Genomic DNA, 72,089 nt, shown 5'->3' with positions numbered 1-72,089 from the left:
GTACTGAGGGATTTGGAAATTGTAGAGGGAGAAGTGCTGCTCAGATTAAATAAGATGAAATCAAACAAATCACCAGGCCCAGATAATATTTATCCTGTGTTCTTAAGGAGGCTAGTGAGTACATATATAAACCCTTGACACATATTTTTAGGAAGTCACTGTGCACTGGAGAGATTCCAAAGGACTGGAAAATGGCAAATATCATCCCATTATATAAAAAGGGTGACAGGGCAGATCCAAGCAACTATAGGCCAGTAAGCTTAACAAGCATCACAGAAAAATTAATGGAAGGAATTATTAAGGATAAGATTGAGCAACACATGGCAAGGACAGGAGTTATTCTGAACAGTCAGCATGGGGTCAGAAGAGGGAGGTCGTGTTTTACTAACATGTTGGAATTCTATGAGGAGGCAACAAAAGGATGTGATCAAAGTGGAGCTTATGATATCATTTATCTGGACTTTCAGAAAGCATTTGATAAGGTGCCACATGAGAGGTTGGGCATCAAGTTAAAAGAAGTGGGAGTTCAGGGTGATGTTTTTAGATGGGTGCAGAATTGGCTCAGACACAGGAAGCAGAGGGTGATGGTGCGAGGAACCTCATCAGAACTGGCGATGTTAAGAGTGGTGTTCCACAGGGGTCAGTGCTAGGGCGCTGCTATTTTTAATATATATAAATGATTTAGATAGGAATATAAGTAACAAAATGGTTAAATTTGCAGATGATACCAAGATAGGTGGATTAGCAGATAATTTGGAATCCTTTATATCATTACAGAAGGATTTGGACAGCAGACAGGCTTGGTCAGATTTGTGGCAGATGAAGTTTAATGTCAGTAAATGTAAAGAATTACACATAAGAAGTAAAAATATTACTGCGGTGGGTTGGCACCCTGCCCAGGATTGGTTCCTGCCTTGTGCCCTGTGTTGGCTGGGATTGGCTCCAGCACACCCCCGTGACTCTGTGTTCGGATTCAGTGGATTGGAAAATGGATGGATGGAAGTAAAAATATTAGGTTTGAATACACAATGGGAGGTCAGAAAATTGAGAGTACACCTTATGAGAAGGATTTAGGAGTCATAGTGGACTCTAAGCTATCGACTTCCCGACAGTGTTCAGAAACCATTAAGAAGGCTAACAGAATGTCATGTTATATAGCGCCTTGATGTGTGGAGTACAAGTCACAGGAGGTTCTGCTCAACCTTTATAACGCACTGGTGAGGCCTCAGCTGGTCTGCTGGGTGCAGTTTTTGTTTTCAGGCTACAAAAAGGACATAACAGCACTTGAGAAGGTCCAGAGAAGAGCGACTAGGCTGATTCAGGGCTACAGGGGATGAGTTATGAGGAAAGAGTAACAGAGCTGAGCCTTTACAGTTTAAGCAAAAGAAGATTAAGAGGTGACATGATTGAAGTGTTTAAAATTATGAAGGGAATTAGTCCAGTGGATCGAGACTTTGACTTTAAAATGAGTTCATCAAGAACACGGGGACACAGTTGGAAACTTGTTAAGAGTAAATTTCGCACAAACATTAGGAAGATTTTCTTTACACAAAGAACGATAGACACTTGGAATAAGAGACCAAGTAGTGTGGTAGGCAGTAAGACGTTAATGTGTTTGGCTCCCTTGTGTGTTACATTTTGAAAATTTGATGAATTAATTTGCTTTGTGTGTTTTAGGTTTATTGGAGCAATAGAGTATACCTGTTTAATTATGTCCCTTGTCAAACGGAATATCAGGAGAGGGGGGCACTATAATGATCAGCTTGAGGACCACCAATTTGCTTATTCATTCAAAGCAGAGTCTTTGATTCTTCTGCTGGAATTTTGAGTCAGTGAAGTCCTTTAAGGGCAATATTGCACTATTGTTTTTGAGTTTCTTTTTTTTTTTATTTTTTTACTCTGTTTTTTGACTAAAAATTTGATTTTTGTGTTTTTTTTTTATAGTTATTCTAAATGCGATTTCACATTTTTGTTTGTAAAAATGAAATCTTTATTTAAAAAGAGTTGCAATTGGCTTCTCCTTGCAAGCCAGAGGTTTAACGTTGTCCTCTTTCTTGTGTGAATTTGGAGCGCTAACAGCATTTAGAGTTTTTTACCTTTAAAAGTCTGTCCCAGTAGGCCTGTGTAGGCTGAAGCCTGGCCTGTTGAGTTTGGCGTCAGGCTGCCTGAGGTGAAGTCTGTTTTTGGGTTCCAGATCTGGGAAGTACTGGTTTTGATTATTTTGAGCTCTGCACTCCTTTCTTGCTTGCGTTTTGTGGGCAACTCAATAAAAATAATGCAAAATATCAACTTTCCATTAAATGGATTTTCCCAGCTGGAGCACCAAATCTTTACCTTCTCTGTTTTGTCTTTATTACAAGACATAACAGTAGCAGCAGCAGCAGGAACATTAAAGGAGCCCATCTTAAATGGGCCATTAAGTCTGTTATGTTTGCCTTTACTGCCTTTTGGAGACACAAAATAGTTTTAAATTCAGTTTTGACTTGTGGTGCCAAGTTTATAGGGTTATTATTGTTCTGTATATATCTATAGGTGTAACAATATAAACACCATATGGCCAAAAGTTTGTGGACACCTGACCATCATCCACCTAAAGCTAAGTATGTTTGGGTACTTGGATGGGAGCCCAACCAGGGAAAAGGTGGAGTTGCTGCTGGAAGAGCTTTGGGATGAGGCCAGCAGGCGTTGCTTACCTCGTGATCTGAATGTGGAGCCCAATGCCCCAGTGCAGTGATGGTGACACTGTACTGTAAACATGGTGCCATCATTCAGATGAGGCATGAAACCAAAGACCTGACTCTCTGTGGTCATAAAAGATCCCTGGGCTTCCTTTGTAAAGAGCAAGTTCTGGCTAAATTGCTCACCATGGCCTAGTCGTGCTGGCCCCTAATCATCCCCTGTTCTGCATTTGGCTAACTATCTCTCACCACTTCACCACCTAACAGCTCATGTGTGGTGAGCGTACCGGTCCAAATGTGGCTGTCATCACATCATCCAGGTGGATGCTACACATTAATATCGGTTGAAGTGGCTCCCCACTCACTGAGAAAAACGCTACATAAATGTAAAAAATTATTATTATTACCATTAGTAGAGTCGATATCAGGACTCTGTTCAGGCTCCTCCATGTCTTTATGGAGTTGGATTTGTGCACAGGGGTTCCATCCTGCTGGAACAGAAAATGGCCTTCTACAAAGTTGGAAGCTCATCATTGTCTAAAATGCTTTTTTCTGCTGTAGCATTAACAGGACCCCAAACTAGAGCGAAGGGGCCTCACCCAAACCCTGAGAAAGAGCAACTGATCATTATCCCTCCACCAAACCTTACAGAACATTAGAACAACCTGGATGAGAACAGGCCATTCAGCCCAACAAAGCTCACCAGTCCTGTCCACTTAATTTCTTCTAAAATAACATCAAGTTGAGTTTTGGAAGTCCCTACAGTCCTACTGTCTACCACACTACTTGGTCTCTTATTCCAGGTGTCTGTGGTTCTCTGTGTAAAGAAGAACTTCCTAATGTTTTTGTGAAATTTACCCTTAACAAGTTTCCAACTGTGTCCCCATATTCCTAATGAACTCATTTTAAAATAACCATCTCGATCCACTGGACTAATTCCCTTCATAATTTTAAACACTTCAATCATGTCACCTCTTAATCTTCTTTTGCTTAAACTGTAAAGGCTTAGCTCTTTTAATCTTTCCTCACAATTCATCCCCCAAAGCAGCGTAGTCGCTCTTCTCTGGACCTTCTCTAGCACTGCTATGTCCTTTTTGTAGCCTGGAGACCAAAACTGCGTCCAGTACTCCAGATGAGGCCTCACCAGTGTGTTATAAAGCTTGAGCAGAACCTCCTGTGACTTGTACTCCACACATCAAGGCGCTATATAACCTGACATTCTGTTAGCCTTCTTAATGGCTTCTGAACACTGTCTGGCAATTGACAGCTTAGAGTCCACTACGACTCCGAAATCCTTCTCATAAGGTGGACTCTCGATTTTCAGACATACCATTGTGTATTCAAACCTCACATTTTTACTTCCTATGTGTCAATCTTTACATTTACTGACATTAAATTTCAAAAATCTGCCCAACCCCGTATGCCGTCCAGGACCCTCTGTCCTGATTTAACAGAATCCAAATTATCTGCTAATCCACCTATCTTGGTATCATCTGCAAACTTAACCATCTTGTTACATCTATATTCCTATCTAAGTCATTCATATATGATGTGAGACACAAAAATAACTGGACTGGGTTTGGGGTTTTTCTGGAAATAAGTCTGGAGGTGGCACTGGACGTGAATCATAGAACTATATCCACTCCTTCACACCCTCTCAAACCGCCGACCGGCTTGGTATATCCTGTTAATAGTCCAGTCAGTATTTGCACAACATTCGCTACACAAGTAATGTCAGATGAAAAAATCAAACAGCAAATCAACATCAAATGTCTCGTGAAATTGAACAAAATGTCCACAGAAACATATGAAATGATAATAACAGTGTACAGTGATAGCAGTTTGACTCACACACAAGTTTTTGAGTGGCACAAATGTTTCAAGGAGGGACAAGAAAATGTTGAAGACGTTTAACGCCCAGGGCGCCCACACTCATCTCGGATAGATGAAAACATCAAAACGATGAATCAGATTGTTCAAAATGACCATACTGCCTTTTTTTTGACTAACAAAAACATTCCTGTCCTCGATCATCTTCTCTATTCGCCCAATTTACCTCCCTGTGATTTTTACTTGTTCCCAAAAATCAAAATTTTTTCTTCAGTCGATGAAATGAAGTCAGAAACAGCAAGCCTGTTGAAGAATCTCAAGCAAGAAGACTTCCAGCACTGTTTCAATCAATGGAAGATACTGTCACACACGTGCGATTAGGAGACCTCTAAAGGGCTTGAGTAAGTGTAATACTACATCAGACCAAGTGGTGGCAGAGTGTGCTGACTGTCTCTCTCTGTTCCTTACAGACCATTCCCAGGAAATCTTGCCAGGTCCCGGCACCTCTGATGATGTCACGTCCGGCTCCGGCACCTCTGATGATGTCATGTCTGGCTCCAGCACCTCTGATGACATCACGCCCGGCTCCAGCACCTTTGATGATGTCACTTCCGGTTGTGGTATAGATGACATAATTTCCTCCACCAGCTCTTAAAACCACCATCTTTCCTCCACGTATTCAGTTCTATTTCTGTTTTGTAAACTACTCAATCAATTTTCAACCTTTTGCAGTCAGGATCATAATATATGTGTGGCTGCCCCAAACCTTTCTGACTGTCTGGAGTCTTTTTGCAACAATACGTAAGGAGCGGTGTAGAGATTGGGTGGTGGAGCATATAGAAGATGACAATGTTTAGGATGCTGTAATTCATCAATAAATATATATTTTTTTACCAATCCGGTTATTTTTGTGTTTCACCTCGTATGGACACCACTCTTAACATCAGCCAATTCTGATGCGGTTCCTCACACCATCACACTCTTTTTCTTATGTCTGAGCCAATTCTGCACCCATCTACAAACAGCACCGTGAACTCCCACTTCTTTTAGGTTGATGCCCTCCCTCTCATCCTAACCCTAACTCTAACCCTAACCCATGGCCTTTGGGCTAATATCCCCTACCCTAATCCTAACCCTAACCCATGGCATCTTATCAAATGCTTTCCGAAACTGCAATTAAATAATACAGTATCGTACGCTCCACTTTAATTGTATCCTTTTGTTGCTTCCTCATAGAATAGGCACTATACAGTCCACAAGGCGGCGTTCTCCTGCTATCCACCAAACCTAGTTTGGTCCACCAGATAGTGAAGCCTGTTCAAAGAACTCCAGAGCCTGATGGTGGCATCCTTTACACCACCCCAGCCAAAGCTTGGCATTGTGCATAGTGTTATTAGGCTTGTGCGATGCTAATGGCCAGGAAAGGCCCATTTCGTGAAGCTCCCGGCGCACACTTTTTGCGCTGAGATTGTTCCCAGAGGTTGTTTGAAACTCGCTAGGTGGTCCCACTCTGTGAGTCTGCATGATCAGCTGTGCACTTGTTTCTCCTCGACGCTTCCACTTTACAATAGTGGAAGTTTCAGATTTAGCAAAGCAGAAATTCCACACACTGACTTGTGGCAAATGTAGCATCCTAGGATAATGCCACGTTTAAAGTCACTGAGCTCTTCGCTATGTCCCATTCTGTTGCCAATGGAGATGGCATGGCTGTGTGCTAGAGTTTATGGGCCTGTTCACAAGGAAACACCTGAACTCATGAATTTGGAGGGGTTTCCACATACTTTTGGCCATATAGTGTCATCTGAACCTTGCACTTGGAAACCGATGTGGACCGCCAAGGCTCGTACACAGACAGGCAGAGAAACGAGTTGCCACACAACACGTGTTTTATTTTCACAATCCCCAGCACAAAGTAAAGCACCAACACAAATACACAGCCCTTTCCTTCCTTCTTCTCTCCTTTCTCTGCCGCCTCCACTCCTCTCCCAGCAAGCTTTGTCTGCCTCCTCCCGACTCTGGCTCTCCAGATGGAGTGAGGTGGCCCCTTTTATAGAGCACCCAGAATTGCTCCAGGTGGCTCATTAGTATCACCTGGAATCACTTCCAGTTGTGATGGACACTCCCCCTGGTGGCCCCCACAGAAACCAACAGGGCTGCACCAAATTCTGTGCGACTCTGAAGTGCCACAGTCGCCCAAGAGGGCTGCCCTCTAGCATCCCAAGGGAGGTAGTGCCTTGCAGATGCTCTCTCTCTACCCGGTCCTTCGATTCAGCTGGCGCCCCGCCGGGTAATGGCCCCTTTGGCAGCCCATCACAACGGATTTCATTTTAAAAAGGTTAATTGTAACATAAGATGAAGATGTGACCAGCTAATGAAATTTTGTTAAATGCTGTATGGTCATAGACATACACCATATGAAGAATAAAGGTTCAGACTCACCATACTGTGAATTAAACAATGTATTAATATAGGAAGACAAAATCTGAAGCGAGTGAGCTAACATTGATTAAACAAGCCAGCACTTGGGACCACCTTGTAGCAGCGCTACGTGATATAAGAATTTCAACTGCCGGCAGACCCTGCTGTGGCACTGATTGGATAAAAGTGCAGGGCTTGCTGGGAACAAGATCTGCCAGTGTGTGCTGGCGAGGTGCCCCCTGGAGGTGGCCAAGGGCACCTGCTGGGTTGGCCCTGCTGTGAGCCAGCACCCTCTAGTGTTTCAGAGGGAGGTATTGCCCTGATTATGCCCTCTTCACTGGTCCTTTCATCACAGGGCCATCCACCGTACGATCAATATGACCTGCGGGAGGAGACCAATGGCCAATTAGCTAAGGACACGCTCCACCCAGCACCAAGCGGTACCAACAGTTTGCATCGCACAGTCCTATCATACCATCAAACGGCTCAATCAGCCCTGGGTCTGTGGATTACTCAAAGCCTGATGTGCCTTTTTGAAATAATTAGGTGCTCTAAACTGTATTTTGAGAAGCTTGTTTTGTTGCTATTATTCAGAAAAACAGTTACCGTTCATATTGTGTTCCCTTTCTGTCTCTCCTTTCTTGTTTCTTTTTTTTTTTCTTCCTGCTGCTTTATCTCGCTATAATTGAGCCTCTTTTTGTCCAACTGCAATTTCTGTTATTATCCTTTGCTCTCAATGTAATCTTGAGAAAAATAACCTATGATGCAGAAAAATAATTGCTCCTCTTAGAGTTCCTATCACGCAGATCGCCAGTTGCAAGTTTAAAGCAAGGTTAAGGGTTCAAAAGCCCGTCCCAGGGCCCGGTGTGCGACCCGGAGCAAGTGGCTTAACTTACCCGTGCTTTGTGCTCTCCGTGGCTCCGTGTCGACCCGACTTGACAGGCTCCTCTAAGCACCAGAACGTTGGGACTTATTACTTACTCTGTTCAAACTCTAGCTTGTGGCTGGGAAAGCGCCGTGATTTTTAAAACAAATAGGAACTGGGGACTGTCAATGGTTGTCTCATTGCTTATCTGTCATCTGCTAAGCAGCTCGCTGCTGTTGCTCGCCGTGACCACGTCACCCAAATGCCTGCAGCTGCATGTGCTGTAGAAAGAAAACAATGAGACTCATTTCTTTAGTTGGCTTTATAACGTCAAGAGCTGCATGGTTGTTTTTTTTTTTTTTTTGCAGAATCTCCGACCCTTCAAGACTTTTTTACTCTTTTTGATGTTGACTTGGTAAGGCAGTGAAATAAGAATAAATTGATACTGGGACGCATTGTGAGTTATTGACTCTCCTCAGCACCGTGCAGCCAAACATCAGGTTAGCACGTTCAGAGTCTAAGTGCGTACATTGAGATGGATTCATTTTGCTGCTCTGGGTGTTGCTGTTCTACAGATCTTCAGTTCAAATACTGCATCCAGTTGACTATGTGGAGTTTGCAAGTTCTGCCCATGTCATTATGATTTAATTATAATCGCCTGTATTTCGAAAGATGTCTGTTAGCTTATTTAATGATTAGAAAGTGGGTTAGTGTGGCAAGGCATGAGGGGAGCCTCCAATGGACTAATGTGCCAGCCAGTGGTGCTGGGTCTGTCCGGCGTGTTGTTTTCCATCGTAATAGAAGGACGTGCAAAGGGCACTGCTTCCCCTGCCCTACATGGCATACCCCAGGTACATCAGATCCTTGCAGGGCTCCATGGGAGTTGGAGTCTGGCACAGCCCAGTTGGGTTCTGTGAGAGAGCTGCAGTGCCCAACTTTGTGGGAGTGATTCCAGACCTCACTAGCGAGCCACCTGAAATAGTACCAGGTCAGGAGGAAGAAGACGAAACTTGCAGGAGGAGGAGTAGAGGCATAAAAGAGAGAAAACGCAAAAAAGAAAGTTCCGTGGACTTTACTGTACTTTTATACTGTGCTGTGCAGATGGGAAACGTTTCCCACTGTAAAAGAAAATGTGTGTTGTGTTGGACTTGTGCTTTGTGTTTGTTGTGTCAGGTGTCTGGGGAGCTGGTGTGCCTCCTGGAGAGGCCAGGCTGATGATGATAATAATAATAATAATAATAATAATAATAATAATAATAATAATAATAATAATAATAATAATAATAATAATAATAATAATAATAATAATAATAATAATACATTTTATTTATATAGCAGGGGTGGCACGGTGGCGCAGTGGGTAGCGCTGCTGCCTCGCAGTTAGCAGACCTGGGGGTTCGATTCCCGGGTCCTCCCTGAGTGGAGTTTGCATGTTCTCCCCGTGTCTGCGTGGGTTTCCTCCCACAGTCCAAAGACATGCAGGTTAGGTGCATTGGCGATCCTAAATTGGCCCTAGTGTGTGTGCCCTGCGGTGGGCTGGTGCCCTGCCCGGGGTTTGTTTCCTGCCTTGTGCCCTGTGTTGACTGGGATTGGCTCCAGTAGACCCTTGTGACCCTGTAGTTAGGATATAGAGGGATGGATGGATGGATTTATATATCACGTTTCCCATGCTCAGGGCGCTTAGGTACATGACTCATAATTCCATCTACAACCCAAATTCCAAAAAAGTATGGAAAATGGTAATAAATTAAGGAGTGATCTGTAAATTCTGTTCGCCCTCTACTGTACTCTACTTTTTGACATTACATCTTGTGAATTTATTTTATTCTTTATTATAACTGCAACGCATTTCAAAAAAGTTGGGTCAGACGAGTGCTTTCCACTGTGTAACATCACAGTTTCTTTGATTTTTTTGTTCTTTATTTCACTTTTGTTCATTTTCACATACTCCTTGGGGTCAGAGTGCAGGATCAGCCATTGTAAAGCAGCCCCGGAGGAATTGTAGGTCAAGGATCTCTTTTGGCAGTGACGGGGATTCCAACCGGCAACCTTCTGGATAAGGGAGCAGATCTTTAGACTCAGAGCCAGCACTGCACCTTAAATTATCACACTTACTTAGCATTTGGGCATTGAAGATACAAGTTGGTTATGTTTAGCACGCAGAATTTCCCCCCCTTCATCCACAATGCAGGTTTTCAATGGTACGGTTCCTTCATTGCCTTATTTTGCACTGCAGAATGTGCCACACAGGTCAGAACTTCCAGTCTCATATCCACACTCTTTGCTTACTTGTATTCCTGGTGTAGAATGTGCTTTGGCGTTGTCCCGCTGGAAAACACAGGGGTACCCGTGGAAAAGGTGGTGTCTGGATGGCAGCACATGTAGCAAACAAACTTCTTTCTCCATGATTGGTGTCCTCACAGATGCCATGGGCAGTGACACCCCTCCATTATCTTGACAGAGGGAGGCTTTTGGACCTGACACTGATAACAGCTTGGATGGTCCTGTTCGTTTTTGGCCTTAGAGAAGACAATGGCTGAAACGTTTTGAAATATTGACTCGTCGGACCACACAACTTAATTCCACTGCACTACTTTCCAACTCAGATGAGACGGAGCTCTGAGAAGTTGGTGGCACTGCCAGACAGTGTTGATGTATGGCTTCTGTTTTGCTTTGCATAGTGAAGCCTTAACTTCTGTGCTGACTGACAATGGTTTACTGAAATATTCCATGACGGTTTTCATGATGGTGACGTCTGAGGAATCAGAGATCAGACGCATTCAGAATTGACCCTTTACATCGAGCTTTCACTTGATTCCTTGAAACTGTTAACGGTGTGTAGGCATACATTTAATATGTCACTGTGCTCTGTGCAAATCTACCTTATAAATCTCTCCTTTTCTGCTCACATGCAGTTGACACAGAGCCAGATTAAGCAAAATGGTTCACCATAATGAACTGCTAGGCCAGCATTATGACATAAGACAGATTGGAACAAATGGAAAGCAAGAAGTCAGACTGTGAGATGCTGTAACCGCGTGCTGTTTCTATCTGTTACGTCAGCGTGGAATTGTATCCTCGTTTAAGCACCGTTGCCTAAGGGGGCCCAGGACATGGAGAAAACAGAATAAAGCCTTGGAACGTTACCCAGCACACCTTTGAAGCCAACAAACATATGGAAGACGTCGCCATTTGTTCCTATGAATGCCTTCCACATCTGCATTGAAGACACCGATTGATTTCACGGGCCCCCACTCCTGGACCTGGTCTCGTCACTGGCTTCATTCATCTTTGTATCATCTGCAGTGTAAGCCATTAGTTATTTGTCCTATGTGATTTCTTACCGCCGTATCACTAGGGAGGGGTATCGTCATCTATGTTATATAACACGACTTACAACTTACAAAAGAACTCTTTCCCAGGGAGCTGTCGCCCCCTGCAGGACACCCTGTGTTGTACACTGTAGAGGACGACATGCTCAAAATCTTACTGACTCGTCTTTGGGGAGCATTGAACTCAAAGTTCTGGATTATTGTCTGGTGCATCCGTTAGCAAATTGCCGAGTTTTGACCCATCCTTAATCCTGAAGGCCTACACCTTTTTTGGAGGCTCCTTAAATACGAGAACCCTATTGTCTCAGCCGTTCTTGTTATGTAAACTTGTCGCATCGTTGTCATTTCGAAACGTCCCCATTCCAGCTTTGTTAGTCAGTCACAGAATAAACCTTTCTTCAAAAAAGAGGTATACCCTGTCTTTCTGCTGCTTTTATTGGAATGCAAGTCAAAGTAAATGTACAAATGAGCCCTTTTTGTTTTTCTTAGCATTTTCCATGCTGTCTCAACTGTTCATGGAATTTGAGTCCGTGGTCGTCTGGAGCAGCACAAGGAACAGGCCTGTCTGCTTTATTCTTCACTCTGTACACGTTAGACTATAAATACAACAGCAGCTCATGTCACTTGCAGATATTCTTAGATGATTCTGCACTTATGGGGTGCATTGATAAAGGGGATGAGGCAGAGGAGGGGAGTCAGGGGGAGAACTTTGTCTTTTGGCACAAAGAGAATGGTCTGCACCTTCACATCAGCTAAACCAAGGAACTGCTTATTGACTTTCACCGCACCAAAGAGCCACCATATCCGGTCACTGAAAACTAAAGTTAATGTGGAGGTGGTCTACTGCTTGGGGGACCACATCAATGGTGGCTTGGACTGGCCTCATAACACAATCTTTCATTTGTAATTTTGTTTTTTTTTAGTTGTGAACTTCTCAAAATCCATTATTCTTGTAAATAGCAGTATACCAGTCATACAGTATGGGTTTTGTATGTTTACTTTGGAAAATTAAGAAAAGGTTAATGGTTATTGTTTTTTTAGGGTGGTGTGGTATAATTCGGCGCTGTGTACAGTATGACCATATGTATATTTTGGGTTTTAAATTTTACTCTAGATCTTACTTATTTATTTTTGTATTAATGGTTTTGTTTACAATCATTTGTAATATATATTAGAATAGTGGGCACCGCCCTCTGCTCGCCAACCCTCTGTGTGATCTGCCGCTTGAGACGAATCACGCTGTGCTTTTGGATAAACACGAATATCAACTCTGTCTTTGATATCTCCATTTTTCAAAACAATCATCACTTGCTGGTTTATTATATGTGCAAGCGTGATCTTTCGGATTCATATAGAAATCCAAGATAAGGACGCGCTCCACCCAGTTTTGTGTAAAGTGCGATACTTTTGGACGTATGGATTTGTATCCATTATTAGCTGTAGAATTTCTAATACGTCCGATTGTTTAACTCGTTCGATACTATGTTGCATTGCTTCTCTGTGATCATAAATATAAACTTGACCGAAATGTGGTTTCTTTGAAATTAAATTTGTAGCAGCTTTAATTGTTGCGGGACCACAGATTCTCATAGCATATGGTCCTGAATTGTATAAATCTATACTCAGCAAAAAAAGAAACGTCCTCTGACTTTCAACTGTTTTTACTTTCAGTAAACTTAATGTGTAAATATTTGTATGAACAATAAAAGAGTCAACACCATAAGACATAAACTAAAAATGTTTCACAATGTGTCCCTGAATGAAGGGAGGCTCAAAATCCAAAGTACCAGTCAGTATCTGGTGTGGCCACCAGCTGCTTGAAGTACTGCAGTGCATCTCCTCCTCATGGACTGGACCAGATTTGTCAGTTCTTGCTGTGAGATGTTACCCCACTCTTCCACCAAGGCACCTGCAAGTTCCTGGACATTTCTGGTTGGAATGGCCCTAGCCCTCACCCTGCGATCCAACAGGTCCCAGACGTGCTCAATGGGATTGAGATCCGGGCTCTTCCACTGCGAGGATGATCAGCTGTCCTTCCTGTCTCCCTGTAGCACTGTCTTAGGCGTCTCACAGTGCGGACATGGCAATTTATTGCCCTAGCCACATCAGCAGTCCTCATGCCTCCCTGCAGCATGCCTAATGCACGTTCACGCAGATGAGCAGGGACCCTGGGCATCTTTCTTTGGGTGTTTTTCACAGTCGGTAGACAAGTCTCTTTAGTGTCCTGCGTTTTTAGAACTGTGACCTTAAATGCCTACTTTCTGTAAGCTGTTAAGGTCTTAACGACCATTCCACAGGTGCATGTTAATTAATTGATTATGGTTAATTGAACATGCATGGAAAACATTGTTTAAACCCTTTACAATGAAGATCTGGAAAGTTATTTGGATTTTTAAAACATTATTGTTGAAATACACAGTCCTGAAAAAGGGAACGTTTCTTTTTTTGCTGAGTATATATTCTAAGCACTGAATGATGCGAACATGAACAGATAATTGTAGATTCGGATATTTTGCCTGTAGTGTTTGTGGATTTCACTTTCAACAAATAACAAGACTTTTAATTCTCGTGGATAGGCCTCTTCAATGGGAAGAACCAGTACTTTTCCCTGATGGCAACACAAATTAGACAATCTACAAGTCTCCGACTTCAACTTTAAAGCCGAACAACAGCTACATACTTCTGTCATCTCACCTATGTTCATATATTTGATCTCTTTTCACTGTTCCATTATTTCACCGAGTAATAATTTCCGTTTGTTAGCGCTAATGCGATCTTTACTATCAGTTTTTTGAGACTTTCGAATTTTAGTACTTTCATAATCTCTAACCTGCTCTGCATGTGAATCGCACCAACGTTTTTGAAACCTCTTTATGACATTCTACTTTGTATTTTACTCTTAGTCTTTTCTTCTTCTACTCTTTGTCTTTTATTTCAGCCCCCACTTGGACCTGTTAGGTTTTCAATTCATCTCTCATCTCGCAAGACTTGAAGTTATCTCTCTGAAAATGTCATGTCTTGTCCCTCTGAAAAAGTCTTGTCTCGTCCCATGATTTTTTTATGTAATAGATTATAAAGTCTGCAGTGGGCTGGCACCCTGCCCGGGGTTTGTTTCCTGCCTTGCGCCCTGTGTTGGCTGGGATTGGCTCCAGCAGACCCCCGTGACCTTGTAGTTAGGATATAGTGGGTTGGATAATGGATGGAGATTATAAAGTTAGAATATTTTTTTTATTGTCTAAGGCTATGCATATTGTAAATAGTTTTCTCTGGAAAATCTGAACAATATTTTGTAAATAGTCTTATATGTACAGTAATGTGCTCATTGAGTTATTAAAGAAGCAGAAGCACGGTGGATGCTGTATGGGGTAGCTGGTGTTTTCAGCTCTCCCCAGACTTGTTTTGTATATTATTTGGAAATGTTTGAGTGTATATTAAGTCACGTCTATCTTTCCCAATCTGTTACACATAGTTTTTGTAATACATTTGAAATTTAAGAAAAAGTTAATGGTTAATTTTTTTAGCGTGGTGTGGTGTAATAATTCGGTGCTGTGTATGTTATGACCATATGTATATTTTGGGTTTTAAATTTTACTCTAGATCTTATTAATTAATTAATTAATTGATTGATTGATTAATTAATTAATTAATTTTGTATTAATAGTTTTGTTTACAATAATTTGTAATTGATTTGATTTATTATTTAATAGGCATAGGAGAGAAGCTGTTTGTGTGACGCCCTGTTCTTTTTTTCCTTTTGTTTCTGGAAAGGTATGCTACTTATTTTTATTCTTTTAAGAATATATAAGATTATAAATTTAGAATATCTTTTTATTGTGTAAGGCTATGCATACTGTAAATAGTTTTCCTCTGGAAAATCTGAACAATACTTTGTAAATAGTCTTATATGTACAGTAATGTGTTAATTGAGTTATTAAAGAAGCAGAAGCACAGTGGATGCTATACGGGGTAGCTGGTGTTTTCAGGTCTCCCCAAACTTTTTCTGTTTTTTATTTTATTTTATTTGTTGAGTATATTATTTGGAAATGTTTGAGTGTATATTAAGTCACATGGCATGGCGGCGCAGTGGTAGCGCTGCTGCCTCACAGTTAGGAGACTCAGGTTTGCTTCTCGGGTCCTCCCTGTGTGGAGTTTGCATGTTCTCCCCGTGTCTGCGTGGGTTTCCTCCGGGTGCTCCGGTTTCCTCACACAGTCCAAAAACATGGAGGTTAGGTGGACTGACGATTCTAAATTGGCCCTAATGTGTTCTTGGTGTGTGGGTGTCATGTATATTTGATTGTCTGCTTTTCTGAAACTCTTCTCACTGTGACTCTGCAAAAATAAAGCTGCTTTATAATTACACCTGCTGTCTGGTCTGAAGCCTTCGTCCACAGCACCCTGCCCAGGATTGGTTCCTGCCTTGTGCCCTGTGTTGGCTGGGATTGGCTCCAGCGGACCCCCGTGACCCGGTGTTCAGATTCAGAGGGTTGGAAAATGGATGGATGGATATTAAGTCGGGCGGCACGGTGGCGCAGTGGTAGTGCTGCTGCCTCGCAGTTAGGAGACCCGGGTTCTCTTCCCGGGTCCTCCCTGCGTGGAGTTTGCAAGTTCTGCCCATGTCATTATGATTTAATTATAATCGCCTGTATTTCGAAAGAGGTCTTTTAGCTTATTTAATGATTAGAAAGTGGGTTAGTGTGGCAAGGCATGAGGGGAGCCTCCAATGGACTAACATGCCAGCCAGTGGTGCTGAGTCTGCCCGTGTCTGCGTGGGTTTCCTCCCACAATCCAAAGACATGCAGGTTAGGTGGATTGGCGATTCTAAATTGGCCCGTTTGTGTGCTTGGTGTGTTTGTGTGTGTCCTGTGGTGGGTTGGCACCCTGCCCAGGATTGGTTCCTGCCTTGTGCCCTGTGTTTGCTGGGATTGGCTCCAGCGGACCCCCGTGACCCTGTATTCGGATTCAGTGGGTTAGAAAATGGATGGATGGATGGATACGTCATGTCATTTTTCCCAAGCCCTTACTCGAAGTTTTTGTATTTTTACTTTTGACAATAAAGAAAAAGTTAATGGTATTTTTTTAGTGTGGTGAACAGAATGTTAACGTAATTTGGCGCTGTGTATGGTATGACCATTTATATATGGTAGGTTTTAAAGTTTACTCTAGATCTTATTTATTTATTTTTGTATTAATAGTTTTGTTGACAATAATTTGTAATTGATTTCATTTATTATTTAACAGGCGTAGGGGAGAAGCTGTTTGTGTGACGCCCTGTTCTTTTTTTTTCTTTTGTTTCTGGAAAGGTATGCTGCATATTTTTATTTTTTAAGAATATATCTACTCTCTATATATAAAATCCAAAGCCTAAAAGTGCAACGATTTTATGTGACGTTTTAATGTCCTGTTTTTTGTCACAATTTAATTTGGGTTTATTTTAAAACCTACATATATATGTTGGGTATCGTTCTTTTCAGAATTTATCGAACTTTAATGTGATGTTGTTAGATTTTCAGATTCATGTTCTGTTTTTAAATTATAAATTAAAAAATATCAAGAACTCATGTCCCGCGAGACGAGTATTTGTGCCAAGAGATTTAACCACGCCCGGGGCCGGAAATAAAAGACAAAGAGTAGGACAGCTGCTGTACAGGCTTTTAAATGTTTGAAGGGCCACGCAAGATGGCACGGCAGCAGCAGCTGATTGAGCAAAAATGAGGTAACAAATTTGTATTTGTTTCCCATTGTAATACCGTTTAAGAGGGGGTTTCAGAGGAGCGGCCGCATCTCCTTGGGGTGCGTTCAGGCCCCCTCTTCACAACACGAGTGGCAGAGACGCGAAGTGGCTGGCGTGTAGCGTAGGCAAGAGGGGTTTGGCAAACGAAGCGAGCAGGGGGCGAACCCCCTAGTAAGATTGGAAAGTTAGAATATTTTTTTATTGTATAAGGCTATGCATACTGTAAATAGTTTTCCTCTGGAAAATCTGAACAAAATTTTGTAAATAGTCTTATAGGTGCTGTAATGTGTTCATTGAGTTATTAAAGAAGCAGAAGCATGATGGATGCTGTACGGGGCACAGGGGAGAAGCGGCTTGGGAACAAGAAGAAAAAAGAAATAAAAAATAAAAGAAAAAGAAAGAAACGTGCCCTTGATGCAACGTGGAGAAAGCCAGATTCCAGTCGGCTGCACAGGCTCTTCTTCCTTAGGAGACTGCGTTCTTTTAATTTGGGAAGTGACATCCTCCACATCTTCTACAACTCTGTGATGGCCAGTAGGATCATCTACGCTGTGGTGTGCTGGGCTGCTAACATCACTTCAAGAGAAGCCCACAGAATAAACAAGCTAATCAAAAAGGCAGCCTTAGTTGTGGGACCCCCTCTAAATTGTAGAGGTAGAGTAACAAAGGATAAATGGTGATGATTATTATATGTACCTCCAGCAGGCTGATCACCATACTGCTTGGACTTAGTCTTAACCAGTCAGTGTGCTTTTGGATCAAGGACTTTGTGACGAGCCACTCATATTCAGCCAGATTTAAATCTCCTGGGGTCCCACAAAGCTCTGTGCTTTGTACGTAAATGACTGCATACCTGCACATGCCACAAACACAATTATTACATTTGCACTTGACGTAACAGCAGTCCAGGGGCTGATCTCAGATGGGGACGGGATGGCCTATAGGGATGAAGTCTGCAAAGTGCCAGTATGGTGCTCAGAAAAGCAACCTAATATCAAGAAAACAAAAGAACTCGTCATAAATTTCAGCAGGCACACCATGACTATTTAACTGCTAACTCCTCTGTTACGACCTACCAAAAACTCTAGGGGTGTATAAATGGGCCGCACACAAGTGAGAGAGAAAAAAACTAAACCAGCTAAATAAAAAGAGGCTCCATTTAATGTCATAAAGGAAAAAAAAATATGGAGAAAGTTACACAAAACAAACAAGGCAGATGGAGCACACTAACATAGATGTCTAACTTCACAAAGTTTACACAGCTACAGTGGTGTGAAAAATTATTTGCCCCTTCCTGATTTCTTATTCTTTTGCATGTTTGTCACACAAAATGTTTCTGATCATCAAACACATTTAACCATTAGTCAAATATAACACAAGTAAACACAAAATGCAGTTTTTAAATGATGGTTTTTATTATTTAGGGAGAAAAAAAATCCAAACCTACCTGGCCCTGTGTGAAAAAGTAATTTAGCCACTGTAGATACATACTATCCACATTTATCACTTAGATGGCTAGCTTACAATTACATTTCTTTAATAAACAACAAGAAACAAAAACCCAAAGCCTAACCATCCGACCCTAACTCTCTTTCTCCTCTCACACTCTCTCTGTGACCTAAAACCCAAAGAAGCTTCATTTATGAACATCCACACCACCCACAACCCAGGTGAGTTAATAATAGATAGATAGATAGATAGATAGATAGATAGATAGATAGATAGATAGATAGATAGATAGATAGATAGATAGATAGATAGATAGATAGATAGATAGATAGATAGATACTTTATTAATCCCAAGGGGAAATTAATTCCTGGTGTGGCGGAAGTGCTGGGGGGAAGACGACAGGGGATAACCGAACGGCTTCCGGGTGCGCAGCCAGCACTTCCGCCACACATGGGCGTGTCTGCGGAGGAGTGCCGGGAAGCAGCTGGAGCCCATCCGGGTTCCCATAAAAGGGGCCGACTCCCAGCAGTCGGGGCGGAAGTCGGGTGGAAGAGGACAGAGCTGGAGTGAGGACTGGAGGCGGCCAGGAGAGAGAAAGGCACAGGACTGTGTGGCCTGGACTTGGGGGAATCGGTGCTGGAGGCACTGGGGTTTGTGTGTGCACGGTAAATTGTAAATATTATAATAGTTGTAAATAAACAGTGTGTGGTGGAACTATGTCGTCCGTCTGTCTGTGTCCGAGGCCGTGTTCACAATATATATATATTAAATTAAAGAGTAATAAAAATGCATGTAAAAGCAGACAATAACTTTCAATAATGTTAGTATTTACTCCCCCGGGTGGAACTGAAGAGTCGCATAGTGTGGTGGAGTAACGATCTTCTCAGTCTGTCAGTGGAGCAGGACAGTGACAAAAGTCTGTCACTGAAGCTACTCCTCTGTCTGGAGATGATCCTGTTCAGTGGATGCAGTGGATTATTCATGATTGACAGGAGTTTGCTTAGTGCCCGTCGCTCTGCCACAGATGTTAAACTGTCCAACTTTACTCCTACAACAGAGCCTGCCTTCTTAACAAGTTTGTCCAGGCGGGAGACGTCCTTCTTCTTTATGCTGCCACCCCAGCACACCACCACATAGAAGAGGGCACTCGCCACAGCCATCTGGTAGAACATCTGCAGCATCTTATTGCCGATGTTGAAAGACGCCAGCCTTCTAAGGAAGTATACTCGGCTCTGACCTTTCTTACATAGAGCATCAGTATTGGCAGTCCAGTCCAATTTGTCATCTAGCTGCACTCCCAGGTATTTATAGGTCTGTACCCTCTGCACACAGTCACCTCTGATGATCACAGGGTCCATGAGGGGCCTGGTCCTCCTAAAATCTACCACCAGCTCCTTGGTCTTGCTGGTGTTCAGGTGTAAGTGGTTTGCACCATTTAACAAAGTCTTTGATTAGCTTCCTGTACTCCTCCTCCTGTCCACTCCTGATGCAGCCCACAATAGCAGTGTTATCAGCGAACTTTTGCACGTGGCAGGACTCCGAGTCATATTGTAAGTCTGATGTATATAGATTGAACAGGACCGGAGAAAGTACAGTCCCCTGCGGCGCTCCTGTGTTGCTGACCACAATGTCAGACCTGCAGTTCCCGAGACACACATACTGAGGTCTGTCTGTAAGTTAGTCCACGATCCATGCCACCAGGTCTACTCCCATCTCTGTCAGCTTGTCTCTAAGGAGCAGAGGTTGGATGGTGTTGAAGGCACTAGAGAAGTCCAAAAACATAATTCTAACAGCACCACTGCCTCTGTCCAAGTGGGAGAGGGATTGGTGTAGCATATAGATGATTGCATCCTCCGCTCCCACCTTCTCCTGGTATGCGAACTGCAGAGGGTTGAGGGCGTGGTGGACCTGTGGCATCAGGTGGTGAAGCAGCAGCCGCTCCATGGTCTTCATCAGATGTGACGTCAGAGCAACAGGCCGGAAGTCATTCACCTCAGTAGGACGTGATGCCTTTGGGACAGGGGTGATACAAGATGTTTTCCAAAGCATCGGGACTCTCCCCTGTTCCAGGCTCAGGTTGAAGATGCGCTGTAGAGGACTCCCCAGCTCCAGTGCACAGGCCTTCACCAGTTGTGGCGATACTCCATCTGGACTCGCTGCTTTGCTGGCACGAAGTCTCCTCAGCTCTCTGCTTACCTGGGCTGCTGTAATTGTAATTGTGGGTGGGGATGTCTCTCCTATGCTGGTATCAGCAGAAGGATGGTTGGAGGGTGCATACTTCGAGGTGAGAGTGGGTTAGGGTGGTCAAACCTGTTAAAGAAGTTGTTCATCTGGTTTGCTCTCTCCACGTCTCTCTCGATGGTGGCACCGCGCTTTGAGCTGGAGCCAGTGATGATCTTCATCCCATCCCACACTTCCTTAATGCTGTTATTCTGTAACTTCTTCTCCAGCTTTCTCCTGTACTGCTCCTTCGACGCCCTGAGCTGGACTCGGAGTTCTTTCTGCACGCGCTTGAGCTCATGCTGATCACCATCTTTAAAAGGCAACTCAATAGGTGGCTAATTAGGACTCAATTAAGTTATCAACACCAAATTAACGTAGAATTTAACAAAATAAAAGTCTACAGTAGGTCGTAACATCCTCTTTAAATCAATGGAGAAACCGTGGGGAGGGCCTCCAGTTTTACATTTCTGGGAATTTACGTCACCAAAGAACCCTCCGTGGTCGACAAAGACTACCACTCCGGTTAAAGAGGCGCAGCAGCGGCTCATCTTTCTGAGCCCACTTAAAAATTTCAACCTGTTCCTCCAGCAGCTTGTGTCCCTTTACCCCGGATCTGTAGAAAGTGTTCTGACGTACCGCATCAATGGGTGTTACGCACGCTGCACACGGAGTGGTGAAGTCTGCACAGGAAGTAATTGGACACCATTTGCCTTTGCTAGGAGAGAGTTTTGATCACAATGGCCAACAAAATTGTCAAAGACTCTTCTCATCACACTCTTCTCTCCTGTCCGTAAAAGACAATGCTTACCCTTGCCATCATCTTATTGTATTGTAACATTTCCCAGAACAGGGTAAAGATAAAATGGTGGGTAGGGTAAGCATTGTCTTTTACTAACAGGACAGAAGACCGGAGGAACAGTGTGAGGAGTAAAGAGTGAAACGAAACAAAAAGAGGGATTGAGAAGCCCTCAGCGGTATTTGCACTCTCATCTAGGTAGGTGGGTGCAGTACGGAGGCCAGGATTTACGTCCCGGGTCCTCCCATCATGGAGTTTGCCTGCTCTCCCTATGTGAGTGTCCGCTTTCCTCCCGCTTTCTAAAGCCATGTAGGTTTGACATTAAATTGTGTGTTTTTCTCTGTCCAGGATTTGTTCCTGTCTTGTGCCCAATGCTGGTTGGGATAGGCTCCAGGCCCCCAATGTGACCCCTGTATGGATTAAACAGGTTAAAAAATGACGCGCCACCCTCATCTCTTGAACAAGCGATTTCAAATCTCTAAAAGGCTTCAGTTTGTACGTTGCTTTAAGTCGGAATAAGTTACATTTACGGAGGTTTTTTTTTTTTAAAACCTGACAGACCACAGTGATGACGCAGTTTAACACATTTAAGTGAGAATGGAGGAGAAAAGGGTGTTTTTTAGCACAGGTGATTTGTAGGATCCGTGATTTCACCTCAGAGCCTCTCAGCTAAGTAAAATCAAATTAACTGGCAAGCCCTGATAGCGTAGAACCAGAACAGTTAAGGGCACTTTTCTTCGAAAATTACCAGACCCCTGACTGGGCTAATTATTTTGGTAATGGAAACCGGCACATTGCATTTAATTAGCATGAAGAAAATGTAATAATACTTTTAATACAGTGCTGATCAATTAGATGTGTCTAATTGCCCCATGATGCTAAGTACTACTTTCTTTGAAACAAGCAAAAAATTGCTGCTTTTAGGCAGGACATTCATTAGTTTTATTATTCTGTATTATTTTACATTACCAAAACACACAGGGTGCTATTATGAGACTGGCAGTAAACATGTTAAATTGCGTCTTATGCTTCTAGCATCGTTGCTTGTTTGTTTAAAACGTAAAATCTTTTATATACATGCAATTTTTTGATTAAAATCTTTATATGTGGTTGGTACCGCAAACATTGGATTAAAAGGTGAAGCTCTTGAATCTTTTCCAGCCAGTGAGAGAGATGTACTTCTGGTACCAAACCATTGTCTGCTGGTCCATGGGACAAGGGATTCACTTCCCAATAGGTTCCCCCTAGTGGCACCCACAGTGCCCAACATTGGAGCTTTCCAGGAGGCAAATTGGTGTCAGGAGATGATCTGAACATAAAAGTCAAAAGTCAAAGCGAACTTTATTGTCATCTCAAGTATACAGATAGACGAAATTGCGAAGCTCAGGGTCCACAGTGTAACAACATGACGTGCAAATAATAAATTAAAAATAGAATTAAAATGAAAATTAAAAATTAAAACAGTCTCCCACTGTTCCTTATTCATACATGAGGGTCTCTCATCCAGGGCTCGTCTTAACTGTGTGATAAACGGCCAGCAGCTCAATCCGGCCGGGACGTCCCTGAACGGGAAGAATGGAGGAAGGCAGCCTTTTCAGGACACTGCCTCCCCCAGGACGCTAGGTGGCCGCTCCCAAGGACGGTAGCAGTACCCCGGATTCCCTCAGGGCATCCTGGGACATGGAGTCCGTTTTCTCAGCCCTGTTGGGTACCGTGTATGCCGCCAGGGGGAGCTCATAAAGGACCTGGGGACTCCTACTTTTACTACAACCCGGAAGTACTTCGGAGTCACGAGGACGGAAGCCCAGGCTGTTTGAGGACTGAAGATGTGGCCTTTGACCCAGAAGAAGAGGAGGATCAAGGAACATATAAAGGACTGGTAGAGGCCCAGCAAGTGAGCCGGAGTTGGGAGGGTGTGTGATGGAGCTGCTGGGAGTGGAAGATTGTATAATTGTGATTATTGATTATTGATAGTGGTGAATTGTGGCAATTGTGGTGCTTTGTGCACTTTATTTGAGAAAATAATTAAAAATCATTCTTGGGGATTTTAAGCATGTGTCCTGGGCATCTGTCTATTGGGTTTCATGGGGCAACAGCGCCCCCTAGCGTCCACAACAGCAAAATAGGCAATCGGGCATAGTAGTGCACTGGAGGCTCTGTTTTGATAATAAAACAGAAACATACATTGGCATCAGAAACATCATGGGCCCCTATGCTCCTTGGGTCTCTGGCCAATGCCCATTGTGCCCATACATTCAGATAGCCCTGCTCTAATCTATCCCTGAATAGATGCCAGACCTGCTGCATCATCTGTCACACTGGCATTCAATGCCATACGAAAACTTTATAATGCTATGAAAGAGTTTTGGGCTTGGAATGAGGATGAAAGGCCACATCAACAACGAACGAAAGAAAAAATCTACACAAGACTTTTGCACATCTCTGATTGCACTTTATTGACACCATACTGTAGAATCTCGTCTTGCATTAACTGAGCTTACGAGTATTCGACTCGATAAAGACTGTGAAGACAGTGAAGGGAAAACAATGTGAAATTTAAAAGTGAAGTGGCCCATGGTGGAGTAGCCTACTTCTGATATGGCATAACATGGAACAAGACACACTCCTACCCTCACCTCGCTGTCTCTGACTTACACAGGGTGGGATGTTGGTGTCTGCTGTAGATTACCTGCAAAATAACATGACTGAATACAGAGTGACCACAGACGGACCCTCTGTCAACTAACCAGCACCTAACTTCATAGACCAAGCCTTCTGTATTAGGTGTGAACGGTGGACAGAACAGTAGAACCCAGCGGGTGGTGCCAGTGTTGGCTCCACCCATGCACTTTCCTGATTGGCCCACCCTGTAGCGTAGGATTTTATTTATTTTTTTCTTCAAATGAAAATGACCCTGTACTGCATATCTGCATTTTAATACACCTTGTCTTTAATTAAAATATCCAATCAAATTAACAGGGTTACCTTCTCCCTAGAAAAGTTCATTTAACTTTGGAAAGCACACCTATGGATGACATACGCCTGCATAACGAGGTTTGGAAAGTAAGATTGTCTTAAAATGTGGGCACTTACAGCTACTCGAAACACATGACAGTAACCAAGGCTGTCAGCTAGTAACATACTGACATTACTAAGCACACATGTGAATTGACTCGTCAAAAGTCAAAACGAATCTTTTTGCGAATCGCCCATCAATTCTCTTGGTCTATGTCTCCTTGAAGGGAAACGTGAACGATGACTTGACAGACAGCCGTTTTAGGTTTTATTTGCAAAAGGAAACAAACTTCTTCTTTCGGTTGCTCCAGTTAAGCATCGCCAGTGGATCATCTTCTTCCATATCTTTCTGTCCTCGTCATCTTGTTCTGTTACACCCATCACCTGCATGTCCTCTCTCACCTCATCCATAAACCTTCTCTTAGGCCTTCATCTTTTCCTCTTCCCTGGCAGTTCTATCCTTATCATCCTTCTCCCTGTATACCCAGCATCTCTCCTCTGCACATGTCCAAACCAACACAATCAAGTCCAACTTGAGCTGACCGTCTAATGTCTTCACTTTTAATCCTATCTATCCTTGTCACACCCAATGTAAATTTTAATATCTTTAACTCTGCCACCACCAGCTCTGTCTCCTGCTTTCTGGTCAGTGCCACCGCCTCCAACCCATATAACACAGCTGGTCTCACTACGGTCCTGTAGACCTTCCTGTCTGTCACAAATCACTCCTGACACTCTTCTCCACCCATTCCACCCTGCCTGCACTCTCTTCTTCACCTCTCTTCCACAATCCCCGTTACTCTGTACTGTTGATCTCAAGTATTTAAACTCATCCACCTTCGCCAACTCTGCTCTCTCCATCCTCACCATTCCACTGACCTCCCTCTCATTCACACACATGTATTCTGTCTTGGTGTTCCTACTGACCTTCATTCTTCTCCTCTCCAGAGCAGATCTCCACCTCTCCAGGGTCTCCTCCACCTGCTCCCTACTCTCCCTACAGATCACAATGTCATCAGCAAACATCACAGTCCACGGGGACTCCTGTCTAATCTTGTCTGTCAACCTGTCTATTGTGGACGAAAGACGCCGAGGAAGACAGGATTGCAATTCATCAATGTTAGTTTATTAAAAAAAATTAATAAGCAGGTGAGTAGCGAGTATGGAGCTTTCTGCTTACAAGCCATAGTATATATATATATATAGTTTTTTACCTCCCTGTGCCCTTTTCTAAAATATTTTTACACTTGCTTCAGTGTTTCTTCTTTTTGCAAGCTTTTTTGTCTATGTCATTACATTTTTATTTTAATTCCTAGACATAGAACGGTCTTTTGTTAACAGTTGCTTTTAGGAAATTACAAAACATTCTTTTGTTAACAGTTGTTGTCACCCTGCTTTAAATATTCTTGCTTACACACACACTTATAGTAGTCAATTGCTTATATCAGTATATCAATATCGGTATATTAGTAATACATATATTGTAGCATTGTATTATATATTATCTGCGGTGGGCTAGCGCCCTGCCCGGGGTTTATTCCTGCCTTGCTTTATTGACACCATACTGTAGAATCTCATCTTGCATTAACTGAGCTTACGAGAATTCGACTCGATAAAGACTGATGGCGGAACACCATCAGTGAAGGGAAAACAATGTGAAATTTAAAAGTGAAGTGGCCCATGGTGGAGTATCCTACTTCTGATATGGCAGAACATGGAACAAGACACACTCCTACCCTCACCTCGCTGTCTCTGACTTACACAGGGTGGGATGTTGGTGTCTGCTGTAGATTACCTGCAAAATAACATGACATAGTAGTCAATTGCTTATATCAGTATATCAATATCGGTATATTAGTAATAAATATATTGTAGCATTGTATTATATATTATCTGCGGTGGGCTAGCGCCCTGCCCGGGGTTTATTCCTGCCTTGAGCCCCTTGATGGCTGGGATTGGCTCCAGCAGACCCCCGTGACCCTGTAGTTAGGATATAGCAGGTTGGATACTGAATGGATGGATTATATATTATAGCTTCCACACCATCACCATTGCAAATAAGAAAGGGCTCAGAGCCGATCCCTGATGTAATCCCACCTCCATGTTGAATGTATTCGTCACTCCCACCACAGACCTCACCACTGTCACACTTCCCTCGTATATATCCTGTACAACTCTTATGTACTTCTCTGCCACTCCCGACTTCCTCATACAATACCACAGCTCCTCTCGAGGCACCCTGTCATATGCTTTCTCCAGGTCCACAAAGACGCAATGCAACTCCTTCTGGCCTTCTCTAAACTTCTCCATCAACATCCTCAGAGCAAAACAAGAGTGCAAAATGTGCCAGAAACGGATGTAGCATTGAAAATGTCAGTAATGCTCCAATGGAGAATAGAAACCTTGCAGCTAGCTGTGTTCACTTCAACGATGGGTGTGCTACCAATGCTACTACTGAATGTGCTGGAAAATCTACAACCACCAGATGACGTGTGATATTCACGAGCCACCAACCAAATCGGTATTAAAGTCTGCAACTTCTTTTACAGCCAGTGAGGTGCACAGCTTTGTGGCTCATTGACAAAACCAATAGCAGTTCATGGCTGGAATACGGGGTATCGAAAGATGTGGTTATGAAATTTTTGTAATCATCTTATTGAGGACATATTCACTTATGGATTCGGAGACTGAAAACGCACACATCAGGTATGCATAATGCATGTTGCAAGGGATGGCAAAATGGGTAAGGCTATCCTTGTCACAATTATACATCTAAAAACATTTTTTTTAATGAATGTGTACTTAACAGTAATCAAAATTACTTTAGGTGCACCCGTGCACAAATTTAGGCCGACCATCATTAGAAATCCCGGCGCTACTGTTGTTAGAGCCACATTGAATGTTGGGGCACCAGATGGGAAAATAAACAAAACCATCCACGGTGGCAATAATGGAAAAAGACGGATTAAGTAGCTCAACAAATAAAGGCCTCCCAGGTTAGGGAGACATAGCCCAATCATCTGAGGTTTCTCCAGATCTGGTTCTGGGTCCAAAGCTAGACCCCATCCTCCAGCAACACAGCAGTAGAGATGGAAGTTAGGCATCACAATACCTTTGTGTACGTTAAGTCTGTAAAGAATTTATTTTTTGTACATGTGTTTCTTTGTATTCCAGTTGAGTACACTTAGAATTGGCCCCAATTGTTTAAGGATTTGTTCATATTTATGTTGGGATGTTCTGAAGATATCCACATTTTAGACGGTATGAACTACCAGGGAGCGTACAGCCGCCCTAACTCAACACAGACAGGCAGAGTCCCAAATACAGCACACAACACACCTTTATTTACTTAGAGGAGACGCTTTTCTCTTGCTCCCCAGCACAATATAATGCACCACAGTACACGTCACAGTCCTTTTCTTCTTTTCCTCTCTTCTCTTCTTTCTCGTTCCGCCTCCACTCCTGTCCCGGCAAGTCTCGTCCACCTCGTCCCGAATGGAGTGAGGCGGCCCCTTTTAAGTTGCTCCATTAGTATTACCTGGGATCACTCCCAGGTGTAATGGAAGTTCAAGGTAAGGCTCTGCCGCCTTCCCTGGTGGCCCCCCACGGAACCCAATCGGGCTGCACCAAACTCCAAATCCCAGCATGCTTTGCGGGACTCCGTGGTGCCACAGCTGTCCAAGAGGGCTGCCCTCTAGCATCCCAGTGGAGGTAGTGTTTCACAGATGCTCTCACCACGGGTCCTTCAATTCAGCTGGGGTCTCGGCCGGTTAATGGCCCTGGCCACCCATCACAACGGATTTCATTTTAAAAAGGTTAATTGTCCCAGCTAACGTGAGATAAAGACCTGACCAGCTAATGAAATTTTGTTACAACGCTATCCATATAAAGCATAAATGTTTAGACTCACCATATTATGAATTAAATAATGTACAGGGTGGTCCAGATCTAATTATGCAGATCCAGATCATCTGGACAGCTTTGATTTATGCGGGGACAATTCCATTTCGGCGCAAAGACGATTCTTCATGTTGTCAGTTCGCACACTTCTTGATGGTCCGGGATTTTTCGGGTGATTTTCTATGTAATAAACTTAATAAGTTATAGCGTAATGAAAATTGCATGATTAGATCTGGACCACCCTATATTAATATAGGACTGCAAATACAAGTCAAAATCTGAAGCGTGTGAGCTAACATTGATTAAACAAGCCAGCACTTGGGACCACCTCCTAGCAGCACTACGTGACTTAAGAACTTCAACTGCCGGAAAACCCTGCTATGGATGCCTGAGGAGAGCACAGGGCCTGCTGGGAACAAGATCGGCCAGTGGGAACTTTGAAAAGGGATTAGTTATTAAGAGGATTCAGAAGGCTGGAAGTTTGTGTCTGTGTTCACCCAATCTGTTTTGCCCTCAGTATCATCTACCTTTAGATTATCACTTTGTCCTGAATCATACGAATGTATGGACTGCTTTGTGGCTGCCTGTCGTGTGATTAAATTTTGACCTTCGTCAGAGGGAGCGCTCCCAATCTCGTCACCCTTCGACACATCAGGAGTACCAGTAGGACCGTTTTACTTACCTTACTTACAGTGAGTTCATCTCTGGATTATCTCTACTGTATCATTTGCACATCATCAGTTGCCTTTTCATACTGTATGGACAGTGTATTGGACTTTGTGTTTATTGTGCGTGTTGTTGTTTACACGTTTTGTTAGATGTATGATCAGCTGCAGAGGACTGAGGGACGGATTGTTTGGTTCATTATGTAGTTGATTTTATCCTGCAAGTTTTGTTTAACTCTTTTATGGCGGATGTCGACTTTTGTTGGCACAATAGGTTGAGGGTGGATGTTGACATCCAAGGACAAAGGGAGATAAAAGCCGTAAAAATCAATTAAACTCACCGTTAGACTCTTTGACTTGATATCGAATCCCTGTGTGTACATGACTGGCGAGAGAAGGAAGCGAACATGCAACGCAAAATACTCTGTGCATATTATCCATTATTTATTTTTGGTGTATTATTGCTAAATCGAACTAATTGAGCTCCGATTGCGATGCAAGCGATCTGGAGATCAAAAACGAAAGTGTATCAGCTGATCGGTCCCCAGTTGATCATGTAGCTGTCACGGCAATGGCAACGTTTGCCTGGGAGGACTACGCCAACATAGATCTGTGGGAGGCAAGCTGGCTACTGGACTTCATCCAATGACACGGCCTGCTGGTGGACACTTTGGATTATCAGCCACTCGACTGCTTCAAGCTGTTTTTTTTTTTTCCAGAATGTGCCTTTCAGATTATGACAATGTGACAAACAGGCATGTAAAAATTATTTGCCTTTACATACTGTAGCGGCTCATTGAACATAAAACAGAGTTACATTTGTCATGAACAAGTATTTTATGTTGATTTATGTGTGAAGCCATTGCGTTGAGTGCTTTTTAGAAAACTTTGTTTTTTGGAAAAATATTCAGCCCTGGGCCAAAAGTAAAAAAAAAAAAAACAACAATTAGCCCTAAAACAGTTAATACGTTTGTGTTGATTACTACTTAATTTATTTGTTTTCGGTATCTCTGTGTGTGAGGCTGAGTGCGTTCCTGGGAGTCGCCACCAAAAAAATAAATAAATAAATCAGCGTCCTTGCAGCGGTGCGGCACTACAACCTGAACTTTTGGAACTCCTCTCAGACAAACTCTTGTGTACCTTTTAAATGACTGCTACACTGTACATTAATTTAAACTCTCTATCCTTACTGACTCGAACCTTGTACCTTTTAGATCTTTCGTTTGGAATCCTAAAAATGAAAAACGATTGTTAGAAAATACTTGTTGGAATTTGTTAGCCCGCGGTAATTAGGATCAGAATGCACATTTAGTCTGAGAAAGATCAACACTTATCGATTCTTCTTGTGATCATCACTAACTCCAAGTGAAGTGAGGCCTTTAAGTTTGGGAGACAAGGAGAACAGAGAAAGGAACAACAAAAGAAAGAAGAACAAGATGTCTGAATTCCAAAACAAAGTGGTAGGACCTCCGTGGCCTGAATAACAATCTGAAGCTGCTCCCATCACCTGTGTTTTCTATATACTGTACGTATTTTTTTTCTTTTCTTTTTCAAATGCATTTCCTAACCTTTTCAGACTCTTTTCAAATATATTTCCTACATTTGCCACCATCGGTTTTACTGATCATTTTATTCATTTGGCCTTATAATAGTGTTGATTTTCATATTGATGGAGTCAAGATATATTGTTAAGAGCACCCAGTGTGGGTGACACTGCCATATTTGTGCAGGAGTTAGCAGCTGAAGGGGGGGCGTCTCTTTGCTTAAGGCAGCTGTCCACCAGCAGGTAAGGATATATGCTATAAAGTAGATATACAGTACAGTACGTAACAAGTACAGAACAATACAGTTATCAGTACCTGTAGCACAGGCAAACCGAAATAACAAACATACAAATCTCAATGATATCAGAATCAAGGTGTATTGTTAAGAGCACCGGGTGTGGGTGGCACTGCCATATTCCCACAAGGGTTAGCAGCTGAAGGGGGATGTCTCCGATAGAAAGCATTGTGGTGAGCGGGCACCTGTTTTGGTGACTGGCACAGGTGTAGCTTAACCACCTGGTCTGCTGGTGCTGAGCTAGTAAGTCTCTTTACTTGAGGCAGCTGTCCACGGGCATGTAAGGCATAAACGTGAGGTGCTATCAAGTAGACATATAGTATCTAACACTCATGAACAATACACTTAACAGTACCTCTATTATAGGCAAACCAAAATAACAAATGTACATGATATCAGAGTTAAAGTATATTGTTAAAAGAACCCGGTGTGGGTGACACTGCCATATTCCCACAAAGGTGAGCAGCTGAGAAGAGAGATGTTTGATTAAAAGCATTGTGGTGAGCAGGTACCTGCTTTGGTGACTGGCACAGGTGTAGCTTAACCACGTGGTCTGCTTGTGCTAAGCTAGTAAGTCTGCTTGCTTAAGGCAGCTGCCCACCAGCAGGTAAGGATATATGCTATAAAGTAGATATACACTACAGTACGTAACAAGTACAGAACAATACAGTTATCAGTACCTGTAGCACAGGCAAACCGAAATAACAAACATACAAATCTCCATGATAACAGAGTCAAGGTGTATTGTTAAGAGCACCCAGTGTGGGTGGCACTGCCATATTCTCACAAGGGTTAGCAACTGTAGGGGGGACGTCTCCGATAGAAAGCATTGTGGTGAGCGGGCACCTGTTTTGGCGACTGGCACAGGTGTAGCTTAACCACCTGGTCTGCTGGCGCTGAGCTAGTAAGTCTCTTTACTTGAGGCAGCTGTCCACGGGCATGTAAGGCATACATGTGAGGTGCTATAAAGTAGACATACAGTACCTAATGCTCATGAACAATACACTTAACAGTTCCTGTATTATAGGCAAATCAAAATAACAAACTTACATGATAACAGAGTCAAGGTGTATTGTTAAGATCACCCGGTGTGGGTGAGACTGCCATATTCCCACAGGGGTTAGCAGCTGAGAAGAGAGATCTTTGATAAAGAGCATTGTGGTGAATGGGCACCTGCTTTGGTGACTGGCACAGGTGTAGCTTAACCACTTGCTTGTGCTAAGCTAGTAAGTCGTTTTGCTTAAGACAGCTGTCCACGGGCATACAGTATAAGGCTGTGCACGTGGGGCGCTATAAAATAGATATATCTAGCACTCATATAGACAACACAGTAACAGTAAAATAGCAAACACTGGAAATTGCCTCATATCACATTCAAGCGTTAAGAGCACCTGGGATCTCATTTATAAAACTTAACGGCAAAAACAGGAAAATATGTACTCCAGAAAAAATCAGATCTTGAAAACCTGCCGTACGCACGTTTCTCCGCTATTTACCCTTCCTAAATGCCAATCGACATGTAAATGAGCATTTGTGAATGTGCCACTAACCCCGCCCAGTTGCCACCCTGAAGCAGCAATATATGGACCATGCTAATGAAACTCATACATATGCAATCACTCTGCTGGAGACCTTCATTGGCTGGTAGGCCGGCATCCTATATGACAGAAGACAGAAGTTCTCATCTCGAAATTAGAGGCACACAAAGAACCTCTATTTGATGGCGTGATCGTGGGTGTCAACAACAAGCACAAACAAGATGAATGGCAACGTCTTACTGCTGCTATAAATGCTGTCAGCTCCAGCCACACTACGCCTGACATTTTAAAAATAATAAGCAGATCACTAGTCACTGGCAGAGTGTGTGTGTGTGTAACGCTCTCTGGTTTAAATGTGTGACTAAAATCTGTAATCCGACGCATTTATAATGCGTCATTACGCCAGTCCAGGATGACTTGGATTTTAATAGAATGTCACTGCTTACGGTTAACAAAAGCAGCTTCATCCTCGCTAGGTGCCCTTATATCAATATGAGTACATCGAAGAGCTCTCTTTACTTTAGGACTGCCTTTTTATGTTGGTAACTACATGTTCTGTTAAATGTATTTGCACCCATACCATATTAAACTGGTCAGTTAAAGCATGGATGTTGAATATGTTGTAGGTTTTCATTCTAACCATCTTCTTCATTAGTGAGCTGCTAATTAACTTCTTTTGCCTTAGTTTTAATTAACTTGACTCATACCCTTTAGTTGTTTCTTTTTTCTTAATTAGCAGCCAAACAAAAATGAGACACAAAACAAGGTGCCACATGACCAGCTCACCTGTGCCCATCACACAATATCTGAAAATAAAGAAAGGTGAAGGTCTCAGTGAGGTTGATCTCTCAGGTCACCAAAACATTTTGACGATGTTCTTAGGAAAAATAGAAAAATCGACAATTTTGGAAATGTCCGCTGTGGCAGAATGAGAGCAACACAACAAGCCATGGAATTTAATAACGGGTTTAATTAACAGCAAGAATTGACTTCTCATTAAGAAATCCCAGTTTAGCTGGTCATCTGTTGGCTCGTTTCACATCTCATTTCTGTTTGGTTGCCATTAAATAAAGAACGGAATCAATTTAGAGGTCTGAATCCTTAAAAACAGGGCTATTGAAATGAAGGGAAAAGGAGTTAATTAGCAGTGAAAACTGATTAGGAAAATGGTTAGAATGAAAACCTGCAGCCACTGCGGCCCACCAGGCCCCGGAGTTGGAGACCCCTGGGTTAAAGGCTTCCTGCACAGTTGGCATGATAGAGTGAAGCTTGGCTGAGATATTCCTAAATTGTTAAACTGTTCCCTGAAAATTGACACCATGCAGTCTAAACTGACGAGAAAACAAAAAACTTCTTCAGTGCAAATATGCAGCCTTTGCTCTCTTAAAAGGGAACAACATTTTTTTTTACAATACAATTTATTTGTGTATGGCCCAAAATCATGCAAGAAGTGCTGCAATGGGCTTTAACAGACCCTGCCTCTTGATAGCCCCCAGCCTTGACTATCTAAGAAGACAAGAAAAAGCCCTTGTAGGGAAAAAAAATGGAAGAAACCTCGGGAAAGGCAGTTCAAAGAGTGACCCCTTTCCAGGTAGGTTGGGCATGCAGTGGGTGTCAAAAAGAAGGGGGTCAATAAAATACAATACAATACACAGAACAGAACAAATCCTCAATACAGTATACAAATAAACATTTTAGAAGTATGGGGCAGAATTTAACAGTAGATGATATCACATAATATGATTTGGATTTGTTTAGAGTCCTGGAGACCTCAGCCATCAAGCTGCCTCCCCTATTTGGCCATTCCACAGTTGAAATAGCGCTTGTGACAGATGGGGGGCACTGTAGTCCCCTTGAACCCTCGGATCAAACGCCAGGTCAAAGTCCAATAATCTGACTTTTTATTAATACACAGTGCTCAAAGCACCCTCCTCTCCACAATACTCATATAAATACACAATACTCAAAAAACAAACAATCCTCCACTCCCAGACGCGTTGCCACCCTGCCACTAAGCTCAGCTCAATGACTGGGATCTCGCACAGTCATTTTTTTAAATTTCCTGACTGGGAAGTGTTTCCGATCCTTCAGTCCACGTGACCTCCGGTCACTTCCGGGTCAGATCAAAAGTCCTCTTCTTCATCCCGGAAGTACGTCATTCCTCCTGTCTCTGTGACTAAGACATACCTCCGGGTTATAGGGCACGTAAGAGTCTCTGGGCCTCCCTGCAGCATCCTCTGTTGGCCCCCAAGGTATCCAGCAGGGCTATAAAGGAAAACTCCACTGTCCATGATTCCCTGCTGGTATTCGGGGCACCTCCATGCTGCAGAGAGAGCTCCACCAGGCAGCCTGTGGGTATTGGTCGGGCTGACTGGCCGGCCATATTCCACACGCTAATCCGATGAAAGGACCCTTCTACCCAAAGATTCCTGCAATCCTCCATCAGAGATGACTTTAGATTAGGCAGGCAAAACAACTTGGCAGATGGGCCGTGGCACCAAGTGCCACATTTGAGTACCGAGAAGAGAGAAAGAACAGGTGAGGGTTAGTAACAGTATATCACGTTACTTATGTTTTAGTGCTAATGACTAACAACAGAGTTGTAGTCTGTACAGTTAATCAGCAGCTCTAGGCAGGGTGTGCTAAACTGAAGTAGTGAGTCTTCAGCTGGGATTTAAAAGCTGAGACCGAAGGGGCATCTCTTATAGTAGCAGGCAGACCAGTCCACAGTTTAGGGGCCCTGTAACTAAAAGCTCGACCACCCACTGTTATTTTATTAATCCTTGGAATCATAAGCAGACCGGCATCTTGAGATCTTAATGTGCGCTCAGGTTTGTAAGTCATGATAAGTTCAGACAAGTAAGCCGGACCTTGGCCATTTAATGCTTTATATGTTAAAAGGAGGATTTTGAAATCTGCTCTAAACATAGTCTGTGCATCATATTGAACACTTTTAAAGTGAAATACTGTATATACTTGCATTTAAGTTCTCCCCCGGATAAGTTGGGGTTCGATTTTACCTTAGAATTTCCAGTATTTTATAATGTCGGTCATATAAGTCAAATGTGGAAAACTCATTCTATTGGTCAAAGAGATTACGATAGGCTAACGCCCACCTGCAAGACTAAACCACGGAGCACACGGCCTTTTTTTTCTATGTATTGTGTCCACGGTGATACCAAAACTATTCTGAAGCAACGTTTGCACTGTTTTGTGTTTTTGTATCTCACACCCTCATCCACCTTTATCGTAAGAGCATCCCTTATCTACGATGGAGCGTTAGATCAGAAGAAAATTTGAAGCTGGTTTTAAATTAAACGTCGTTGAAGTAGCGAAAGATATTGGTAACTGCGCTGCTGCAACAAAATTCACTGGGTCTGAGAAACTGGTGCGAGATTGGAGGAGGCAAGAAGTTGTAAAAATAAAAATGATATTTTTAAACAGGCATATAAGTTGGGGTCTGGTCTTCTGATCGATTTTTCGGGTATCAAGACTCGACTTATACGTGAGCATATAAGGTATGTTTGTCATGTCAATGCCCATTCTGATACCAGCTTGGTGATCGGAATCATTAGACATGCAGGTCGTCACTTAGCTGGTTTGCCTGCATTTCCCTACTTGATTAAGGGTGTTGTCACCTCCCAGTTTCTCCAAAATGCTGTGCACGCAGGGGTCAGAGTTCACTAAATGAATGCGTGTTCTCCCATCAAGTTTTCTTTAATAAATCCTGATGTTGGCATGGGAAGCTCAGTACACACATTTCGAGCCTCGAGACACCCTGGTGTGGAATATTGCAAGATTCCTACGGGATTAGCAGTTTAGGAGGGGTGCCACCAATAAAAAGTAACATGAGGAGCGGACAGCTGCCTTGGTGAGTGTCACGGGTGTAGCTAACTGTTTGGTTCACTTGTGTCAGTCTAGTAAGTCTCTCTGTCCACATGCAGAGAAGGCTGTACCAGTGGGGCTCTATGAAACAGCAACATTACAGTGAATTTCCATAGCGTTGCAAGTGTTTCTATCCACAGGCCACTTAAGACCACTTAACCTGGACATGACACCACTCATGTTTTCTACTGTCTATTATAACAGAGACTGCATTCTCTACCTCACTGTATCTCAGCTCCATCCATGTCATTTAAGTCTTTGGCATTAACCCGCAAAGTAGCACAATGCACTTACAGTACATAGATATTCTGTTCTATTACATTTGCACGCTATTTATAATTGGAACGATTATTTGGATATTATATACTAGCTGTGTAAGCACATGCTGCAAAAACACAGGGTCCTAGAAATTATTGAAATGGTCATAAAAAAATTAAAATATAGAGATGTCAGGTAATTGAAAGGAACTACTCTGCACATCTCTCTCCTAGGTTTCATTTTGTCAACGTGCTTGCCTTGCTTGTGTATTAGGGGCAGGAGGAAAAGTTAAAGGGATACAGTTGTGCTGATATTAGCAGCTAAGCAAGTGTCTCTTTCGTCAGAGGTTTTGTTTTGCCGATGTGCTCGCCTCACTTCTGTATTAGCGGCTAAACAAGTGTCTCTTTCTTCGGATGTCTCATTTTGCCGATGTGCTCACCTCACTTCTGTATTAGCAGCTAAGCGAGTGTCTCTTTCTTCGGAGGTTTTGTTTTGCCGATGTGCTCGCCTCACTTCTGTATTAGCAGCTAAGCGACTTTGTCTTTCTTCGGAGGTTTTGTTTTGCCGATGTGCTCACCTCACTTCTGTATTAGCAGCTAAACGAGTGTCTCTTTCTTCGAATGTCTCATTTTGCCAATGTGCTCACCTCACTTCTGTATTAGAGGCTAAGCGACTTTGTCTTTCTTCGGAGGTTTTGTTTTGCCGATGTGCTCGCCTTGCTTCTGTATTATTGGCTAAGCGACTTTGTCTTTCTTTGGAGGTTTTGTTTTGCCGATGTGCTCACCTCACTTCTGTATTAGCAGCTAAGCGTGTGTCTCTTTCTTCGGAGGTATTGCTTTGCTGATGTGCTCGCCTCGCTTACGTAAGAGTTTCTCTCTTATCTCGGCGGTTTTACTTTGGCAACAGAGTCGCTTTCCTCTTCTGACTCGTTAACTTGGGGCCACCTTGCACCTCGTAGCCTCGCACTTCCGGGCCGGACAGACAGTCACACACACACACTTCCACGCATAGTTTTTATATATAAGATACTTTCTATTGTGGCATACAGCTGGGACGCCTACATAGTGGAAGGCCCGGGGCAGAGAGAGCATATTCAGGACATCACCTCTCCTGGAATGCTAGAGGGCAGCAGTCTTGAGTGGATTCCCTCAGGGCATGCTGGAAGTCGCAGTTTGACGCAGCCCTGTTGGGTTCCGTGGGGGCCGCCATGGGCAGCTGTACAGCCTTACCTTGAATTAGGTTGCAGCGGGTTTCTCATACTCCCACAGGGCTCCTGGGGAGATAAAGTTTGGAGCAGCCCTGAGTTGCCTCAAAAGCTTGCATATTGCAATCTTTTTAGTTTGCCAATACAAGGAAAGAGAGAGAAAGAAGAAGAAGGAAAGAAAGAGTTTTGCGCTGTGTTTAGTGTTGTGAACTGTGCTGAACTTGTGTCCTGCGTCTGTCTGTATCGGGTTTGGTCAGGTGGCAGGAGCGCCCTCCACAGGCCACACTGTACGTTGTTTCACAATAGTTCTACCTATTTTAAATCTCTTTTTGAAATGTCTTTGAATTTAAATGTTCTTTTTTCATCTAATGTAATTGAATCTGTTTGTTAACTCTTGTTGCACAGTCTCAAGGCTGATCCGGGCACATTTCATTACATGTTAAATAATAACAATAATAATGCATTTTATTTATTCCTAGGCGCCATTCTAAACACTCAAGGACACCGAACAATAGATGAAACACACATTACGAACAAAACAAAAATACAAAATTTAACATCAGACAGAGCAATTATAGTCAAAGAGAAAGAAAAGACTTAAACAGATGAGTTTTAAGTTTAGATATGAAAAGTGAAAATGATTCAATATTTCTAAGCTCAGATGGTAGTGAGTTCCAGAGCTCCCCATGGTGGTAAGACAGACAAAGGAGACAGTCAAGTGGATGGAGGAAGAGGATCTAAGGGTACGGGAGGGAATGGCAACAAGGAGGAGGTCAGACAGATATGGAGGGGCAATGAGGTGGAGATCCTTTAAAGTTAACAGAAGAATTTTGAATTGAATTCAGAACTTAACCAGAAGCCAGTGAAATTGCTGCAAGTCAGGAGTGATATGGTGAATAGAGGGGGTTCTAGTAATGATGTGGGCAGCTGAATCCTGGACCAGTTGAAGCTTTTAAAGAGATTTGCAAGAAAGACCAAAAAAAAGGGAATTACAATATTTGAAATGAGAAGTGACAAGGCAGTGATGTGGGGAGTGAGGGACGGGGGACGAATACGATTAATGTTACGCAGGTGGAAATAGGCAGACCATGATAATGTTACTGATGTGGGACTGAAAAGATAAAGTACAGTCAAAGATGACACCCAGACTCTTAACTTCTGGGGAACAGGAGACAGAGGAATTATCAATAACAAATAAAAAATTATCAGTTTTGGATAATGTTGATTTTGGAGAAGCTCAGCTTTGTCACTATCTCTCTATTATAAAAGGAAATTCTGAGATGAGACTTTCTCTGAGATAATTTCAGCTCCCACGGGAGATTATTTCAGGTCCTGCGAGATGAGACTTTTTGCCAAGAGATTTTGACAAGTCTTGCCCTCCTTTCAAACATTTACACTCACGCTCATAGTCCAATCACTTCTCATTCGTGTGAATGCTATTGTCAGACACAGTTCCTGCGCTCTCCAAATGGGTCAGAAATAAAAAACAAAGAGTGGAAGACACAGTAGAACATCGTAAAGAGGTTCAAAAATGTTGCCACGATACACATGCAGAGCAGGTTAGAGATTAAGAAAATATTAAAATTTGAAAGTCTCGTAAAACTGATAGCAGAGATCACATTAGCACAAACAAGTGGAAATTATTAACGGAACAGCAAAAAGAGATCAAATATATGGAGAGAAGTATGTAGATATTGTTCGGCTTTGAACTTTAAGTCAGAGACTAATTTATGTTGTCATCAGAGGAAAGTAGTGTTTCTTCCCAATGAAGAGGCGTATCCGTGAGAATGAAATGGTGAAAGTGAAACCCACATACGCCAGCAGCAGAGACACAAAGTGGCTGGCACCTAGCGCCTGCCCGGGGGTTGGCGAGCAAAGCGAGCAGGGGGCAGATCCCCCTAGTTTAATTTAAGAAAATTTGAAGAAAACCAGGATTTGCTATGCAATCAATAAGCGAGGAGGGTGGAAACTGTCAGACATAGGACTTCCACACTCCACCTGCCTTTGGATCAAGGACTTCCTGAGTGATCGCACTCAGAGGATTAGAGTGGGCTCCTATTTCTCCACACCCATCAGCACTGGCTCCCCACAGGGCTGTGTGCTGAGCACCCTGCTCCATACCCTCTACACTCATGATTGCATTCCTGCCCACTACAGTAACACCATTGTTACGTTCGCTGATTATACCATGGTAGTAGTGCTCATCTCTGGGGCGATAAGTCCACTTACAGGGATGAGGTGGTGCGACTGACAACATGGTGTAGGAATAACAACTTGCTCCTAAATACAGCCAAGACCAAGGAGCTCATCGTGGACTTCAGGAAGAAGACAGACAACATCCAGCCACTCATCATCAATGGGGACTGCGTGGAGAGGGTCTCAGACTTCCGCTTCTTGGGAGTCACCATTAGGGAGGACTCGACCTGGGGAACACACACTGCTGTGGTAGTGAAGATGGCCCAAAAGAGACTCTACTTCCTGAAGGTGCTCAGGAAGAACAACATCCCTGAGAAACTGCTGGTGTCCTCTTACCAATGCACAGTAGAGAGCATCCTGGCCTACTGTCTCTGTGTGTGGTTCTCCAGCTGCACAGTAGCACAGAAGAAAGAGCTCCACAGGGTCATTAAGGTCACCCAGTGGATAGTCGGCTGTCCTCTCCCTTCACTAGAAAAACTACAGAGTTTCTGTTGTCTCAGGAACGTCAAGAAAATTCTTCAGGACCCATCACACCCAGGACATGCATTGTTTGAATGCCTGCCTTCAGGCAGACGTTTCAGATCCATAAAGACCAAGACAAATAGACTGAGAAACAGTTTCTATCCTTCAACCATCACCATGCTGAATGTTGCTAAGTGGTCAATCTGACCAAGTGTACCTTCATTCTAAGTTAACATTAGATAAGGGACAAGTGCAATATAATGTATGTATGTATGTATGTATGTTGTCACGCATGAGTGTTTGGGGAACGGCGGACTGACCTGGGTTGCTATGGAAAACGTACCGCGAGGGTCAACGACAGGGTACTAACTTCTCTTTCCTTCCTCCTTCAGAAAGCCCGAGGCCTCACCGATATAAACAAACGCCATGACGGCTACAGGAAGCACGCACTTCCGGGTCTGTTTATCCCCTCTGACAACCCTGATGACTTCATTTCCCAGAATCCACCACGAATACCCAGCATCCTTCACATCAATCTCCGGTCCGCCTCCATAAAAAGTCCTTCCTTTCTCCCCTGATGGTCTTTTGCTTTTCTAAACGTTTTGTGATTGACTGTCTGAATTTTGGTTACAGTATACGGGGCGGAAACCCCAAATCTTGCAACGTGTGTTGTCTTATCTATTACAATGTATGTATGAGTGGAAAACATTGTTCTGCTGTTATGGACAATTTTGGATACTTATTTTATTCCCTTATATTAGTTGTAACTTGAGTAATTGTGTTTTGTTTTTATTTTTATTTTTTTCTGCACTGGAAAATTGCACCTAAAAATATTGTTGTACAATATCTCATTGCTACAATGACAATAAAGATTTTGTTAGATTGCTTGATTGATTGAAAGGAAAAAATAGGTTTGCTAGTGAGATAGAGCTGGGTGTCATCAGCGTAACAGTGGAAGCTAATGTTGTATTTACAAAAGATATTACCAAGGGGAAGGAGATAAATAATGAAAAGGAGGGGCCCCAGGACAGAGCCCACCTGAATTAACAGCGGCGGGTTGGGATGTGAAAGTTTTAAGCTGAACAAACTGAGTGCGGCCTGAGAGGTAGGATCTGAACCAGTCTAGTGGAGTGTGGGTAATGTCAATGAAAGATAATCTATAGAGAAGAGTAGTGTGACAAATCGTATGAAAGGCTGCACTCAGATCAAAGAGGATGAGAATAGGAATTATACAAGAATCAGCTGCCATAAGGAGGTCGTTACTGATTTTTATAAGTGCCATTTCTGTACTGTGGAGGGGACGAAAACCAGACTGGAACTGTTCATGCAGATCATTTTAAGATAAATGAGAGTGAAGTTGAATAGCCTATTCTTTCAAGAATTTTGGAAATGAAGGGTAGATTAGAAATAGGACGAAAATTACTGAAATTAGTCGGATCAGCACCAGGTTTTTTCAGTATTGGGGTTATTGTAGCAGTTTTAAAAGATGAAGGAACAAGAAGAGTGGATTATAGCAGAAATATGTGGGACCAGAGAGGGGAGACAGGCTTTGACCAGAATTGTAAGGAGGGGGTCCAGTTGACAGGTGGATGGCTGAGCTTTACAGACGAGATCTGAGATTTCTGAGAAAGTAGGAAGCTGAAAAGAGGAAAATGAGTGAGTTAGTGGGTGAAATTCAAACGAAGTACTGGAGGAGTCCGAACAGAGAGACAGGTGTATCCTCTGGATTTGTTCATGAAAAAATGACATAAGAATATTGAATCATTGTGTTTCTAAAATTATTTTGAGTTGATCGTTAAATCATTTTGTATTTGTGATTTCTAAGTGTATATGAACTGTTGTGAGATAGTTAACACATCAAATTTAAGATTAATTTTTTTTGAGATTAGTGATTATTTGAGCCGTGACAGAAGAAGCTTGTTATTTTCAAGCATTATATTCTGCTGCCTTTACAATTTGGTTTCCACACAAAACTCTCCCTACTGTATAATTTGCGATAACTATGAAGAAAATGAACCCTTTCATTTTCCATGTGATTATTGAAAAGATATCAACATTAGGACACAGCATTTCAGATGTGTAATTATACCTGAAAACTCATTATGACAGAATGGCTTCCTTAGTTGCTGCAGCAAAGAACTTAAAAGGAGCCTCAAGAAAATGTCTGAACGAAAAGATGGAGATGACTGACTACCACAGGGGAATTTGGTACATAACTGCAATTTGGTCCGTAGGGGCTCGTGTACATCAGACAGTCAAGATGTGAACAAATCTCAAGCGAAGGTATCAGTAACTCGGTACAAATCAAATACGATACAATGTATTTGTTATATAGCCCAAAATCACACAGGGAACACCACAATGAGCTTTAACAGGCCCTGCCTCTTGACAGCACCCCAGCCTTAACTCTCTAAGTAGGGAAAAAATGGAAGAAACCTCGAAAAAAGGCAATTCAAAGAGAGACCCCTTTCCAGGTAGGTTGGGCGTGCAGTGGGTGTCAAAAAGAAGGAGGTCAATACAATACAATATACAGAACAGAACAGAAGTAATCCTTAATATAGTATAAAAATAAAACAATTACAAGTACAGAGCAGAATTCAACAGTAGATGATACCACCATAATAGGATTTGCATTTGTTCAGAGTCCTGGAGACCTTGGCCATCAAGCTGCCTCCTCCTATTGGCCATTCCACAGCAGGGCCAGCCAATCCGATGAAAGGACCCCTCTACCATCTTATCCTGTGATAATCCATCAGAGATGACTTTTCCTTAGGCATGCAAAACCACTTGGCAGGTGGGCAGTGGCACCAAGTGCCACATGTGAGTACTGGGGAAAGGAAAGGAATCAAGCAGACCTAACATAGAGGAATGGCTGATACAGGGAAGTTAAAAATATCATCAGTAACCCTTTACTTTGGTTACTTTTTATACTTTAAACACTATGCCCAGTATCAAGTCAAGTCAAGTTGGAGAGCCTGCACTTCTAGAACGTGTTGCCTCACCCACCACACGACGAAATAGCTCGGGATCCTGGTTGCCAACCGCACAGGCAGACACGCGGCCCAGTCCCACCCTCCTAAAATGACCATCTTTCTGCCACAGCGAAGGTGTTACGTGGGCGTCCCCTTGGCCTGGTCCTCAACAATGAGCTGGATCACCATTGGGTAATCGTGCCACATGGCCATAGTGCCATAACTGATGCAGGTAATGTGCCTCATTTGGGACTCCATGAGCAACACAAAGTCAAACCAGCGGCACCCAAGGATTCTCTGAAGAGACACCATACTGAAGGAGTCCAGTCCTCATCTCACACCCATATATCATATATATATAGCATATATATGCCCAGTATAATAATGAGAAATACTGAATTTAGATTAAAATGGACTGGCATCACATTCAGGGTTGGCTCCTCGCTTACACTTGATAAGGCCACGCTAGGTGGTGGAGTTCTGGATAAACGTTTACATTCACTAGCTGCTTGATTCAGGGCATTGTCTACGGCAATGGGTCTCAGTTATAGTGCTGCTTGGTTAATCGAATGTATCAGAAGTGCCATGTTACGATGTACTTATCTGTATACAATAATTTTGTTTTGCTTTTTTATCAGGGCCTAGTATAAATCGTTCACTTCAGCTGCTTACTGTGCTACACACAGGCCTTGGTGGTGTCGGTGTGAAGGAGATTGCAGCAGAACTCCTTAATAAAACGTGTCATGGGAGACGGCTTAAGGGCTCTGGTGATAGCAATTGCCTGCCGAACCAAGGGTTGGCGCTGTGTGCTGATGCCTTCTCACTTCCTCCCTCTGCACAGCAAAAGACTGAGGGCCGTTCCACCACTGACGTCACTTCCGTCATCCATCCTGCCCAAAAGTTCAGCCTCTTTGGGTCAATTCAGCTCTGAGCTCCTGTCTGAAACTTGTGACGTGTTTTATTTTTTTACTTTCTCGTATAAGAAGTACAGGTAAAGTATGGGAATCGTCTGAAAATTCGATGTTGAGATTTTGATGAAACTCGACGTTTTAGTCTGAAAATACCATTTTGGGACTTCTGTCTGTGTGTCTGCGTGTGTGTGTTTGTAACATAATAACTTGAGCACACTTTCACTTTGGTCAACCAAAGTTTGCATACAAATATTAGGTACAAAATGTAGATTTCTATCCTCTTCTGGGCTCTTTCCACTAGCTGGAAGTGGTACTTTACTTTTTACTCATGCAACTGCAGAGTCTGATTTATTCAACTTTACTTTTATAATAATTGCTCAATATATTATTGATTTGATTTGATCTGTTGTTGATGGTTCTTTAATGTAGTATAAAAATATAATTATTGTCTGGCAGCTTACTCCTCAAATATCCATCCCTATATCTGAGTATATAAGAAAGGCTAGGGGGGACCATTGGCGATTTTTTTTTGTGCCTTATTTCAGTTATGTGGGGTCACCACAGTGGCACCCCAACACTTTGATGTTGTTTTGTCTCCTCTTTGCAAGAGCTATTGGATAATGTTACAGAGGTCAATAATGGCTATTCAACTTCATTCTAAATTTATCTCAAAATGATCTGCATGAACAGTTCAGTCTGGTTTTCACCCCCTCCACAGTACAGAAATGGCACTTATAAAAATCAGTAATGACCTCCTTACGGCAGCTGATTCTGGTTTAATTACTATTCTCATCCTCTTTGATCTGAGTGCGGCCTTTCATACGATTTGTCACACTACTCTTCTCAATAGATTATCTTTCATTGACATTACCCACACTCCACTAGATTGGTTCAGATCCTGCCTCTCAGGCCGCACTCAGTTTGTTCAGCTTAAAACCTTCACATCCCAACCCATCGCTGTTACTGCAAGTGGGCTCTGTCCTGGGGCCCCTTCTTTTCATTATTTACCTCCTTCCCCTTAGAAATATCTTTAGTAAATATAACATTAGCTTCCACTGTTACACTGATGACACCCAGCTCTGTCTCACTAGCAAACCTGCTGTTTCCTTTCCACCCTCCTCGCTTATTGATTGCATAGCAGAAATCAAATCCTGGTTTTCTTCAAATTTTCTTAAATTCTGAGGTTTTCCTCATTGGTACAAAATCAACATTATCCAAATCTGATCATTTTTCATTTGTTATTGATTATTCCTCTGTCTCCCCTTCCCCACAGGTCATCCTTGATAGTATTTTATCCTTTCAGTCCCACATCAGTGACATTATCCCGGTCTGCCTATTTTCACTTGAGTAACATTAGTCGTATTCACCCCTCCATCACTCCTCACACCACTGCCTTGTCACTTCTCATCTGGATTATTCAAATTATCTTTTCTTTGGTCTTACTCACAAATCTCTTTGTAAGCTTCAACTTGTCCAGAATTCAGCTGCCCACATCACTACTAGAACCCCCTCTGTTCACCATGTCATTCCCGTCTTGCAGCAGCATCAATGGCTTCCGGTTAAGTTGCGCATTGAGTTCTTCTGTTAACATTTAAGGCTCTCCACAACCTTGCCTCTCCATATCTGTCTGACCTCCTCCATGTTTGCACTCCCTCCCGTACCCTTAGATCCTCTTCCTCCATCCACTTGACTGTCCCCTTAGTCCTTTGGAACCCATTAAAGCAAAAGAAATCCTGAAAATGTCGACTCTCCATTAGTATCAAAGACTAAAATGAGTACTGCCTCAGTATACCATGGATTTGAATAAATGTCTACCAACTGAATAACAAAAACGCAAAAGTTCCAAATTGGTTTTAGTCACTCAAAAGCACCATCCTGTTTTCTTCATATCATGTCAAATCGTGACAACGCAACGTATAACTGCCCGTGAGTGAATTTCATTTCTTTCTCTCTAATAAATAAACCAACGTTTTCTAATGTTTGTTCCTGTGATTTGTTAATTGTCTTTGCCAAAGCTATTCTAACAGGAAACTGTAAACGTTTTAATATAAATGGCATATCAAGATCTCCTTTGGTGTCTAATGTTATCCCCTGAAGATGTACTACATTACCTTTCTTGTCGTCTGTTAAAATTTTACATGTCAGAATTGTTCAACCGATTTTCAATACAACTAATCTTAGTCCATCACTCATACATAAATTACGCAATAACATTACGATACATCTTTCTTTCAAAAGTAATTTGGCCGGTGGAAGACTGGACAGTGTTAACGGTTGTAGATATTCTATGGGATATCGTAAGTTGATGTTTTCATCTTCAACAACATCACCACCAACTGTTTCAGTCTATTGATGTACATTTAACCAATTTGCAGTGTAACTGATCGACAATTTTTGCATTCATTTGGACATAATGTGTCTTCTTTTATTGGGAACTTAAATGAAGATAACATAAAAATTTATAAGAGCTGAGAGAGCAGGAACTGTGTCTGACAAAAGCATTCACATGAATGAGAGGTGAGAGGACTGTTGTCCATTAACCGGAAATGGTTTAGAGGAGGGCAGGACCACCACTACCAAATTGAAAAAACCTCTTGTCAGTAGTCTTGTCTCAAGATTTTCTTTATAAATACATATTTATTATTTATATACGTGGGTGTGTGTGTGCCCTGCAGTGGGCTGGCACCCTACCCTGAGGTTTGTTGCCTGCCTTGTGCCCTGTGTTGGCTGGGTTTGGCTCCAGCAGACCCCCGTGACCCTGTAGTTAGGATATAACAGATTGGATAATGGAGGGACGGGTGGATATATATATATATATATATATATGTATATATATATATATATATATACCGTATTTATTTGTGTACCATGTGCCCTCGTGTAAGATACACACCCTAATTTTTACAAAGAAAATTGCGAAAATCGTTTTGCCCCGTGTATGATGCGCATTGTGATTGTATAGGAAGTGTTTAGAAAGAGAGAGAGTGTAAGCGAGAGAGAGAGAAAGCATAAGTGTGTGAGGAAGAGAGAGATAGAGTGAGTGTGCAATTAAGCGAGTGTGTTAGCAAGCGAGCGAGAGAAAGAGAGAGCGAGTGTGTGAGTGAGAGAGAGAGCAAGAGAGAGATAGAATGAGTGTGTGAGCAAGCGAGTAAGAGAGAGAGAGAGAGAGAGAGCAAATGCATGAGCAAGCAAACGAGAGAGAGAGAGAGTGAGTGCACGAGCAAGAGAGCGAGTGAGCCCAATCAGAAGAAGTAAACATTCCAGAATTACATTTCCTCGTGTATGACGCACACTTGATTTTCTAATGCTAATTTTCAGGAAAAAATGTGCGCATGGTACACGCATAAATACGGTATATATATTGTAATGACCCGGCAGTCAGCACTGGCGGCATGGTGCATTGTGGGTAATTCTGTAACGTTCACTGTTTGCGCTGGGCAAGCAAGGCAGTTGATTTCCTTTTGTATTGGGAATGTATATGTGTATTGTGTTGCAGTTGCTTGGGGGGTTTGGGACATTTGTAGCCCAAGTATAATAAGTGTAACAGTTACCATCAATGAGAAAGATGTCTTCAGAAATGACCTTGGCAATGGCCTTGCAATATGTTGAGCTTTGTTTCTGACTATCTGCTCTAATAAAGAGATACAAAAGGACAGAGCTGTGTGTTGCTAGATTTCATCTATGTAATTATTACGGAGACACTCGGAGTCGTGCAGTGTATGGGACACGAGTGCTCGCCTACTTAATGAGCTGGGTACAGCTGCGTGCATGACGCTGGCATTCCGCTAGCCGATAGCTTGGGGGAAGTGCATGGCAGAGTTCGGCTCCGAAAACTTCAATACTCAACCACGGCTTGCTATATATATATATATATATATATATATATATATATATATATATATATATATATATATATATATATATATATATATATATATATATAGTAGGTACCTGGCATCCTCACCAGGATAAAGGGAGGATTCATGCCAGGACAAGTCAGGAGGTCATATTGGAAGGAGCAGCTCATTCTCCCACACAACAGGTGAAAGTGTTCCTCAAGGTTGGACCACTCTAGGACACCCACAGGGTGGCATGGGAGTTGGAGCCTGGAGACGCAGAGGGTGCTGCCTGGGGAGGACTGCCCTGGTTTATGTACAACCCAACAGTGCTTCTGAAGACTGAGACAGGAGGCCAGAAGCAGTTCCCGGGTTGAGAGCCTTCTGCTTCCTGACTCGGACTAAGTCTAAGTAAGAGGAGGTGGCTGGATGTAACACGAGGAAGAAGGAGGAGAAATTGACAGAATTATTGTATTTAATTATTGCTCTTTTGATGGCTGATGATTGTAAGGGTGCATACCTTTCTTTTAAACCCAGAATCATGTTTGGCATTACTGTGTCTGAGGATTAGGGCTCAGTGGTGCCTAATGGTGGTTGCGATATATATATATATTGTGAATGCCATAATGGTGGGACTGCAGTGGGCTGGCGCCCTGCCCAGGGTTTGTTTCCTGTGTTGTCTGGGATTGGCTCCAGCAGACCCCCCTGACCCTGTGTTTGGATATAGCGGGTTGGATAATGAATGGATGGATAATGGAGGGACTGGCATCCTGATGGTTATTCTTTGCCTGGATAGGATCCCACAATGAAAAGATGTGGAAGGACACGCATCCCAGCTGGTACTTTTCCCAGGTGGAAGGCCGTAATGGAAGGACAGAGGGAGACTGATTCCTGAAGTCATATATTCCCCTTCAATACAGGGTAGCTGCATCCTTCTGGTGGAACTCCCATTTCTACACCCACTGGGCAAATTGGGAGCTGTAGTCCTGAGAGGCAGCCCTGTTAGGGACTTGGGTGCCTCTAGGGGTAGCTGCAGGGAAACACTATCGCTACTATGGGGGTCTTCTAACTGACCTGGAAGTGCTTGTGACATGAAGTGCTATGTCCTCCTCCACATCAGGGAGTCAGAGTCGGGAGGCAGCGGATGACTCTCATGGAGGAGTGGTGGAGGAAAGAAAGGATGGTGACCAAGCGTGAGTTATTATTGTGCTGGACTGATTGAACCCGGTAAAGATATCATTGTACATTAAACTACCTTTTATTGTACTAGACATTGTCGAGTTGTCTCTGGTTTTCAGGGAGTCCCCTGGTTGAATGAGGTATGAATACAAGTCCAAGAATAAATGTTGGGGAGCAAACTGGGTCACCTCTAGGTTTTGGGAACAAAAGAAATACTGTAGCATTCATCTGAACATTCACTCTGGAGTAGAGCTCCGTCCTGTGGTGGGCCTACGTCCAAATGAAGTGCCACTTTCTGTGAGCACCTCGGATTCACAGTCCTCTGAAAAGAAGTGGCGTAGCTTTGGGCAGACAAAGAGATGACACCATGAGTGACCACACCCTGTCATGTCTTAGAGTGGTATCGCTTACCTCGGATGAGCCCAGAAGTTGACCCACCCCCCCGATGTGCATGCATTGCAGTATATACTGTAGATAAACACATATTGTTTGACTTAATGTAATATTCTGATTAAATACCGAAGTGAGATTTCAGTTTCAAACCGGAGAAAGCTACTCATGTCACAGCATCCCTTTAGGTGCTTCTCACTACCAGAAGCTGGAGAAAGAACTCACAATGAAATAAAAACAGAATTATGTAAAGTATCACCATGAAAATGACTTTATACTTCTTGTATTATTTTACTTGCTCAGCTAATTGAAATGTTTGTTTTGCTTTTCACTAACAAATACTGAATAACAAATAGCAGTTATCTACCCCGTGACAGCGCGTCCCTCGAGTAGGTTTTTTTTTTTTTTTTGGTTTTGATTGGAGGAACATTTCAAATAAAAATAAAAATAAACAGAACATGCTGTGTGTCAAGAAATGATTTATTGTTACATTCACTCAAGCTGTATTTGTCTATCTGTGGCTTTTGGGGTTGGGCATTAGGGGTGTGTAAAGAAGCCACGCTGATGGGGTATTAGTGAGAACAAAAAGAGTCAGAGACCAATTGGCACAGCCTTGGTGGTTTAGAATCGAGAACATGCACAGCAGCTCCAGTGCTAAGTACTCTGGGATCATGTCATCTGGTCCTGGGGACTGCTGAGAATTCAGCCTTTTTAACCCTGCAGTAAGGAAATCTGACATACCTAACAACTAGCAGTTGTGTAATGTGCCATTGGCTTAAAGGGCACCTTGGCAATATCTGGCCATTCTTAACTACAATGCCAGCCGGCCACCGCCTATACAAGATCAGCGACCCTGAGATAGATAGATAGATAGATAGATAGATAGATAGATAGATAGATAGATAGATAGATAGATAGATAGATAGATAGATAGATAGATAGATAGATATGAAAGGCACTATATAATAGATAGATAGATAGATAGATAGATAGATAGATAGATAGATAGATAGATAGATAGATAGATAATGAAAGGCACTATAATGATAGATAGATAGATAGATAGATAGATAGATAGATAGATAGATAGATAGATAGATAGATAGATAGATAGATATCAGCCTATATGAAAGGCACTATATGATAGATAGATAGATAGATAGATAGATAGATAGATAGATAGATAGATAGATAGATAGATAGATAATGAAAGGCACTATAATTCTAGATAGATAGATAGATAGATAGATAGATAGATAGATAGATAGATAGATAGATAGATAGATAGATAGATAGATAATGAAAGGCACTATAATGATAGATAAATAGATAGATAGATAGATAGATATTTTTTTTTTATTTTTAAAATGACCTTTATTATCAACAATAACAAAAAATACAGTCATAAGACAAACAATCCCAATATTCAGGATATTAACAAAAAAGTCTGTATCACACAACCACCACTGCTCCCCCTTTACACTCCTCCTACTCCGCTCATAAATATAATCAAAAAGTTGACAATTCATTATAATACAAAGACCACCACTACTCCCCCTTTACACTCCTCCTAATCCACACATTAATAAGAAAATCAGATGGTAATTCATTATAACACAAAAACCACCATTACTCCCCCTTTACACTCCTCCCACTCTGCATATTAATAGATTATTTTAATATTAAAAATTAAACTTTACTTCGTGCAACAAAAAAAAAAAAATTGAACACAGCAGTAGTATGCAGTTAATAAATATGTTGCATTACTCCACTACTATTGCCCCGTGCACACTTCTTACTCCACACATAAAGTACAGAATTTCCATATTAAATAAGTAATTCATAATTTGTTCATTAACCCACTATTCCCTTATACATGCCTCCTGATTCACACATAAATAATAAATAATTGTCCATAATAAACACACAATTCATAATCAGTTTACTCCACCATCACTCCCCCTGTACTCGTCTCCTACTCCGTACATCGCTCTCCATTATACACACAGCATTGTATTCCCCAGGAGTCTCCTATTCTGAGCTTTCAATCATCCAGTATTTAAATATTTTGAAGGACATTTAAAGAAGTCACCACCCAGTCACCAGCTTGCCCTTCTCAACAGAACACAAAGCCCCCCCAAGCCCCCATAAATCACAGAAGGTCTGCATGTCTCCAATGAGTTGATGGTAAGTGAACTCCAGCTTCAACCGGCACTTCACCAGCACTTTAAACATCAGGAGCACATCAGTGGTCTTTGAGTTTTTTTCTCTGTTCCTCCTGGTTTTGAGGATTGACAGTTTTGCTTGGCCCAGTAGATAATTTCCCAGCACACACTTGTTTCTCTGTCTCTGAGTATACTTAATACCAAAAATAAATCCAACAGTTGACAATGACAGTCCTATTCTATCCAAAAGTATCTTGAGAAATATAAAAAATGGTTCGAGCCGTTTGCAGTTAACAAAAAGATGAAAAACAGTCTCGCTGTTGACAAACGGACAACAATCTGATGTTCCTGGTGAAATAACCGATAAAAAGGAGTTGGTGGCGAGAGCCCCATGAAGAATCCTCCATTGCAGGTCGCCAATTCTTTTTTGCAGTGGTTGTTTATAAAAAGTTCTCCACGCTGGAGTTTCATTCACTCCAACATGCAGTTCTTGTCTCCAGCGTGTGTCTGGCAAGTCTCTAAGAAATTTATAAAAAGTCACCTTAACACACACCTGGTAGAGCTCATTTTTTCCCATCGTGTCAAACTGCTTGTCTATTAAGTTGCCAACTTTCAGAATGGAGCCTGGATGGTCAGTGCAGTCTGTGACGTTGGGTTTGACTTGGATGACGAGTTCTGTGACATCTGAGTTGAAGATCGGATTGTCCGGAGAGACGCTCTGGCACAGTGACCCTGCGCCTAAGTTCACCAAAGCCTCCTTAAACTGGCACAGAAAGTGGTGTACAAGACGTTCAGACCTCACGCCCAGGACCGATGTGAGGTGTGCTGCGGTGTGCCATGTGCTAGTGTGGTTATTTAAAAGATGGCCAATCTTCGTGATTCCACTTTTAATAAGGATTGAGGTGAAGTGACAAGAGAAAAGCAGAGGAGAGTTCAACACATTATTCCTAATCAGAGGTTCCTCTAAAAAACAATGAAGATTGCCAAAAACAAAACGAGATCTCATAAGTTTACTATGCCAAGTAAGCAACATTGACTGATAGAATTTTGGCAAAACTGATAAAGTTAGTTTGGAGACGTCTAAGAGGAGTAGCTGTTTGTCAAATTTTAACTCGCTCACTTTGTGTAAAATTACAAACGCCAGGTTTCTCCAAGGCAGGCCGTCTGGACCATAGAACAGCCTCTGCAGCGTCTGGAGCCTGAAGGCCTCGATTTTACTTCTGACGTCAATCAGTCCCTGCCCTCCTTCTGCCACTGGTAGGTGCAGCACACCTCTCTGGACCAAGTGTAGACTGTCCCAAAAAAAGTCAAGGATGATCGTCTGTACGGATTTGATCAGAGCTATTGGTGGATCAGCACACCTGAGCTTGTGCCAAAACATGGAGGCAATCAAGTTATTCAGGATTAACACCCTGCCTCTACATGAAATGTCCCTCAGAAGCCACTTCCAACGGTTCAGCCTTGCTTGGATCAGATCTGTCCACCCCACCCAATTTTCTACAGCAGTGCCATCTGTGCCTAAATACACCCCCAGGTACTTAAACACGTTTCTATTCCATTGGAGGGTCTCAGGAAGAGCTGGAGGAGCGAGTCCCCAGTCACCCAGCAAGAAAGCATTGCTCTTGAGCCAATTGACTTTCGCTGGCGTCAGTTTTTGAAAAACGTCTAAGCAGTTGACTAAAGTGTTTACCTCAGATGTAGAAGACACAAAGACAGTAATATCATCTGCGTAGGCAACGACCTTAAAACAAGCAGTGGGGCAAACTGGGATGCTGAGACCAGAAAGACGACGCCTGAGCTGCTCTAGGAGGGCTCAATTGACAGAGAGTAGAGCATCCCTGAGAGTGGGCAGCCCTGGCGAATACCCCTGGTGACAGAGAAAGGGGCTGTTGTGGCACCGTTAATCTTCAGAACGCCATATATATTTGAGTAAAGCATTCCAATGTATTTGGAGAAGGAGGACCCAAACCCAAAAGCTTGTAGGACTCTGAACAGATATTGGTGATCCACTCTGTCAAAAGCTTTTCTTGATCCAATGAGATCATTCCTGCCTTTAAACCGAGAAGCTTTGAAGTCGTAATCAGGTCTCGCACCAGAAATATATTGTCAAAGATGGAGCGGTCTGGCACACAGTAGGTCTGATCTGACCTGATGACACACCCCATTACTCTACAGGCGAGTAGCCAGAGCCCTGGACAGAATCTTATAATCCGTATATAAAAGGCTAACAGGACGCCAGTTCTTGAGGTCGGACAAATCTCCTTTTTTTGGGAGCAGAGCAATAACAGCCCGCCGACAGGATAATGGCAGTTCATTGTTCATTATGCTCTCTCCGAAGACTGCCAATAAATCCGCACCTAATAAATTCCAGAATGTCTTAAAAAACTCGACCGTCAGGCCGTCTATGCCAGGTGACTTTCCTGTATTTAGTTCGCTGAGGGCCGTAGTCAAGTCCTGTAAGCTGAGGGTTGTATCCAGAAGCTCTTTTTCCGTTTTGGGGATTTGTGGCAGGTTGTCTAGGAGGCTCCTGGTCTCAGAAGAATCTTCTGTTGTTTCGCACAGAACAGCTTTTATAAAAATCATGAGCAATAGCTCTGATGGCCTCAGGCTCCTCGATGATCGCCCATCCTCATTTTTCAGAGCGTGAATCACTTTACTCTGTGATCTTTTCTTTTCAAGTCCAAAAAAAAATTGAGAAGGAGAATCCATTTCGACCAACTCCTGAATTCTTGAGCACAAGAGCACCATGCACCCGTCTGTCCAATAAGTCCATGAGATCTTGTTTTTGTTTTAGATTTTCAAAGACACCATCGTTAAAGAGCTGTCTAAAGACGAAGAAAGCTCTAAGATGTCCTCCTCCAACTCTGCCATTGCCTTCCTCATATTCTGAGTTGCATTCTGCGTGTATTGCTGACACAGCACTTTGATCTGAGTTTTGAACAGTCCCACCACTGCCGCAGAGATGAAAAGGAACTTGTCGTCAACCTCCACCTCTTCCAGAAGAATTCAAAAACTTCAATGAAACGGAGATCTTTCAGTAGGCTGTTGTTGAAGTGCCAGTATGACGGAAAGGAAGATCGAAATGGAAGTGAAACTTTGAGAAGGACAAGACTGTGATCAGAAAAGCCAGAAGGATGAATGGAGCAGTTCGCTATAAGATTGCTGTGGTGATTCAAGCAATACACTCTATCTAGTCTCGCCATGGAGATCGAGCCCCCCGAACCCTTCACCCACGTGTACTGGCGAATTCCTGGGTGTAATGCCCTCCAGACATCAAAAGGTCGGCCTTGCTGAGGACTGACTTCAAGGGAGCCGCGGAGCTGGGGTGAGGCTCCAGGCCATTTCTATCTAAGGAGGCGTCATCTGTGCAGTTAAAATCTCCCCCCACAAAAACAAGATCTTCATCTTTGCACTGCACAAGTAAGTCATGGAGCAAAGAGAAAACAGCAAACGCTCCCTTCCTTCATTGGGTGCATAAACATTTATGAAGACCCACGTTGTGCCCCCTAAGCAGGCTTCCACTTTCAGCAGTCTGCCTTTAACTACCTCTGTCACGCTAGTCGAGTCGGGTGAGAAAGAAGTAGAAAACAGAATGGCGACCCCGGCACTAACACTCGACCCGTGGCTCAAAAACATCTGTCCCTGCCAGCCTCTGTGCCAGTCTGCCTGGTTAGCAGGGTCTGTGTGAGTTTCTTGTAAAAAAATAACACTAAGCTCCTTATTAAGTAGATAATCAAACACCGCGACCCGCTTGTTGTCATGTCGACTTCCATTGATGTTAATTGTGCCAAAATTACACAAAGGCATGAAAAAGCAAAAAAGAAAAGCAGTCACCAAAAACAACTTTAAAAAAGACATGGAAGGACGTGTCCAGCAGTACATCATACTGGCTTGGGATTTAAGGATCTTTTCACCCTGCTCATCACTTTTTTCAGCCGCACAGCTTCAGTTCTCTTAAGGCCTAAAGCTGTAGCCTGGCGTAGGACCCCCTTAGCTGAGCTCAAAAACAGTTGGAGATCGGGAAATGGTGACTCACATTCACACCCCTCTTGCCCTCAATAAATTTTACAAAACGGATTATGTTGTCGTTACTGTAGCCACCACAGAAGCTCAGCTGAGGTGACAGATTGGACCTCACTGATGTCCCCGAGCCACCGCCTTCATCCTGACTCACAATACCGACGTCTGCAGGCACCTCAGGCTCATCTTGAACATTCTCTGAGTCGTCATAGATAGTCGAGATAGATAGATAGATAGATAGATAGATAGATAGATAGATAGATAGATAGATAGATAGATAGATAGATAGATATGAAAGGCACTATATAATAGATAGATAGATAGATAGATAGATAGATAGATAGATAGATAGATAGATAGATAGATAGATAGATAGATAATGAAAGGCACTATAATTCTAGATAGATAGATAGATAGATAGATAGATAGATAGATAGATAGATAGATAGATAGATAGATAGATAGATAGATATTGGCCTATATGAAAGGCACTATATGATAGATAGATAGATAGATAGATAGATAGATAGATAGATAGATAGATAGATAGATAGATAGATAGATAGATAGATAGATAGATAGATAGATAGATAATGAAAGGCACTATAATGATAGATAGATAGATTCCATTTTTTCAGTGCTTGAATGCACCTCACTTCTCACTATGACGACGATGTGCTAATAACGCAGATGAAGAGACACCACGTTGAAATGAAGTAAACGCTGTGGCTCAACAACGTGCATGTGAAACACCTCAGCAATGGAGGGCAAGGCTTGAAGTTTTCACTTTAAACATTGTCTATCTGGAGATATTTTCTTGAGACAAAGTTTAATTAGTCTCGTATGCCAGCGATATGGCTATTAAAGCCAGTGGGGCAGCAAGCAAAGGTGCACCCAAGTCCTGTGCCTGGGTAATTATTAAGAGCTGGCTGACGCCTGTCCAAGTTCACAAAAACTCCTGGGGAGTCTATGGGCTGTTGTTTGTCCCAAAGACCCCATGCCACTAGTTTTAACATAACTAAAGAAACACTTGTTTCAATTTAACATAACCTAACCAAATAACAAATGGTGCTTTTTCAAGTCTTTTTAAACAAGAAGACAGATTTTTATTCTTAATTTGCTGTACAGAATACTGCCATCTAAATAGCCTCATTGAATGCACCATGATGGGGCACGGGACTTGCAATATGAGATTAGCTCGGACAAGCAAAGTGTTCAAATTTACATTAGTCATCGGGTTTTCTTTTTTGTCTCCATTCACTAAATGGAGCCGGCTCTTTAAGCTCCTAATCAGTTCATTCAGCAGTCCTTCCAGTTTGTCCGAATGAAAAATGCAAAGTAATTACATCTAATTATCTCTCATTTAAACTCATTGAAGCAATCGTCAAAAATGGCCATACCTATATGAGTAATGCTCAGGAAAATGAAGAAAAAAAGTTTTTTGTTAAAAAAGCACTGCATACATTTTGCCTGACTATTAGAAAGTTACAAAGGTACAAAGAATAAATTTAAAGGAGGAAAATGAAAAGTACTTCTGATGAACATTCATGCTGGTAAAGTCAGTAACTTTTGTAACCAGCAGGGGGCGCTAGCTCCCTGGCAATGAGTTCTTTTGTAATTGCGGCATGTTGCGTAACCCGAAACTATATAGATATGATATTAGAAGGCGATACCCCTCCCTTAGTGATACGGTGGTGTAAGAGCCATTTGCTAGTTACTTAAGTTATATAAATGTTTTACTAAATATTAGTGCATAATCTATGGGAGGTTCCTATAACCCCCTATCACACATGTGTACTTGGGAGTCAACCAAAGGGACCAGGACATGACAATTCCATGCCACACCAGGGGGCGGTGGGGGTGCACTGAACCTCTCTCTCTTCTCTCCGCAGACCAAACATGAGAAATCCTTCCTGTCCCGGCACTGAGGATGTCACTTCCTGTCCCGGCACTGAAGACGTCACTTCCTGTCCCGGCCTTGAGGATATCACATTTCCTGTGAACCAGCTATAAATACCCCTCATCCTCCGTACTTAAACTGTTCTGTTTTGGACTCTAACCTGTACACATTGTACACTACTTTAAAGCCTTTTGCAGCCAGGGAAACTACACGGGTGGCTGCCCCAAACCTTCGTTGTGTGTCCGGCTGTTCCTTTCACACCCCATAAGTTGAATTGAATTGGTATATTCTAACTATTTCTAGCTTCTCTGACTAAACATTATTCTCAGTCAGTGATCAGCCTTGCCATAAGTAAGGCGTAGAGGGCATATGGTTTTAAACCGTGCCTTGCATGTGTGTTTTGTGTGCCAAGTAACTTAAAAGACAAAGTACCTATTTGTATGTGCTGTGGCGTACATTTAAAGCATACAGAAGAAAAAGTAAAGAATCTTTAAGTATAGAAACGACTAAAGTTTTACAAGAAAAGCTAAGTTTATAGAAGATACATTTTTCTAAATTTTTCCCTTTTATTTTACGTGTGTGACAACTTTTTTCTTTATTCTTGTGTGGATTGTTTGCTTTGAATTTTTCACTAAATATTTTAAAACGAACTTTTGGACTGAGAGATTTCTTTCGGCACATATTTTACCCGTACTTGAACTCGCCTTACACTCCTGCGGCTACAGGCGGTAAGAAATCACATAGGAGAAATAACTTTGCTTTGTTTAATGATGACTTACGCTGCATAACAGACGAAGGAAGCCATGACAAGAACCCAGTTCGGGAGTGGGGGCCTGATGTGTAAAGTCTGCCATTTTCGCCGTTGCAGTGGAAGGATTTTCAGGATCGAATGACGTTATCTTCCATCCGTCCGTCAGCTTCAAAGGTGTGCCGGGCAATGTTCCAAGGCTTTATACTCTTTTTTCACGTGCAGGACCCCACTTAGGTCAGTCATGCTATTCTAAACAAGGCACAGAGGATACAGTTTCATGCTGACTTTGACACACAGAAATAGAATACAACAGTCCTCAGTTTGACTGCCCGTTTTCCAGTTGTGTCTTATATTATAATGCTTGCCTAGCAGTTCTGTATGGTGAACCCCTGTGCTAAATCTGGTTCTGAGTCAACATTTGAGCAGAAGAAGGCAGATTTATAAGACAGATTTGCACAGAGTACAGTGACGTATTAAACTTATGCTCATTACAACAATTTAGAAGAGATCTTTGAAACTAAAACTAACGGACATTTGGACAGCCTCCACCCCATTGTCATGTCTCTGCTCAGCTCATGTCGTCCACTTACAGCCCCCCACTCCTGCAACAACACATTAAATGACTGCCATTAGCAGTGTAACGATACAAACAGACAAAAATAAAGGTTTGGAGGGGCATCCAACCTGTATGTTGTCTGGATCGCTGCAAAATAGAAAATTCCTCGTTAGCAAATGAGTGATCTCTCGGGACTGAGTCAATAACCTAACTGCTTGTAGGGCAGCGTTTGTCAACCTTTAAGTATTTGCGACCCGAGTTTTCATAACAGTTTTAATTGCACCCCCCCAAACATTTTTTTGAAAGGAGCCCACTAATACAAATTTGTTCTTTTTTAATTAATGATATATCATAGATGCATATTTTATTATACCTACTTAACTTTTATCGACATTTATCTAACTCTATATGTATTTTTCTAGTATCAGAAGGTAGTTTAAGTTAATTTGTTTTGGTTTCAATAGATTTATTTTTCATATTTTTGATTCTTGTTTTCTTTTTTGCACATCTTTGCGCCCCCCCTACGGGGGCCTGCCCCACAGATTGAGAACCACTGTTGTAGTAGATAATTGGTGAGTTTATATAGCGGAGAGGAAGGAAGAGGCGGGTTGTCAGTATTGAGGAAGGATATGATGTCATCCAGGGACATGGTCCGAAGCCAGAAGGAAGGGGAGACTGGCTTTACTTGTTCCTGCAAGCTCTAGTGCACATGACTAGCCCCGTTTAGACCGCGCTACTGCCTCCCATGAGCACCTGTGTGACAACACACCTTGCACTTGTGACGCTGTACAGACAAACTTTTAAAGATACCAGACCGTCACACCTCTATGAGCCTGTTGGACATCGCATTCGAAAACCATTATATTTATATGGAGTTGGCCCCCCCAACCAGTAATTCGATTTTCTGGGAAGGCTTCTTATAAGATTTTGGAGTGTGTCTGTGGGGATTTGTGTCCATTCAGCCAAAAAGAGCATTTTGCGAGGTCAGGTTCTCATGTTGGGTGAGTTGACCGTGTGTTAAAGGTGCTCAGGAGGGTTGAGGACAGTGGCTTTCTGCAGACCACTTGGATTCCTTCCTGGACTTGGCTTTGTGCACAGGGGCACAGTCGTACTGGAGGAGAAAAGTCCTTCGACAAACTGTTGCTACAAAGCTGTAAGTGCACAATTACTGAAGTTGTCTTTGTAGATGTTGTAGTGTTAATATTACCCTTCACTCGAATCCATGGGTGAAAATGACCCCAAGCATTATCGATCCTCCACCAAATTTTACAGTAGGCACTATGCATTCCAGAAGTTAGCATTCTCTGTACATCTGCCAAACCAGATTGGTCCTTCAGATAGTGACTTGTGATTCATCACTCCAGAGAACTCGTTTCCACTGCACCAGGGTTGAATGATGGCCTGTCTGCTTTGCACTACTCCAGTCGATGCTTGCCATTGCCCATAGTGCTCAGCGATGGACACCCCTTTCATGAAGGTCCTGATGCACACTCCTTGTGCTGAGGTTGCTTCCATAGATAGTTTAGGGACTCTGTTTTGGGTGATGTCACACAATTGAGGTTTCACACGCTATGAACTCCAACACATGGTGGCCTTGCTCTGTGAGTTTGCATACTTTGCCACTATTTTATTTTTATTATTTATTTATAAAGTGCCTTTCTCAGACAGAGTCACAAAACACTGTACACCATAGAAAACAATTAAAAAACACTGTTGCAAGGAATAAAAAATAAAATTAAACTAACATTTCAACAAATGAACAGTAACACAGAAGAGCCCAAACAAAGGATACCCATATGCTAACATAAAAAAGTGCCTCTTGAACTTTGTTTACTTTCTCGTATACAAAGTAAAGGGAGAGGATTGTAATCATCCAAAAATACAACCTCAAGATTTTGATGAATCTCGACATTTTAGACCCCCCTGACTTTCTCGTTTTCGAAGTATAGGAAAAGTATTAGAATCGTTCAAAAATTCAATTTTGATGAATCTCGATGGTTTAGACCTCCCTGAGTCCGAAAATAGAGGGAGATTCACTCCAAAGAGGCCCTGAATATTCTGTAATAACTCTCGCCAGGACAGAGCAATCTGAACGAAACAACGTGCAATGTGCTCCTCAGTATATGGAGCTTCAAACAAGCCGGGATGAGGTAGGCGCTGGACAGCCGTTACGACATTTAACCTCCGTTTGCAACTTATGGGTGCCTACTTCCCATACACCTTCACTCAGTCACTCGCTTCTCATTAAGATGGTGGTGTACAGTATTGAGCAGCACGACTTCATGGTGTGTTAACTGGATGAGTTAACAGAAGGTTACTTCCAGCAAAAACGTGTCACACATTGGCAAGGAGCATGGCAGAAATTGGGTCCTTCTTCAGAAACAGGTTAATTTCAAAGGGACTTTGACACCACCACACGTCTTCCTTTGGGGGCTACTCAAATGATAAGTCTATCGGAACAAGCCTCGTACTGTGGAAGATTTGAAGGAAAACATCCAACGTGAAAATTGCTGCTATTCTCTCATCGAGACGCTTGCCGATATATCCAGGAACATGGAGCACCAGGTCGAAATGTGTCTGGCAGATAATGGAAACCACTTCCAGCATCATATGTAATGCAATCGATTACACATACATCAAGGTATAGAGCGTATTTTTTTGGTTCACATCAGTTCATTATAACGGGAGTTACAACAGAATATTCGGGGTCTCTTTCAAGTGAATCTCCCTGTAGATTGATAGATAGATAGATAGATAGATAGATAGATAGATAGATAGATAGATAGATAGATAGATAGATAGATAGATAGATAGATAGATAGATAGATAGATAGAAGTAAATGGAAACCACTTCCAGCATTGCATGTAATGCAATCGTTTACACATACATCAAGGTATAGAGCATATTTGTTAGGTTCACATCAGTTCATTCTAGCAGGAGTTACAACAGAATATTCGGGGCCTCTTTCAAGTGAATCTCCCTGTAGATAGATAGATAGATAGATAGATAGATAGATAGATAGATAGATAGATAGATAGATAGATAGATAGATAGATAGAAGTAAATGGAAACCACTTCCAGCATCGCATGTAATGCAATCGATTACACATACGTCAAGGTATAGAGCGTATTTTTTTTGGTTTTTTGGGTCTTTTTCAAGTGAATCTCTCTGTACCATTTTTGGAAGTATGTCTGTGTGTATGTCTGTGTATGTAAACATGATAACCTGAGTATGCTTTCACTTTGGTCAACCAAATTTTGCATACAAGTATTAGGTCCAAACATTGATTTCTATCAACTTTTGAGCTATTTCCTCTAACCAGACGTGGTACTTTACTTCATGCAGCTGCTTAGTCCTATTTATTCAACTTTACTTTTATAATAATTGCTCAATATATTATTAATTTGATTTAATTTGATTTGTTGTTGATGGTTCTTTAATGTACATAATATAAAAATATAATCATTGTCTTGCGGTTTAGTCTTCAAATATCCATCCCCATATCTGAGTATACGAGAAAGTCTAGGGGAGACCACTGACGATTTTTTAAATGTATCAATTGTATCAGCAGCCCTTAAAGCAAAAGGAAGACTGAAAAGCCAAATCCTCACGAGTCTTTAGCCGAGAACGTGGAGCAATAAGAAGGCCCTGGTTAGATGGCACCAGTGGGCGACTGGTAGTATAATGTTGTAGAAAATCTGAAATACATTGTGGTGGTTGACCATCCAGAGCTCTACAGGTGATTAATACAATTTTAAAATGTCATCTAAATTCCAGCAGAAGCCAGTAAAGTGAAGATAAAATTGGAGTAATGTGAGACCACTTAGTGGAGCAGGTGAAGAGTCTAGCAGCAGCATTCTGAATAGACTGAAGACACAGCAGCGATGTCTTGTTTAGACATTTAAATAAAGAACGACAACAATCAAGATGTGAAGAAATAAAATCATACACTAACGTCTCCATTTGAGCCTTCGATACTGTTGTTCTTAGCTCTCATATAATCCTGAGATAATAAAAACAAGAGTGAGATAAGCACCTAGCAAACATAACACCCGAGCTTCGGACGCAACATTTAAAATTGGGTGAAACAACCCGAGACTGAACTCTACATGCAGATTTAACGGGGCAATAATTAAAACCTCAGTTTTATTAAAATTGAGCTGTAAAAAGTGAACAGCTGGCCATTTATTCATTTCACTCAGGATTTCGATGGGGCAGATAACTTATGGAGGAGTTGTGGTTTAAATGAGCAAACAATGGGGTGGAGTGGTGGATCTGAGGCTGAGGCTGGTATCCCGAAGGTTGCTGGTTCGACTCCCCATCACCCCTACTCTGCTGTACACTTGAGCAAAGCACATAACCTTAAATTGCTCCAGGGGTATTGTACAATGCCTGACCCTGTGCTCTGACCCCAAGGGGTGTGTGAAAACTAACAAATTCCTAATCCGAGAAATCGTATAAGGCGAAATAAAGAACAACAACAAAAAAAAACCTGAATATTGTCAGCATATTATGTGATATGAAATATTTTTAGAAGAACTTGACATTCTTGCTAAAGGAAGATAACAGTCACCCAAGAAAAGATCTCTGTAGCACTCCACAGGACCAGGATGCCACTCTCACCACACACTAACCGAGAAACTCCAAATAAGAAGTCAAGCCACCTGAGTCAGTCCTGGAGATCCCCCTACAATGCTTTAACCTGCTAATTAGAAGTGTGGGGTCTACAGTACCGAATGCTGCACTAAGATCCAAAATGACAAGAGCATCAGCAGCCATAAGAAGGTCATTAGACACCTCAAGAAGTGCCATTTCTGTGGAATGTCCTTCCATGAAGCTAGGTCTAAAATTTGATATAAGAAATGCAGTCAGTTGTGATTTAACTACCTTTTCTAAAATTTTATCTAGGAACAGGAGTTTAGAGATTATTAAAGCCACAAGGATTAAGATTAGGTTTTTTTCAATAAAGGTTGCACACTGGCACTTCATGGCGCAGCTATTGTTGCTCCTCCAAGCTTCCATTCCACAGTCATAACATTTACAGTTAACCAGGGCAGATTGATTAGAGAAGTGGTGGCATCCCATGACAGTGCCATGTTGTGATGTTATGTGTCACCTCCATGCTCCCTGGTCACTTCCATTAGCCTCTTGAACTCGGAACTGTTGATTGTTGTAAAACCAAGGTGAGCCAGGTAAATAAGGACACACAAAGTCAAGATGGGGTTTGGAACAAAGTGCTTTATTAAAACATCCAACAAACAGTGCTCCAAAGTACAGTGTTCAAAAATCTTCAATCCATAAAATCAAACTGAAAAGTGGAGGTTAAATAAGCCAATAAAAATGGGGTTAAAATCCCAGGCAAAATCTGTCCTTTACAAAAATCCATGAGCCCCAGTGCAGCTTTCTTAAACTCTGACATGTGCAGCCAACCTTATGCAGCTCAGGTCCCCTGCCAGTCCCTGGCTTCCGGCAGGGTGCCCCCACTGAGCCTTTCTCCACTGACTCCCGCTGCCGCTACTTGGCCTTATGTGGGAGCCCCGCTGGAGCGGTCGGACACTCCTTCTTTCCAAAAATTGCTCATCAGGAGTGACCCTTTGTTGTGGTGTGAAATTTTGTATGTATGAGGGGGTAACCAAAAATAACCAGAATTGAAAAAAAAATTGTTTTAATCATTTTTACTTACTGAAACATTAGTCTCCTCCAAGATCAGGTGAGTAGGGAAGGTGGCAAGAACTCCAAGACACACAAGTCAATTCAGAAATCTCTTGAATAGTCCGACAACAATCTTCGTTAATTGCATTGCGAACTTGATTTCAAGATTTCCGTCATTCCTAATTGTGTGAGGTCGGCCATATTTTGATTGGTCTTCAAGGGACATTATTGCTAATGCTGGCCAAGTCAGATTGTACCCTTGGGGTGGTGATTAATGACAGACAACATTGCCACTATCTCTCGGACATCCATCCATCCATCCATTATCCAACCCGCTATATCCTAACTACAGGGGTCTGCTGGTGCCAATCTCTGCCAACACAGGGCGCAAGGCAGGAAACAAACCCCGGGCAGGGTGCCAGCCCACCGCAGCTCGGACATACAGATTCATTCAATTGAACATCTGTAAGATCTGACAGAGTATGAGTCACACTACTGGGTACTGCAAAAATGAGCCAATCACTCATTTACTGTGATGTAACAAGACCGTAACAAAGGCTTCTCTGGGGGTTCATAACACTTATACAGCATCCAGAAAGTGTTTATTCATCTCTGCCACGTGACCAACTGTCAAAATTTCATTATTTAGTGGTCTGAAGGGTCTTAAATGAGACACATTTCTTTTGATTTTCGATTTTAGTAGAAGACCTGTGAATACTTTATGGTAACAAAGCATTTTGTAATGAGTCGGCCCCGACACACTAAAACAGGCAGATCGCTGCTGCTCACCTTCCGAACTGGAAGGCAGCTGATAAATAGTATTGGTCAATATGGCATCCTGCAGTGCCATGCTGTACGTCCCCTTCTGAAATGTTCAGTTCAAACAGACGAATGAAATATATACAGGTGCCGGTCATAAAATTAGAATATCATGACAAAGTTGATTTATTTCAGTAATTCCATTTAAAAAGTTAAACTTGTATATTAGATTCATTCATTACACACAGACTGATGTATTTCTAACGTTTATTTCTTTTAATTTTGATGATTATAACTGACAACTAATGAAAGTCCCAAATTCAGTATCTCGGAAAATTAGAATATTGTGAAAAGGTTCAATATTGAAGACACCTGGTGCCACACTCTCATCAGCTAATTAACTCAAAACACCTGCAAAAGCCATTAAATGGTCTCTCAGTCGAGTTCTGTAGGCTACACAATCATGGGGAAGACTGCTGACTTGACAGTTGTCCAAAAGACGACCATTGACACCTTGCACAAGGAGGGCAAGACACAAAGGTCATTGCTAAAAAGACTGGCTGTTCACAGAGCTCTGTGTCCAAGCATATTAATAGAGAGGTGAAGGGAAGGACAAGATGTGGTAGAAAAAAGTGTACAAGCAATAGGGATAACCGCACCCTGGAGAGGATTGTGAAACAAAACCCATTCAAAACTGTGGGGGAGATTCACAAAGAGTGGACTGCAGCTGGAGTCAGTGCTTCAAGAACCTCCACACACAGACGTATGCAAGACACGGGTTTCAGCTGTCACGTTCCTTTTGTCAAGCCACTCTTGAACAAGAGACAGCGTCAGATGTGTCTCAACTGGACTGCTGCTGAGTGGTCCAAAGTTATGTTCTCTGATGAAAGCAAATTTTGCATTTCCTTTGGAAATCAAGGTCTCAGAGTCTGGAGGAAGAGAGGAGAGGCACAGAATCCACGTTGCTTGAGGTCCAGTGTAAAGTTTCCACAGTCAGTGATGGTTTGGGGTGCCATGTCATCTGCTGGTGTTGGTCCATTGTGTTTTCTGAGGTCCAAGGTCAACGCAGCCGTCTACCAGGAAGTTTTAGAGCACTTCATGCTTCCTGTTGCTGACGAACTTAATGGAGATGCAAATTTCATTTTCCAACAGGACCTGTCACCTGCAAAAAGTGCCAAAACTACCAGTACCTGGTTTAAGGACCATGGTATCCCTGTTCTTGATTGGCCAGTAAACTCACCTGAGCTTAACCCCATAGAAAATCTATGGGGTATTGTGAAGAAGAAGATGCAATACGCCAGACCCAACAATTCAGAAGAGCTGAAGGCCACTATCAGAGCAACATGGGCTCTCATAACACCTGAGCAGTGCCACAGACTGATCGACTCCATGCCACGCCGCATTGCTGCAGTAATCCAGGCCAAAGGAGCCCCAACTAAATATTGAGTGCTCTACATGCTCATACTTTTCATGTTCATACCTTTCAGTTGGCCAACATTTCTAAAAATACTTTTTTTGCATTGGTCTTAATTGATATTCTAATTTTCTGTGATACTGAATTTGGGACTTTCATTAGTTGTCAGTTATAATCATCAAAATGAAAAGAAATAAACATCTGAAATACATCAGTCTGTGTGTAATGAATTAATCTAATATACAAGTTTCACTTTTTGAATGGAATTACTGAAATAAATCAACTTTGTCATGATATTCTAATTTTATGACCGGCACCTGTATATAGTATAAAAAAAAAACAGCTATAAGGCAACATCCGTAAGCAATGTGACATACGAGGGGGTACCCCAAAATAGCTGGAATTGAAAACGAAATTGTTTTACTTATTTTTACTTACTGAAACTTTATTCTTCTTCAGTGTACTGTCCATGTGAATGGATGCACTTGTCCCAACAGTTTTCACACTGGTGGAAAAATTTTTGGAATCACTAAAGAGGAACGTTGTCCAATGCCTGCAGCGATTTTTCTTTGACTTCCTCCATGGTACAAAAACGCTTTCCATTGAGTTCTGTTCTTCATATGTGGTGTAATAGATGGCCAGAAACCCTGCCCCGCCAGGATGCCTGGTGGAAGGAGGAATCGGGAGAGCGGCACTTCTTTTCCCTGGGTACCCAGCCGGTCCTTGATCCCTGGGGGACAGCACTTCTGGGACACCAGGAAGTGCTGACATACCAGGAATGATTTATGCCCAGAGTGCTTCCGGGTGCAAAGGCAGCACTTCCGCCACACTGTGGGGTGCTGCCGGAAGTCCGTCATCAGGCACCTGGAGCACATCCAAGACAGGATAAAAGGGGCCGTCAGAGAGCTGGAGTCAAGTGGAAGTGGACCGAGCTTGCGAGAGAAGAGTGGAGACGACCCCAAGAACCAAGGACTGAGAGCGAAAACTGTAAATAGTTGTAAATAGTGTAATAAAAGTGTGTGTGTTTGGACATTGCGGTGTCGTGTCTGCCTTTGGCCGGGCTAGCTTTTGCAGCAGGAATAAGAAAAAGTCGCACAGACCAAGATCAGGCAAGTAGGGAAGGTGACAAGAACTCCAAGTGAAATTAGAAATTCCTTCAATAGTACAACAACGATCTCCGTAAATTGAATTGCAAACTTGATTTCAAGATTTTCGTCATTCTTAATTGTGAAAGGTCGGCCACATCTTGGTTGGTCCCTTCGTTTGAAATGCGAAAACCACTCGTAGACCTGTGTTTTTACTTAACGCTTCCTCTTTAAAATGAGTTTCAAGCATCACTACAGTTTCAGCAGCTGTTTTCCCTAAGAGAAAACAAAATTTAACGCAGGCCCGCTGTTCTTTATGATCACCCAGCACAAAAATCGCAGAATGCGTTTAATAAGCACCAACACGGAATGGCGTATGAACAATACAGAGCAACGCCACTTGGTAGACTGACACAGAATACTGTAAGTATGCTACGCCTAGTGGCAAAATTTGCAACTAAGTCGAGATCGGGCTGGTTATTTTTGGGTGCGTAAGTTGATAAATATTTTGTATGTCTTCATTTGTGAGTCAGACAAAGCAAGTGTAATGTTAAGTGTTTCAGGATTTCACTGATGAGAGGAGCAATGCCTTCATGTCTAACTAAAGAAACCCAATGCAGTCTTTAGGAGTGACTTAGAATGAGGAATTTATTGCAGGGTTGGGAAAAGTGCCTAAAACCAGTTTGGCAGGTTATTCGCTGCAGGCACATACTCTCAACCAGTGTGAAAAGGCTGTGTGGGGGATTGAGCATCAGACCAGCTTGGTAAGAGTGACTGTGGTTTGGACTTGCAAGAGCCCATAAACAAGCAAATGGGGGGTGAATTGTACCAGAATTCTGTTGGTCTGAAGTATGGCTGTTTGGGATTAGTTTTCAATCAGAGACCATTCTGTACCACGAAACCTGTAAGGATTTGGACAGAGAATTATACATTTGGTTGCTTTACCCCTTCCTCTCCCTCACTCTCACACTATGGACATGAAGAGAACACAATGAGGAGTACAACTTGGCAGCCATATTGAGATGTGGCCAGTCCTTAAAAAAGCTGACTGGAAATGATGACTTACAGTAATGCTTGAAAGTTTGTGAACCCTTTAGAATTTTATATATTTCTGCATAAATATGACCTAAAACATCATCAGATTTTCACTCAAGTCCTAAAAGTTGATAAAGAGAAACCAGTTAAACAAATGAGACAAAAATATTATACTTGGCCATTTATTTATTGAGGAAAATGATCGAATATTACATATTTGTGAGTGGCAAAAGTATGTGAAGCTCTAGGATGATCAGTTAGTTTGAAGGTGAGGTGTCAGGTGTTTTCAATCAATGGGATGCCAATCAGGTGTGAGTGGGCTCCCCGTGTTATTTAAAGAACAGGATCTATCAAAGTCTGCTCTTCACAACACAGGTTTGTGGAAGTGTATCATGGCACAAACAAAGGAGATTTCTGAGGACCTCACAAAAAGAGTTGTTGATGTTCATCAAGATGGAAAAGGTTACAAAACCATCTCTAAAGAGTTTGGACCCCACCAATCCACAGTCAGACAGATTGTGTACAAATGGAGGAAATTCAAGACCATTGTTACCCTCCCCAGGAGTGGTCGACCAACAAAGATCACTCCAAGAGCAAGGCGTGTAATAGTCGGCGAGGTCACAAAGGACCACAGGGTAACTTCTAAGCAACTGTAGGCCTCTCTCACATTGGCTAATGTGGAGATATGGTATCTTTGAAGATACCATAAGAAGACAACAGTCACTGGAAAAAGATATCATGATTGGCTTGATACCATTACAGCAACAGCAACAACAACAACATTCATTTATATAGCACATTTTCATACACAAAATGTAGCTCAAAGTGCTTTACATAATGAAGAATAGAAAAAATAAAAGACAAAGTAAGAAAACAAAATAAGTCAACATTAATTAACATAGAATAAGAGTGAGGTCCGATGGCCAGGAAGGACAGAAAAAACAAACAAAAAAAACCTCCAGATGGCTGGAGAAAAAAATAAAATCTGCAGGGGTACCAGACCATGAGACCGCCCAGTCCCCTCTGGGCATTCTACCTAACATAAATGAAACAGTCCTCTTTGGATTTAGGGTTCTCACGGAAGGACTTGATGATGACGGTCATGCAGACTTCTGGCTGTTAGTCGATCAATGTTGGAGCATCATGATGCTTTGAGTAGGCGCCGCCAACACAAAGAAACCGGAAAAAGAAACAGAAGAGAGAGCTTGGGTCAGTTTGGATATTAAAGCCAACATGAATAGATATTAAAATGAATTGAACATACAGAGTATCAGGATTAAGTTAAAGTGAAGTTATAAAAAGGCCATGTTAAAGTAAAGTGTTTTCAGCAGTTTTTTAAAGTGCTCTACTGTTTCAGCCTGGTGAATTCCTATTGGCAGGCTATTCCAGATTTTAGGTGCATAGCAGCAGAAGGCCGCCTCACCACTTCTTTTAAGTTTTGTTCTTGGAATTCTAAGGAGACACTCATTTGAAGATCTGAGGTTACGATTTGGAATATAAGGTGTCAGACATTCTGATATATAAGATGGAGCAGATTATTTAAGGCTTTATAAACCATAAGTAGAATTTTAAAGTCAATCCTGAATGACACAGGTAACCAGTGTAGTGACATCAAAACTGGAGAAATGTGTTCGGATTTTCTTTTCCTGGTTAGGATTCTAGCAGCTGCATTCTGCACTCGTTGCAAGTGATTGATGTCTTTTTTGGGTAGTCCTGAGAGGAGTGCGTTACAGTAATCTAGTCGACTGAAAACAAAAGCGTGAACTAATTTCTCAGCATCTTTCAGTGATATAAGAGGTCTAACTTTACTTATGTTTCTTAAGTGACAAAATGCTGTCCTAGTGGTCTGATGAATATGCAAATTAAAATTCAGGTTACAGTCAACAGTTACCCCAGTTTTATACTTCCATCTTGACTTTTAATCCTAATGCATCAAGTTTATTTCTGATAACCTCATTGAATCCATTATTGACAATCACTAAAATTTCAGTTTTCTCTTTATTTAGCTTGAGAAAATTACTATTCATCCATTCAGAAATACCAGTAAGACATTGTGTTAGTGAATCGAGATAGTCGGGGTCATCAGGTGCTATTGATAAGTACAGCTGAGTGTCATCAGAGGGGACTGGGCGGTCTCATGGTCTGGAATCCCTACAGATTTTATTTTTTCTCCAGCCATCTGGAGTTTTTTTGTTTTTCTGTCCCCCCTGGCCATTGAACCTTACTCTTATTCGATGTTAATTAATGTTGATTTATTTTGTTTTATAATTGTGTCTTTCATTTTTCTATTCTTTAATATGTAAAGCACTTTGAGCTACTGTTTGTATGAAAATGTGCTATATAAATAAATGTTGTTGTTGTTGTTTATCAGCATAGCTGTGGTAGCTCACGTTATGCCTTAAGATAATTTGACCTAACGGAAGCATGTAGATTGAGAAGAGCAGCAGACCCAGGATAGAGCCTTGTGGAACACCATATCGGATATCCTGTGTCTTTGAGTTGTATTTACCACAACTAACAAAGAATTTTCTACCTGCCAGGTGGGATTCAAACCAATTTAAGACACCGCCAGAGAGGCCCACCCATTGACTAAGGCGATTTCTAAGAATATTGTGATCAATGGTGTCAAATGCGGCACTCAGATCTAAGAGGATGAGAACAGATAAATGGCCTCTGTCTGCATTTACCCGCAAGTCATTTACTACTTTAACAAGTGCAGTTTCTGTGCTGTGATTTGTTATAAAACCCAACTGAAATTTATCAAGAATAGCATGTTAATGAGGTGGTCATTTAACTGCACAATGACTGCCTTCTCTAGAATTTTACTTAAGAAAGGCAGGTTAGAGATGGGTCTAAAATTTTCAAGAGCTGAGGGGTCAAGATTATTTTTCTTGAGCAGGGGTTTAACTACAGCAGTCTTGAGACAGTCTGGGAAGACCCCCATATTTAATAACAAATTTACTATGTCAAGAGTATTATCAATTAGCACGCCTGATACTTCTTTGAAAAAACTTGTTGGTATCGGGTCAAGGACGCAGGTGGAGGGTCTCAGTTGAGAGACTATTCTATGTAAATCAGGCAAATCTAACCTGGTGAAAGAATTTAATTTGTTTAGATAGATAGATAGATAGATAGATAGATAGATAGATAGATAGATAGATACTTTATTAATCCCAA

Source organism: Polypterus senegalus, chromosome 2, assembly GCF_016835505.1.
Source record: "Polypterus senegalus isolate Bchr_013 chromosome 2, ASM1683550v1, whole genome shotgun sequence".
In the NCBI taxonomy this organism is placed as follows: Eukaryota; Metazoa; Chordata; class Cladistia; order Polypteriformes; family Polypteridae; genus Polypterus; species Polypterus senegalus.
This window is presented reverse-complemented; position numbering follows the sequence as displayed.